This window comes from Hippopotamus amphibius, chromosome 17, assembly GCF_030028045.1.
Source record: "Hippopotamus amphibius kiboko isolate mHipAmp2 chromosome 17, mHipAmp2.hap2, whole genome shotgun sequence".
NCBI classification, from domain to species: domain Eukaryota; kingdom Metazoa; phylum Chordata; class Mammalia; order Artiodactyla; family Hippopotamidae; genus Hippopotamus; species Hippopotamus amphibius.
Genome location: NC_080202.1, coordinates 36,885,004 through 36,957,092, shown reverse-complemented (window position 1 = coordinate 36,957,092; position 72,089 = coordinate 36,885,004). Strand labels below are relative to the sequence as shown.

At 46.2% G+C, this 72,089-nt stretch overlaps 1 protein-coding gene across 1 annotated transcript; it reads right to left on the bottom strand.

The window, feature by feature from the left end:
* Positions 1–28,081: 28,081 nt before the first annotated feature.
* Positions 28,082–63,914, bottom strand: TTLL6 (tubulin tyrosine ligase like 6). Its single transcript, XM_057716784.1, is given in 15 exon segments — positions 28,082–28,350; positions 28,848–29,217; positions 40,386–40,667; positions 41,636–41,816; positions 42,502–42,690; positions 44,006–44,181; positions 45,520–45,745; positions 50,741–50,826; positions 51,416–51,559; positions 52,329–52,485; positions 53,978–54,108; positions 54,245–54,363; positions 55,490–55,530; positions 56,421–56,644; positions 63,816–63,914. Coding segments are annotated over 15 exon segments (2,694 nt in total).
* Between the last annotated feature and the right edge of the window lie 8,175 nt (positions 63,915–72,089).

Here is a 72,089-nt window from a genome sequence, read left to right as displayed (position 1 = left end):
ACAACTATTGAGCCCATGTGCCACAACTATTGAAGCCCACACGCCTACCACGCATGCTCCACAACAAGAGAGGCCACTACAATAGGGAACCTGCGCACCACAATGAAGAGTAGCCCCTGCTCGCAGCAACTGGAGAAAGCCCGTGTGCAGCAACAAAGACCCAACACAGCCAATAAATAAAATAAATAAATAAATAAATAAATTTATAAAAAAAACATGTCAGGCAGACAGGGACTTTTGAGTGAGTATGTAGAAACTTCACAAGTTCAGGATGGTTTTCAAGTCTCAGCTTCCTGTCTACCAGGTCCCACGAGGCCAAAGTTTGGTCACAGGGCACCCCCTCCCAGGCTGAGGGATTGCTGGTCTGGCTGTTCTAGCTCCTCTAGGTAAGGCCAGGGCTCCAGTTCCTTATTCCTGAGGTCAGCCTGGAAATTTTCGAGAGGAACAGGGCTCAGCCCCAGAGGCTCAGATGGGGCCTGAGGAAGAGCCATGGGATGCAGAACACATCTGTCCATCCCCTCCAGTCCCTCAACATCCCCCAGGACCTAGCACAGGCCCAACCCAGATCTGCAGCTGCCTGTGTATGTGTGTGTGTGTGTTTGGGGGGTGATGCAGACAGGGATTGGGGGTGCTCTCCGTCCTTGGATTGGACTTCCCCACACTAGCCTACCTTTGGGCTCTGCCTCATTTATTCCCTGCTCTCCAGTTCCATCTGCATGTTTTTTCTAGCCTCTGGAATCACCTGTCGCAGGGATGCAGGCCAAGCCTTGACCAGGGGAGGTGCAGATGGACCGTGGACCTCGTCCCAGGGGCTCTTCGTGGCCTGAGACCCGTGCCTGTTAGGCGGGCTAGGCGGCTCCCAAGGGAACCCAACAACTCTCCACCAAGACGAGGGGCAGCCTAACGACTTGCCCGCTTTTATCCAAGAGCCTTAATTCCCTTCCTTGCCCGTGTGCAAACATTTGGTCCGACAGATTTTTCAGTAATGAGACGGAAGACACGGCACCCAACGAGGTTTCTCGCCCGCTGGCGCCTGGCAAAGCGGCCCCGCCGGCGGGTGAGGTCTCTAATCTCAAAGGCACAGCTGGTCAGCGTGGGAGCCAGACCTTCCTTTCACCCACGCAGAGACCTCCTCTACATCCGTAGGCGCACCTTGCCCTCCAGGGATCCCGCACGCTCAGGCTGAGGTTCTACCTCAAGGCGGAAGTTCCTGCTTGACCAAAACCCGCTTAGAGCGTCCGAGGGAGGTGCGCTGCTCTCTGCCCGACCCGGGTTTGCGACGCAGCCTCCCGGGACGCCGCTTTGGCCAGCATCTTGCGCCCCTACATCCCTGCGCGGTGCCCCTCGGGCTTCTTGGGGCGGCTTCTTCGGAATCCTCCTTGTCGTAACCTATGTGCGGATGTGCCCCGACTGTAAGCGCCCTGTATGTACCTTTCATTTAATCCTCACGGCAGTAGAACTGGATAGAGGGCAATTCTTACTCCCGTTTTGTAGAAGAGGAAACTAAGGTTTAGGGGATTAATTTGTCCAACTTCTAGAGGCTAATGAATAATAAAGCCTGGACTCCAACAGGGGTCTTTGTGGTACCAAATCCAGGCTCTGACCATTTATTTCTCTTCTGTATTCAAACACCAAGTCGTTTCCAATTTTTAAAATGGAAATAAGTCCCATTTAAAAGTACAAACTGATACAAATAGACTTGAGATATCTGGAAAGTTATTAAAGAAAAAAGGAGGAAATAAAGGGATTTGGGAAAAATAAAATACCGACTCCAAAATAAGGGAATCCTTTGATACACAGCACTTTAAAAAACGGAGGCATAGTTGATGTATAATATGACATACATTTCAGGAACACACAGTACTTTTTCCATGTGTTCCCCATGACTTCTAAAACTACAAAGATAGGCACTAAGCTCAGCCCACTTATCCCTACCCCTCTCCTGCCACCCTGTTTCACTTTGGAACTTAGTCCGTAAAAGCAAGGAGGGAGCTGTGCCTGGAGTAGTCACCGATAGCTGAATCCCCTGAGACTCAGACTCCTCAGTGTCTCATGGCCCCATTGCCCACACCCACGGCACTGCAGAGAAGAAGCATGATGGGACCAGTCTGGTGCTAAAACCCTTTGCAATCCTGCTCTCTCCCCGGGGGAAGATGGGTGTTTGGTGAGCCTGAAGACTCTGAGCTTGATTCCATGAGGGTTCTCAAAGGTTCACGCCTTGATTTCAAGGGTGAAAGTTGGTATGTTTGTGCGGGAAGGGGTGGTTCTGGGATGTGGATCCGCAGCCTTATTAATTTGTTTTCTAGTGGCAAATTTCACACATACAGAAAAGTAAACAGTAAAAACAAAAAGTAAATTTCATACACAGAAGAGTATAATAACCCCTTAAAACTATCATTTGGTGTCAACAATTATCAACTCAAAACCAATCTTATTTCAGGTTTTTTTTTTTTTTCAGTATTTTGAAGCAAATCCCATACATCATTTCATCCAAAAATACTTTGGTTTGGATCCTTTACAGATAAGGATTTCTTTCTTTCTTCTTTCTTCCTTCCTTTCTTTCTTTCTTTCCTTCTTTCTTTCTTTCTTTCTTTCCTTCTTTCTTTCTTTCTTTCTTTCTTTCTTTCTTTCTTTCTTTCTTTCTTTCTTTCTTTCTTTCTTTCTTTTTCTTTCTTTCTTTTTCTTCCTTCCTTCCTTCCTTCCTTCCTTCCTTCCTTCCTTTCTTTCCAAACAGAACCTTCATGTGATTATCACACATAACAAATTAACAATAATCTCTTAATACTGTCCATGTTTCAGTTTCCTCAGTTCTCAAAAAATTGTCGTTTTACAATTAGTTTGCTCAAATCATAATCTAAATAAAGTCACACATTACATTTGGTTGCTATGTCTCAACTTTCTTTTTTTGTTGTTTTTTTAAGTTTCTTGGGGGTGATAACGCCTCATCTTCTCTCTTTTTTTTTAAAGAACTTTTATTGAGATACAGTTAACATACAATAAACTGCATATATTTAGAGTGTACAATTTGGTATTTTTTCTTATTAATAATGTTTATATGGCAATCCCAATCTCCCAGTTCATTCCCCCCCAACCCTCCCCACTTTCCCCACGTGGTGTCCATATGTTTGTTCTCTACACCTGTGTCTCTGTTTCTGCCTTGCAAACCGGTTGATTGGCACCATTTTTTATATTCCGCAGATATATCTCAACTTTCTTATAGCAGTGTCCTTGTCTCCTTTTTTCCATACCATTAGTTTATTTAAAAACCTGGGTCAACCCAATTCCCAAAGGTATTGGTCATCTTCAGAAAAGATTACTGTTCTATGTTAGACCAAGCAACTTATTCTTACAGGTTTCTGCTCCACTGTCTAAGGCAGCTGGCTGTGGACAGGAGAGCTGCATAGTTTCCTGCACCCACTGCCAAAGAAAGTGGAGCTGGGCAAGGCCCCTCCCCTCACAGGCCACATTCTGCCTCCCTTTGGTTCCCTTATAGCCCTTGGAATGGGGAACCTCCCTCCCCCTCCCACTCCCAGGCAGCCAAGAATGGGATCCTCTGATGAGTCTTGCGATTACCCAGGTTTCCAGGAGATACACAGCTTCAGATCTAGAGGCAAGATTACTGCCACTGGGGCAAGACTGTCCAGTTCCTTCCTTGGGGGCTCCCCCAGAAGCCTCCATGTTTCCCAAGGGAACCAAAGAACATGATCTTTTCCCAAGGTGCAGTGGCCTGACTAGCTTTGCCATCTCTTACTCCTTCCTGCCCCTAGGGCATTATTGACATGGGGAGATTGAATGTCTCTCCCTGCTCTGGCACATGTTGCCGGCTGTGTTTTTGGGCTGGCCATCTCTCTCCAAACCTCAGTCTCCTCATCTGTAAAGTGGGAGTGACTGTCTCTGCCCAGCCTTCCACACAGGGCTGTTTGCAGAAAATAAAGGTGAGGGAAGTGGAGATTCTATATAAAGATTACAACACACATATAACCAATTGGTTGTTTCTCTCATAATTGGTGAGGATTTCTACTGGGGGAAGAGGAACCAACCTACAAGGTTGTTCTAGTCCAATGTCTACAGAGAAGCAACTCCATACACACACACACAACACCTCTCCCCAGACTAAGAAGAGATCTGGGCTTGGTGGTGCCAGCCAGAGAAGCTGTGACCTGCTGGCATGGAGAAGAGTACCATGATGCTGACTTCTCTTTCCCAGGAACTGCCAAGGAGCCTGGAGCCAGGATTTTGTCTCGTCCTTGAACCCCTTCCCCACTGCCCACACCACTTCCCTCTTTCCAGGGCTCCCAACTTTATTGCCTCAACCACTCCAAAGCCCCAACTCATCTCCAAGAGGAAGTCCAGGAAACACTGGTGGGGGCCCTGGTTACAGAAGCTGAAGAGGGTCCAGCTCAGCTGGGATAAATGGGCTCTACCCTTCTAAGCTGAAGTCCCCCACCCCCTGACTTTGCTCTCTGGGACCTGGTGACAGGGAGTCTGCATGAGCCAGTGCAGAATGCAGCACAGACATCATTGAAGAGCCCTCACATTTTTCATTTCCAAACTGCACCTAGCTCATAAAAAGCCGGTGAATGTAATAAATCCTCCCCTGCAGAACATGGTTTTAATTAATTATTGGGTTATTCAAGGTGACTCGTGTGAAATGCAATTTGCCCTCGTAAACTGAATCTCACATAATCTATTCAGAGTAACAAGCTGCTTGTGACCCTCTCCAGAGACTACACAAAACTCATATTTATCCTTAGAAGCTCTTGGGGTGAAATAAAAGTGTGACTTTAGCTTAAAAGAGCTTCCTCAGCCAGCCAGTGGTACAGAGAGATTGAGACTTGTTTTTCCAACTGCTGATTCAACAGAGTTTCTCTCTTAGAAAATTTGGTGTTTTGTGTACATGTGCACATGTGCACATTTATGTATATTAGTCACTTGTTTGGCAATGTCTGCAAAGGACCTGGGAAGGCATCTCATTGCGAAATAGAAATGTATGCTGAATTTTGCTTCAGTTAACCTGGCATTTGTAGGTCCTCCTACTGCTGAGGCCTCTGAAATTCGGTGTTTATCATCCAAGATTCATGTTTGCTGCACATCACAAGGTCTCTGCTGTGCAGGCACAGAATTGTTCTTGTCTAGGATTTATACTTCTTTCTGTTTAACTTAAAAGCCCTTTACTGCAGGTCCCACACTTACAAAACAGGCTTCTTCCCAGAATGCATGTGGGATCCACGTGGGACCCCCATAGAGCCATTAGCACTGCAGGGCTGGTACATAGCATCAGGGAATCTACATGTTTTAGAGCTTTTTAAGGTAGTGGGGTTGGGGCACTGAACCTGTTCATTTAAAGAGAGCGGAGGTACAGTGGATGGGGGGAGCAGTCTGGTTACTCTGAGCAGTGATACCTGTTTGCTAGGCTCCTTCCCAAGATGAAGGCAGTGCTCGTGGGAGGCGGGGAGGAGGGTAGAGGGGCAGGGGTCCAAGGCAGAATTTAAGCCCCCCACCCAGAGTTCAACCAGAGAAGAGGTGGGAGATTCTGGCATCGTGTCTGGGTTCCTGCCCTAGGGAAGAGTGGGGGTCTTTGCAGGGAAAGAAAGGAGGGGGAGACTTTAAAAAAAAAGAGCAGGATGAAGTGTTTTCTCTTAGTCTTGGTCTGGCCGCTGAGTTGGGCCTGAAGGCTCTGACAGGGGACCTGTACTGAGCCAGATCTGAGGCAAGAGAGGCTCCCCCAGCTTGTTTTCTTTCTGATTTTCTTTTGCCTTTGGCCTCCTTTAATTTCCTTCCTTGATTTGGATGCCAGAATTTATTTTTTTTTTAGGAAAAGGAACACTGGATTTCAAACACCCCTCAGCTCCCTCCAGATCCCAGAAATCTGTCCTGGCTGATCCCTGAAGTGGGGTCCTTCCAAGTGGTGAGGAAAGTCTGTCTCAGCTGGAATCTCAGCCTGGAATTTTTTTTTTCCAGACATGGCCAAGACAAGGAGACTCCAAACCGAAACAAAATAAAATTGTCTTCCCTCTCTGGCTTACTCAAATTTTCAGTTTCAGGAGGAAAGAAGTTTTGATATCATTTCAAAGTGTGTGGGAATTTAATAAACATAGGTAGGTGGGTCACCCTCCCCATGAAGGTGAACTTGTCCAAAACAGTACCCACAAGCTCTGCCTTAGAAAAGACAGACTGACAGAACCACAGGAAGCAGTTGCACAATCATGCAGACACTCGGACCCAACATTTGAGCCAATTAACAAATGACCTGTTAATTTTTTCACCAGCCATGAATGACTGAATTCAGCAGAAGCCCCCTAGAAAAATGGATGCAGTCTATGACAGAGAGATGGACAGAGGGCCAGATGGGGGCATATATAGAGAAAAGAATAGGGATCAAAATTGGAGCAAAGAAATTAGGAAATTTCAGTGTATGCAGAGGAGAAGTCCTAGCGAGTTGGACAGGAAAGCAGTAGGGGCTGGGGTCTTCCAGAACCTGTGTTGACACAGATACAGTTGTCCCAGTTCAGCAGCCGCTAGGTTGGCCTTCTAAGATGCCAAAATGACCAGCCAGCTCAGCCAATTCAGGGAGAAATCAGCCAGAGCCATTGTTTGGCTTTTCTTCAACCAAACAACAGTTGATTGGCTGGAATTTTCACTTTTCCTGAGCTGTTAAATCCTGAAGGGAGATGGTCAGGCCCTTTCTGCTCTCATCTAAGAGTAGATGTCCCCCTTCGCATGGGGGAAATCTCTCCCTTCTACTGATTCAGTATTGGAGAGGAAGTGCTTTGGTTTGTTGTGTATAAACAAAACAACCTTGAGTGATCCGAAGTTTTATCAACTTCAATTTTATTTCCTCAATCAGGTTATAGGCCAGAAGCAGGACCAGAGACGCACCATAATTTTCAAGTCCCAAAAAGCCAATGAGTTTTTGTTTTATTTTTATTATTAGTCTTATTCTTGGTCATCTCCTCTTGCCTGGTGTGACAGAGCCACAGCCATATTTACACAAAGAAAGCTGGAGCATTTAGGCAAATACTTAGATTCTACCCCCCCAACCCCCCCATTTCAGCCATGTCGGTCAAATGGGGGAGGATGTGACAGAGAAATGAGATTCCAAGGGCGCTGCTGGGCTGACTCTTATCTTTCCTTCATTTAGAGGTTTCTTTGGAGAGGACTGAAAATGGGTAGCAGAATCCCCAGGAAGGGAGGAAATGGAGGAAATTAATGGTTTGGGGGTAAATCCAGTCAATTTACAATTCCCATGATATCTGGACCATTTCAGCCTCTGAGCAGCTGCTCTTTGAGGAGACACTGTGTGTGGGGGTGAGGTGGGGGGAGTTGGCTTGCCGTCTCTTAAGTCAAAATCTCCCTCCCCTAGACACGGAGTCTGTTATACAGAGTGAAGTAAGTCAGAAAGAGAAAAACAAATACCATATGCTAACACATATATACGGAATCTAGAAAAATGGTACTTATGAACCTAGTGGCAGGGCAAGAATACAGACACATGTAGAAAACAGATCTGGGGTGGGGGGAAAGGGGAGCCTAGGAGGTAGTGAGACAGTAGCATTGGCATATATAGACTACCAAATGTAAAATAGATAGCTAGTGGAGAGCTTCTATATAGCACAGAGAGATCAGCTGGTGCTTTGTGACTACCTAGAAAGGTGGGATAGGGAGGGCGAGAGGGAGGCTCAAGAAGGAGGGGTTATGAGGATATATGTATACATATAGCTGATTCACTTTGTCGTACAGCAGAAACTAACACAACATTGTAAAGCAGTTATATTCCAATAAAGATGTATTTTTAAAAATCTCCCGGGCTTCCTAGGTGGCGCAGTGGTTGGGAGTCTGCCTGCCAATGCGGAGGATATGAGTTTGATCCCTGCTGCAGGAAGATCCCACATGCCTCGGAGCAACTAAGCCCGTGTGCCAAAAAAAAAACAACTCCCTTCCTAGGGCTCTTTGTGGGGGGCTCCAGGAGGGTGGAATCTCAATGTCCTCCAGCAACCCCTCTCCTGACCCAGATGGCCCCCACCCCCAACTAGGATCTCCCTTACCTGTCTGTTCCCCCTCACACAATTCATCCTCTGGGTTTGCCAAATATCCTGCTGGCCAAGAAACCGTCCCCATGATTTCCTTTTTGACCCAATTAACCTCTCTGTGCCTCAGTTTCCCTCTGTTTTTAGCGAGGGAAGCTGGGAGGACAGCTGAGGCGCCAGTCTAGGTAGGAGAGGATTTGGGGCCCACACTCACGTTTCTCCTGAACGGAGTCGTGAATGGAGTCGGTCGCTGGTCGCTCCAGGCACAAGGAGAGCAAGGGCCCAGAGCCGCCCCAACCGAAAGGGGTGGAAGCAGCGGACCCACAGGGGCCCCAGAAACCGCCTGGCTCTTGCCCCACGTCCCCCACCCCATCCCCGGCCCCCAGCTCAATGCAGGGATCAGGAGAAATTCAGGCCCGCTGGCTTCCTCACCATATCCTCGGATAACCGGCCCAAAAGGCCGACTTTCTTTTGAACGAGGCGCAGAAGCCGGCCCAACCCGGTGAGATTGCCCGAAAAGGGCCCGGCGGTCAAGGTGGGTTGGGAAGCCAGGGGCTCCTGGGTCCTGGCCCTCACCATCCGCCTGGGAGGGGGCGAGGCCGCGAGGGGCTCAGAGGGAGGCCTGTCCCTCCGGGAGCATTTACTCCCATCAGGGGAGGGTGCCTCTAGCTCTGCTCCGTCTCCATCTCCGCAAGCCCGCGGGCAGCCCCAGTTCACTTCGCTCGCCGACTCCCCACCAAGTAGCCGCCGAAACAGCATCTCCAAGAGCTGCTTCGCCGATTCCGGGCGAAAAAGTCCGACGATCTACAGAGCCAGGCCCACCCGAAGAAGGCGGGAAGTCCTGCAACAGGACATATGTTTCAACTTGAAACTGAATGGCTAGAGTGTGGCTTAATTTTTGCTCTGAATGCTGCAAAGAATGTTCCCTTTTCACTCTTCACAGGAGATCTCAGATGCATAGACCTATCTGGAAGCTAAAAGTTACTTCCTACTCCCCCCACCCCCAGCCGCCCCGCCGAATAAATCTTTTTACTCGGACTACCAGCTAAATACCTACTTTAGCATCATTCTTGTCAAGTTAAACTCTGAAAACTTGCTTCAGAAAAACAAACAAACAAACAAAAAAACTTTTTTTATTTTTTAAAATGAATAAGTCAACGACCTGATTTTTATTAGTTCTAATTGTCCGGAAAAAGTCTACCTTTTAGTTGTTACAAAGATTGTGTAGATCAGACCTCATAGGCAGAAAGGTAATTCGTTTTTTTCTGTTTTCAGTTTTTTCCATAATATATTTTACTATCTATAAAATTAAAAATGAACACTATTAACATAATAAATACCAGATCTTCATCTATCTTTTTAAAAATTAGGCAGTGTATGCTGAAGGTAGAATTCCAAAGTTACCAAAGGACATAGACTGAAAAGCAGTTCTTTGGCCTCTCCTGACCTCCCTTCATCCTAGAAGCAACCACTGTTCCCGGAGTCTGTATCCTTACAAATACCTTTAACACAAATGGCAGCATACCATACACATAGCTTTGCATTTTGTCTTTTATTTTTTAAAAAGTGTTAATGATGGTTTTATGTCTTGTCTACTGTCTTTTTAATGTTTCCATTTTGTTGTATGAATGTGCCACAATTTATTTACCAGGCTGCTATGGACAGATATTTAGATTGTTTCCAATTTTCTCTTCCTTTTGCCCCCCTGCTATTGCACCAGAATACACTACTCTGTGTATATATGCAAGTGTATCTGTAGGATATATTCTTAGAAATGGGTGGCATCAAAGGCTTTGTGCACTTTTGATATTCGTAAAGGTTGAACCTAGTTTCACAGTGTTAAAGCAATTTGTATGTCCTTTTTCAGACAGAGAACTATTTCTTGTCCTCCCATTTTTCTTTTGTTTTTTGTTAATCTAGTTTCTTACTAATTTGTTTTTTATGGAATTTTACTAAAATGTGAGGTTGTTCAGTTTTGTCCATATGATTATACTTGTGACTGAGGATTTGAAGTTTATATATATTAGAGTTTTCCTGACTTTTTTTTTCCTGGAGGGAATAGGGTGATTTCAGACCATTGCCCATTTGGATTTTCTCTTGCAGAATCCATTTTTACTGGAAAATGAGGATAGATTTTTTTTCCTTAATCATTGCCACATCTTCTCTGACTCTCCTTAAGATTAGAAGACACAGAAAAGTCCCAGGTTGGACTCTGACAGAAACGGCTTGGCTTCAGCACTGCAGAACTGAGACCTCAGGCCTGGCTCCCCCTCTGTCTCCTTCCCTCAAAGCAAACCCAAGGCAAACCCCCTCAACAGGTCACCAGACTCTCACCCAAGAGCTTACAAAGCACTAGAGAACTGGGGTAGGGTCTAAGGGCTCCTCCAGACACCTGGCAGACCGGCCTTTGAAGATCTGGCCCTTCCACTCTGGACCAGGGGGAACCCTCTGTCAATCCGGCCTGCGGTTCTCCGGAAACTGAGAGAAAGCTGCTCCCTTTCGGGACCTAGTGAAGGCCACGCGTTTATTTATCCCCAGAGGACATCTGGGGCAGCAAGGACTGCCTGGGGCCGGGGGTTCGGCGGGGTCGACGGGGCTGAAGTTGGGGGACCACGGAGGCAAGTGAGGAGTCTGAGGGATCAGAGGGGCTGCAGGGGCCGCGTCTCGCTCTCCCCAGAGGTGCCCATCAGCTGCGGGATCCCAGCAATAAACCGACCGCCCCGCATCCTGCCTCCCCAAACTCCAAGCGCGGCTCCGCGAACCCAGGTCGCAAACACAGCCTTCTACCGCACCGGATATTCCGCTGGTGGACAAAAGAGCCTTTGCCAGCGCTTTGCAGGGGGGTCAGGGGCGGGGTGGGGCGCAATCTTCAGCCGCGCATCCCCACCGCTTTCGGGAATGCCTTCGAAGGCAGGGTGGTTTCCGTCTTTATCCTACCAGGGCACTGTAAGGAAAACTGGGCAAAAAACCTTAGGCAGATCTTTAGAGAAACGGTCAAGAGCGAATTCGGGCCCTGCAGCGTTCCGTCGTCAGGAGCCGGACCTACCCAAGGAGGAGAGGACGCGTTGACACTTACTGAGCACTTCCTGTGTGCACCGAACTGACAACTTGGAATTTAGAGGAATTTCAAGCTAGTCAAATGCCTCGGAGCAGTGTTTCAGATTTGAAAACAAGATATACTTTCGCCCAATATTTTGTTGTAAAGTTTTATCCCCTCAGAATTGTTAGCATTGAGGTATGGATTTGGTAAATCGAAATTTAAAGTGTTTTTTTTTTTTTAATTAGGGAATGACATTATTTCTTTTTCGGTCAAAAGACCTCTTCTCCAGGAGAGGCCTGAGGGCTTTCTTACCTGATTTCTGATCGAAGGACACTGTAACTTCTTGGTCCCATTATTGCTTATTTCAGGTGTGGAAATGTTCCAATTCATCCAAATAATTGCTTGAATTAGTGTAAACCACCTACTTGGGCTTCAGTGCTCAGCTCCTGTCTAGAGAGGGCGTTGGGCCCCCCAGGAAGAGCTCCCCGTCCCCACTGCCCCCACACTTCTGCCCGCCCCTGTGGGTGCCACGTACCCACATCGCCGCCCTTCCTCTTTGGTCAGAGCCTGTCCTCCTGGGGTCTTTTCCCAGGCGCCTTCTCTTTCTCAGGAGGAGTGAAGAGAGCTAGGGAAGGATTTGAGGGCAGAACCAGTGTCGCTGATGGCAGTGGGGGTGCCTGAAGCACGCAGCTGCGGCAAGAAGAACCAGCTTTCTAATGATGGCTCCCTCCACCCTGGACAGATGGTCTGCGAACCTGGGGCCATGACCCACACAGGCTTTGTTCATGTTCCTGCCATACCAGGGGGAAACCACCAGCATCCGGATGTTTCCCAGCAACTGGTTGTTTTGATGCAGACAGTCTCCTATTAGCGTGATTCCCTTTGTGTGTGTGCGTGTGTGTATGTGTGTGTGTGTGAGCAAAGTTCCAAAAAGCAAAGGGAACTAAGAAAGCAAGAACATTATTTGCTGGTTATGTAGTCCCAGTGGACAATCCCATCCTTTGCACTCCCCCAAATTCAGGGTTGAGCTGAGAGGGATTTTCAGCTTCAATTCCTGAAATCGTCGTTGACATTCTCTGACATCAATCTCTCCTTTCTCGCTCTTAAATTTTACTGTTCCCTGGAGCTCTTCTGAGACAGATTCTACACAGGCAAGGGGAGTTGTGTCGGGTTAAAGGGTGAGGGAACCCTGGTTTAGACCAACCGTGCTGCACAGAAAGTTGGCTCTGGGTCCTGAAGCATGAGGATGGGGGAGGGGGTGTGGGGGGAAAGGCAAAAAACGTGGTGTGCCCGAGTCCAGCCACTGGGGGAAGCGCAGACTCACACCAGGCGACCCCGCAGCCGGGGGCGTGGAAAGGCCAGGCAGAGAAGTCTAGAAAGGCAAAGAAGTTAACGATGTTTGGCCGTCTGGGGGCTTAGCAGTGTGTCGGGGTCAGACGGGGGCCGAGGCGCCGTGCTCGGGCAGGTGGGGCCCTGGTTGGGGCTGCGCAGGTGAGGAGGCTGACCCAACCTGGGACCTGGCGGCTGGGCTCAGGAACAGTGCACTTCAGAGCCTGGAGGTGGAAGGAAGGGGGTAGCTGGTGAAATATTAACCCTTTCTGGGTTCTGAAGGGAGGAACCATTCCTTGGAGGTCATGGACTCGAAGAACTGGGAGGCTGCTACCCCTTCCTCCCCTCATCTTGAGATTCACTTCCAAACACTTTGAATCCCCAGCCCCTGGCCTCTGGGACAATGCAAGTTCGTGAGTTTCCTCCATCTCCTGGCTCCTTCTCCCCAAGAGCAAAGAAGAGTCGCTCAGCCTGGGGGGCGGGGGGGAGGGGGAGGTGAGCAGAAATCTCTAGCTATTGGACACACATGCACCAGATAAGCCAGGAAGGTCTTACAGTAAATTAGGGTGAGGTGGGGCGCATTGTGAGAACCCCCTCTCCACAGCCCTCAATTCTGACAGCGACTGAGGGTGGGGGATGCCCAGGGCCCCCTCGGAGTTCTCCCACGCTTGAGCGAGCATCCGGGCCTGGCGGGCAGGCTCGGGAGGAAGGGCAGGGTTGCGAGAGGGATGCCTGGGAGTCTGGGGAGTCACAGAGGCAGTTTATTGGCAGGGCTGGGTGGGGTTTCCAAGGTTGGATCTCCTCACCCTCCACCGCACTCCGGGCCGTGGGGCAGGGGCCGGGCTCCGGTGCCTCCCTGCGGTGCATCAGGCTTCTGACCTCAGAGCCTTCCCGGCCTCCCTCCAGAGGGTAAACATCCTCTCCACTTTGAAAACTGGTGGGACAAGAAAGTGAGGGGGTGGCTGGGAGAGGGAGGGAGGAAAGGAGAGAGGCTCAGAGGAGGGAAGGTTCTGAAATCCTCTCTCTCTTTCTCCTGCCAAGAATTCAGTGGTGGCCTTCCTGGAGGGGAGCCTTGCTGCCTACTCAAGGCCAAAGAAGGAGCATCCCACGGGGCATTGTTTTTCTCCAGCTAGATAAAGAATCGGTTCTCTGGGGCCTTAGAAATGGGATTTTGAAAATGGTTCCAGCCTTGGGGTATGGGGGGAGTAGGAAAGGGCTGGCAGATACCAGCTGGATTCCCATCCCTCAGAATCAGCTAAAGGACATCCCTCTGAAGGGACGCTGGGCATCTGTGAAGGGTTAAGGGCACATGCAGGACAAGAGGAAATCCTCACTCTTTGGGGAGGGACTTGGTCACTAAACTTTAAGAACATAGTTACTATGGCTATCATTTTTAATGTTGAAGATGATAGTGTGGAGGGAGCCTGTTTTGACTCACAATTCAAAGTCACTCTTGGGCCATGGATGGAGTAGGGAGAAGCTGTGAGGTCAAACAGATCCAGCATGGACCGTGATCCCTCTCCCCACCAGCTTCAGCGAGAGTCATCTCCCTGAGCACAGCCTTCTCACCTGTAAAAGAGGGATCACACTAACAGCTACAGCGTTGATACTGGAAGCATGTGAACACAGTATAGCCCAGGACTTCATGTCAGCAGAAGTGTCCCGCCAGCCTCAGCTTCCTCTCAGACCTTGCTAAGGCCCCAGTTACATTTACCCCAGAAAAACCCTCAGCTACCTGCCCTCTGCCTAGGCCCAGCCAAGTGGCTAGAGTGACTGGGAGAAGTGAATTGAAAGAAAAATAACATCCAACTCCACTCTTCTCCACAGCCCCCAGAAAGGAAGGACGGAAGGAGGGAAGAAAAGAAGGAAGGAAAAAAGTGGGAGGAAGGGAGGGAGGAAGGAAGCAAGGAAGGACCAAAGGGAGGGAGGGAGGGAGGGAAAGAGAGCAAGCTCAGTTCCCTTTCTTCTGGTGTGCAGGCTGTAACCCACCACACCAAGAGAACCAACGGCTCCGGGAAGAGACAGATGCTAGTGAATCGTAGCTACCATGGGTAGAGACACTCCTAACAGCCTGTGTTTTACCCCAGGGGTGAAAATAATTCAGGAGATCAGGCTGAAAGCTCTTCGTGGGTTTAGGACATCAGAAGACCTTCCTTAAAACTTCTCTAGGCTATCTATAACTTGGATGTCGCTGACCCCAGTTCTGTAAGACTGGGCTGTCTTCATGGGAGTTCTCATGGGAGCAGCAATGGACCATGCTGGGATGCACAGCTCTGTTCCCTGCGTGGCCTTACACTGATCAAAACACTAGAAACTAATTCCAAGCATGAAGTATAAGTTCAAGCAATCATGGTCCAGGAGTCCAAGGTCTCCCTGGCTTTGGAGACATGGACTGTTCAGTCTTGAATCTGACACATATTGGTTTACTCCGTTTCTCAGGCTCGGTTTTCTCATCTGGAAGTGGGAATAGTAGCCCCCTTATCAGGTGGTTTGGGGGATAATAAACGTGTTATGCGCTTTGCCCCAGTGCCGGGAACATAATATTTGCTAAATAAACAGCAGCGATGTGTACGGATTCAGATTCCCAAGTCCATCCTGGAGGAAGCCAATTTCATGCCAATGGGGAACCGACTTTACCTCTGCGGCTTTGTGGGGTGAAGCCTGGACAGGACCGAGAGGGAAGCTCTGGGTAACCGGCTGTCCGGCCCTGCCATGAGCATTTTTAGCGGGAGCTCAGGCGCAGCTCACTCAATTTCTGTCCTTCTTCCAGCCCCGACCCGATCCTCCTCCGACCCCGCTGGGGCGAAGGCCTGGCTTCTCTGCGGGGAGCGCTTTCCGCCTGCGGCCGCGGTGCTGGGTCCTGGTCAGGCGCCGGAGCTGGGATGCGCTCGACAGGACAGCGCGGGTGAGGCGCGGTGTCGGGGAAGCAGGCATGGAGTAACAGTCCACCCGGGATTTTTCTCCGCCGGGGAGTGCGGGGCTCAGCGCCCCGAGTCAGCCGTGCTGCTTGGGTCGCTTGGAACCGCACTTGGGGCCTGGGTGGTGGGGAGCAAGGTTTTTTACTCCGTGCCTCCTAATCTCCAATTACCAGCAAATTCGCCCTGATGCGCCTTTCCCGGGCTTCACCTTCTCCAACAGAAAGTCCAAACCAGCCCCTCACAGGCCTCGCTCTCTTCCGGGGACCCCTAGCCCCACTCTGCCTTCTAAGTCCTCTCTCCAGAGGAGGGGAATGCAGGACTTGCTCTAATCACGCCCTCCACCTCCACTCTCCCGGGCCCCTTCTGACAATGGCTTTTCCCAGCAGGGTCCCCAGAAAAGAGCAAATGAAAATGTTAGGGGGAGAAGGACTGGTTATGGGGTCCGAGTCCAATGAATGATTTCTCTTTCTTCCTCCTGTCCCTCCTTCCCCTCAGTCATGTTGGAAAAATAATCAGAAAATTTCAAATAACCAGGAAATCTGCTGAGGAATGGCGACCCAGAAGGGAAGCGCCAACCCAACAGCTGGCTTTTCTTTTCTCAGTAGGAGCCCAGTCCCTCCATTAGATATGAATATAGCTACTGTGCTGCTCTCCGTGAAATGTAAATTTCCCAACCAGGTGGCAAGGGATATGAATTTTCATTGGGCCCTGGAGACACCAAGAGGCTGAAAGTCAGAAGACAATGTCCAAACACAACCAAATTATCACATGCAAACCAGAGATCTTGATTGCCATCTTTCCTGTTTAAACAAGGGGTGGGAGTCAGAAACACTGCTGAAATATCCAAATAGCTGAAAATATTTGTAAACAAATTCACCCCACTGGGCCTCTTTTTGTGTTGGTGGGTGTGGCAGATAGAATCAGGGAGGTCCGCTAGCTGTTTCCTGGTCTGAAAACAAAAATAACCCCCTCCCCCTCCTTTTTAGCGGCTGTCCATCTTCTCAGAAATGGAAAGAAAGAACGCACGTCCCTTTTAGAGTGTGGAAGCTCTGTCAGTGAAGGCACTGTGGGAATTGACATGGGAGAGTTTGGGGTGGAAGGGCAGAGGGGATGAGAAGTGCAGCAGACACTGAGTCAGAGGCCCTGAGACAAAGTGCTGGTTCTGTGTCTTTGATGTCCCTTAGCCTCAGTTTTCTCATCTGCAAGATGGGGATAATACTAATCTCCAAGACTGCTGTGAAGAATAAACAAAGTGATACATGTGAACATGCCTGATCATTATCAGACGTTCCTTGGCCTGTGCCAGATTCAAAGGGGATCATGGCAAGAAGAGCAGGGGTCCAGCTTGTGCCCCCACCTGGGGATGGGTATGAGTGTCCCCATGGCTACCTGATGCTCTGACATGTCGGTTCAGCTGGCTCAGTCTCACTCCTTACCAGATCCAAGGGGAAGTGAGAGTCCGTCACAGCGGGCTGCCTCAGCCCCTGCTTGCTTTGGCCATGTTGTGATGGCCCTGCTTGGTGTGCCAACAGGATTTGGGTGTTTGCTCTCCCACCTGGCCTGACTTCGGAGGCAGCTGGCATTCTGTTCCCTATTATCATGCTGACCAGTGCTGCTCACAGCAAGGGGATCTCAGCTGCCTGCTTGGACTTCCTGCTGCTTTGGCACCTTTCTCCGATGGGTGGGGTCCCTTTTTATTATCATTCCTAAGACTCCAAGGCTTGGGGAAGCAGGGTAGTAGAGAGACACCACAGTCTTTCCCTTTAAAATGGCTGCCCAAGAAGTACATACTCAAAAATGAAGAGGAACCAGGAAATAAGCCAGCAAAAGAAGTCAGACAGAGAGCTGAAGACACCAAGCACCAAATCTAGATTTTTTAAATTAAACCCTAGATTTTGCTTTCTTTCCTCAAGCTTTCTGGGGACAGTAGATGATCAGGAGTAAAGGGGAAGAGGGGGCTTGATGAAGGCCACCCCAGACCAGTCAGGGCCCGTGGTTCAGGAGGGTCATGGCGGAAGCATGATTAGCAGGTGCCTGGTGGGAGAAACACGTGCTCAGAACAATCCCTTCCCACCTCAGGGCGGCTCCTGGATCCTCTCACCACTTCCCCGGCACACAGTGTGCTCTTGGGAGAGGTGAAATACCCTCCACAGGACACATGGCCCAGTCGGCTTTCCCAGGCTGCCGGTTGGTAACTAAGAGTCATGCCTGGAGAATGCAAAATAATTGAAAGCAATGCTTAGTAAATTGCAGTTTCAAGGTCTTCATTGCCTTCCTAACAATTTGCAAAACCCATTTTATTGCTTTTTTAGATTCCTTGAGTGGAAAAGCCACTGTGTGCTGTAATTAAACTAAGTGACATGCCAGCTGTAAAGACAAGGGTTGTGAATGATTACATTTGGCTCATGTCATCATCCCGCATGTGTGGGGGAGGCATACTTGGAACAGCTGCCAATCTGCCTGCCTCACCCTCCCTGCCAGGGTGGAGGGAAAACTGGAACCTGAAATGGCCCTCTTAAGGCTAGGGAGAGCTACCCAGCCTGTTTGCGGTGGGCTGGGGCTGTGCAGTGCGGGGAGGCAGAGAAGTGGCTCCCAAACCTGGCTGTGCATCTGGACCCTCTGAGGGAGCTTTCTAAATCCAGGTCAACAACACCCGCCCCACCGGCCAGACTGACTGCTTTTGTGTAGGGGGTGGGGGCGCACAAGTCTTTTAAGCTGCCCAAATAGTTCTGAGCCTGGACCCTGGGCAGGCATGTTCTGGGCAAGCATGTTGGATCTGCCCAGTCCAACATGGCTACGTTTAACAACTCTGTCTTCAGGAAATCATTTTTGCTTTTGGAAACGTTTCTTTCAGTGCTGCCCTTTTAAACCTATCTGGAGACAGGAACTCATCCATCTGCTTTGTGAAACAAAACCTGATCTCCATGCCCCCAAACTCCTTCTCCTAAAGTTCCTATTTTATTTCACGGGACTCAGTTCTTTTGGTGAAGTATTATTATTATTATTATTATTTTGGAGGGGACTCAGTTCTTTTGAAGCCATCTTTCTTATTCCCTTTTCCTTTTCCCCTCCATTCATTCAGCTGCTATGTCCCAGATTTACAATGTTTTTCTCACCTGTCTCCCTTTCTTTCCCACAGTCAGCCATCCTGACAGGGGCTGTAAGGGCTTGAAACCTCAGTCACTGTATGAGCCTCCTAACCTCTCTCCCATCTTCGTTCTCTTCCCTTGCCAATCATCCATTCTACCATTTACTACGAGATTCACCTTTCTAACACTAAATAAAGCCTCTCTCCCATTCAAAAACCTTCAGTTATTTTTCACTGCCCACTGATTTAGGTCAACACTTCCCAGGATAATATTTTAGACCTTCCACAATATCAATTCACTCAGCAAGTATTTACTGGATCCCAGTTATGTCCTAAGCACTAGGCTGAAAGCGATACAAAGAAGTAAAGACATGGTACAGTCCAGTGGAGAGACAGCCACACAAACAAGTTCACCATCATGAAGGGTACAATAATGACTATATAAACAAAGAGCACCTGGGTCTCCAATGTTATCTTTTAAACTATCTTTCCACTGTCATCTCCCAATTTTCCTTTCTGATCCAGCCAAATTGGACTAGACCTTACTTCTTTTTTTTTAAGCTCTTTATTGGAATATAATTGCTTTACACTCTTGTACCAGTTTTTGAGGTACACCAAGGTGAATCAGCTGTATTTATACATATATCCCCATATCCCCTAGACCTTACTTCTTGATCGCGTTCAGGGTTGTTTTTATTTTCTTCCAGGTCTTTATACCTCAGTCCCATACCTCATATACACTTTTAAAAATCCTATTTATAGGGAGAAGATATTTGTAGATGATATATCCAATGAGGAGTTAATATCCAAAATATATAAAGAACTCACACAACTCAATAGCAATTTTTTTTTAAAGAGCCTAACAATCCAATTAAAAAATGAGCAGAGGACGTGAACAGACATTTTTCCAAAAAAAGACAGGCAGATGGCCAACACATGAAAAGATGCTCAGCACCACTAATCATCAGGGAAATGCAAATCAAAACCACAATGACAGATCATCTCACACCTATTAGAATCCCTACTATCAAAAAGATGACAAATAACAAGTGTTGGTGAGAATATGGAGAAAAGGGGACCCTTGTGCACTGTTGATGGGAATATAAATTGGTGCAGCTACTATAGAAAACAGTGTAGAGGTCACTCAAAAAATTAAAAATAAAACTACCATATAATCCAGAAATTCCACTTCTGGGTACTTATCCAAAGAAAATGAAAACACTAATTAGAAAAGATATATACACCCCATTGTTCATTGCAGCATTATTTACAATAGCCCAGTTATGCAAGCAACCTAAGTCTCCATTGATAGATACATGGATGTAGAAGATGTGGTATACATACACAATGGAATATTACTTAGCCATAAAAAAGAATGAAATCCTGCCATTTGTGACAACATGGATAGTTCTAGAGAGTGTTACACTAAGTGAAATAAGTCAGACAGAGAAAGACAAATACCAAAGTATTTCACTTATATGTGAACTAATAAAACAAAACAAACAAACAAAGGAAACGAAACAGAAACAGATTCATAGATACAGAAAACAAACTGGTGGTCACCAGCCGGGAGGAAGTTGGGCTAAATAGGTGAATGGGATTAAGAGAAACAAAATTTCAGTTATAAAATAAATAAATCGCAGGGATGTAATGTACAGCATAGGGTATGTAGTCAACAATATTGTAATAACTTTGGTGACAGATGGTTTCTACCTTTATGGTGGTGATCAATTCATAATGTGTGTAAATGAACCACTATGTTGTACACCTGAAACTGATATAGTATTTTTTTAAATAAATTTATTTATTTATTTATTTATTTATTTATTTATTTATTTATTTATTTATTGGCTGCATTGGGTCTTCGTTGCTGCACACGGGCTTTCTTTAGTTGCAGCGAGCAGGGGCCACTCTTCATTGTGGTGCTTGGGCTCATTTTGCTGGCTTCTCTTGTTGCAGAGCACAGGCTGTAGGCACGCGGGCTTCCGTAGTTGCAGCACATGGGCTCAATAGTTGTGGCTCACAGGCTGTAGAGCGAAGGCTCAAAAGTTGTGGCACACGGGCTTAGTTGCATGGGCATGTGGGATCTTTCTGGAGCACGGATCGAACCCGTGTCCCCTGCATTGGCAGGTGGATTCTTAACCACTGTGCCACCTAGGAAGTCCCCACTGATATAATATTGTATGTCAACTATACTTCAACTTTTAACAAAAAAAAAAATTTTTTTTTTCCGTACCACACAGCATGCAGAACTTCCCTGACCAGGGATCAAACCCATGCCCCCAAGTCCTAAAAAAATTTTTTTTAGAAGAAAGGGATTTTGAACCTAAATGTTTTGAACCCAAATTTTTATACAAAATTCCATACAAAGGCAAATAAATCATCACTGAAATGTGAAACTTTTTTACATTAAAAATCTTTTTCATTAAAAAAAAATCCACTTATCTTTTTCTGCCACCTCAAATATCACCTCTTCTAATGAAGCAGACTTGATCCTTGCAGCTGGGTGTGAGGGTGCTTCCTTCCCATCCACTATTTTCCTGTGGAGTGAACTCAGGCTAGTTGTCTGAGGACCTCTCTTACCCCACTGCACACTCCCCGGGGGCAAGGACCACCACAAGCATTTTTTGTCCCCTATGAGCATTCAGCAAACAGCTGCTCTGCATAGCCGCGTGACTGAACAGGCAGGAGGCGGGTGGAGCTAGAAAGGCAGCCTACTATTTTGCCTTCTCATTGGGCAACCCAGAGCTGTTACAGTCTCTAGGCAGGACCAGCTACCTAATTTGGTGGGCCCAGTGCAAAATGAAAATACAGGACTCCTCGTTCAAAATGTATTCAGAATTGCAAGATGGTAACAGCAGAGCATTAAACCAAACGCAAGGGCCTTCCTAGTGTGGAGCCCTGTGTGACTGCATAGACTGCATGCCCAGGAAGCTGACCCTGTCTCTAGGATCAAAGGTGCTGGCACCAAATTGTCCCTTAGAATGGCAAATAATTCTGACTTCACCTTATTAAGAGACTTCCTTTTCATCAGCTCAGGAACGTTGACTGGCTGGGGCTGGTGACTAGGAATAAAAAGGGAAAGATACAGAGCTTCCAGGAAGCCCCATTTCAGCAAGTCTTACATCTTTTGTCTGGGCCAGACTGTGACTTACGGCAACCTGATAGCGACAATGGCATCAGGAACGGGCTGGTGAAAGGGGGTGAGGTGACAGTTAAGGTTTTACCAGTCTGCCCAGGTAACCAGGGCTTCCTTCTTCTAGTATTCAGATGGGCCTTGATTTACTACTAAAAGGAACACTCTACCAGGAGTCCTTGAGAATCAGGCCTAGGTTGGGACAAAGGTGTGTCTGTGTGTGTGTTTCACAGCTGGACACAAATGGCTAGAGTCTAACTTCTCCATTCAATATCTTGGATAATTAAAGTCTTTTGCCTGAAGGGTACTATAGGCTTCAAGTATCTCAGAATCCCCTGACGTCCCTGAGGCCAGAAATTCATCCCATTGGGAACCCATCAAGCAAAGTGAGTCAACATTGTAAAGCAGATGCTTGACTTCAGACCTCATCCTTCCCCCTCCCCTGCTCCATACTCCTCCTCTAAAGCTCATCCCAGAGATCTAACTCAGGAAGAGCAAATGAGGCAAAAATCTTGGCTCACTTTCCTGGAGACAGTAGAGAATGAACTGGAAGACAAAGTGAGATGTTATGCCTGGAGTCTAGCCAGGCCCTATGCTGGGCAGAGACATGGCAACCACGGTGCCCCTAAAGGGCCACTTCAGGCTGCAGGCTCCCAACAAGGAGGGCAAGCCTTACTGAAGACCATTCATCCAAAAAATTCTTCAAAGCCTCCTGACACATTTGGAGCTCTCCTAATGAGAGATGCTCAGGAGAACTCTCTCTCCCACACTACCCCCGTCCCATTCTCACTCTGGATCAGGCTCCTCATTCTGGCATGGAACATGGCAATTTATTTCATTAATGTACACTTGAGGGGAAGATGCATTATTTCTACAGGTCAATGGAAGAAACACCTGCAGGCTGGATACGCTCACCTCACCTCTGTCTCCATCAGCGATTTGAGTTAGGCTGGTAAGGCAGGTAGCCAGAAGATGTATGTGCACTGAGGTGCTGGCATGGGAGGAGGTCTGGTCTTTACCTGATGAAGTTACAACTACCTCAGCTCTCTTACCCAGGGCTCAGAGTTCTCCATCAAGCGTAGCCCTTTGTCTTTTCTCTCTTGAGTTGAAGACCAACTGACACTGGCCTGTTGGTGCCCTGAGGGCTTTGGACTCCCGGAAATTGTGAGTCCTTCTCTGCAACATTCCTCCCTTCATGTTGCTCTATCCTTGAGAGTGTTCTGGATGACAGCACCATGTGAGAGACCCATAGGAATGTCACTAGCAGGGCAACTGGGGTGTGTGCACCAAGAACTGGGGCAGCACCGACAACTCCCAGAAGCCATGGTCCTCCAGCACTGTAAGCTAACTGGGGTGCGGGGGGCACAAAGGCAAGGCTGTTAGCCTCAGTGGTGCCAGTGGGAGGTAGTCATAAGACCAGGATGTCTAGATGAGGAAATAGAACTTGAAGTTGCTTCTATGGGCACTGTAGACATTGTAGGAAGAAACAAATCATTTCCTGGGAGTCAGAGGAGGAAAGGGGCACAAAGGCAGAGATCCAGTCTGATTCTGGAAAGGAAAAAAAAAAAAGATTTTTCTTAGATATTCTTTTAAAATGGCTTCTAGAATATTCAAGTCAATTAACTCATCATCACCATTCCTATCTAAAAGGTCAGGAGGCACTTAGGTGAGTCACATCCACAGTAACCAGAAACTCATTTTACCTACACAACATTCATCTTCCTGTATCCTTATAGCCCCAGACATTTGACATGGACCATTTAAGAGTTGGCCACAGATAACAAGTGGTAGCAGTGAAGACTACAAACTTAGCTCTCGGTATCTGTGTGCCCTTGGGAGAGTTACTTAACTTCTCTAAACCTTGGTTTCCTCATTTGAAAAGAGAGAATAACAATGGTCCTTACCACAAAGAGTTTCTCTGAGGATTGAGATACTGTATGCAAAGCTTTTAGTATACCAAAAGCAAGTGTCCAGGCTGCACTGGGCTCAGTACCATCAACACAGTATCATCATCATCACCACCATCATTACCATCACCACCATCACCACCACCACCATAATCATCATCACCATCATCACCACCATCACCACCACCACCATCATCACCACCACCATCACCACCACCACCATCACCACCACCATCACCACCACCATCATCACCACCACCACCATCATCACGACCATCATCGCCATCACCACCACCATCACCACCACCACCATCATCACCACCACCATCACCACCACCACCATCACCACCACCACCATCACCACCACCATCATCACCACCACCACCATCATCACGACCATCATCGCCATCACCACCACCATCACCACCACCACCATCATCACCACCACCACCATCATCATCACCACCATCATCACCATCACCACCATCACCACCACCATCATCATCATTATCATCATCGCAGCTACCAGTTATTCAGTAGGATGCCAGGCATCCTGCTTTAGCAAGCTTTAAATCATCCTTAAAGTCCTACAAAATAGCCTATTTACTCCCTAAAACTCAACTGTTAAACAGCTCTGAAACCCTGGCCTCCTGTGGCCCACCCACTGTGAAAGTGGATCCCAAAGAAGGGTGATGAGATTATAGAGATTTAAGCAGAAAAATGGAGGAATTTGTCAGGGCTCCATTCCTCACATGTGTCAGGTTGGAATCTAAGTTCATGGCAGAGTGGTAAAGGGGAAGAAATATCAGGCTATGTTGTCTGGAACCCACCACTTGTGTGAGGTTGTGCAAAGCATTTAATGTGCCCAAACCTTGACTCTCTTCACCTGCAAATGGAGGATAAAGTACTAATGTCTGCCTTGCCAACCTCACAGCATTGACCTGAGGATTGTATGAGATACGGTATATAAACTTGATGTGTGGAAGGTATTATTATTACACCTACTAAGAAAGCCCATGATCCATAATTTGGACTTCTGTTCTGCTCATTTCCCTATTTCATTCAACCATTATTTATTACACAAAAGCCCTATTCTCACACCACATCCTGCTCCATTTGTAAATCAATGTGTTGATAGGCATTCTGCTGTATATAATTAGATTTGTATGTGTCAGTCCTTTGCAGTCTGATTAGTCGGGAATTTATAGAAGTCATCATTCGATCTAAAAGCAGAGGACCAGCTCTGAGATCTGGTGACTCCACATGGTATTCTAGGAAGCCCTGCTTGGCTTTGGCCATCACTGCTTCCTGCAGAAATGCCTTCACTAAAGACCCATTTATTATTCCATCAGCTCTAACTGAAGACATGTTAAAAATGCTATTTGAAAGAACAATAGTGTGGCTTTAAGAGATTGAGGGTTGGGAATCCGAAATATCTGACTCAAATCCATTCTCCACCACTTGAAGCTATGGAACTTCCTGAATGTTAAGCCTTATGCTCTTTGAGCCCTAGTTTTTTCTTTTCTAAAGTGCACAGTTATGATTGGAATTAAATTAGATTTAAAATATATATTATATATATATATTTTATATATAGAGGAGTGCTGATGTCTATAGAGTATGCTACCAAAAAAAGGGTAAATTTTACCATCATTAATATTCATTAGAAAACGTCAGTACCTTCAGCCGTTATCCACTATGGTAGTAAGTCTACAATAGCAAGTGACCACATGACAAACTGCTCTTAGAAATTAGAGGCAGAGGGACTTCCTAGATGGTGCAGTGGTTAAGAATCCTCCTGCCAATACAGGGGACCCACCTTCGATCCCTGCTCCGGGAAGATCCCACATGCTGCAGAGCAACTAAGCCTATGAGCCACAACTACTGAAGTCCGTGTGCCTAGAGTCCATGCTCCGCAACAAGGGAAGCCACTGCAATGAGGAGCCTGTGCACCACAAGGAAGAGTAGTCCCAATCTCTGCAACCAGAGAAAGCCCATGTGCAGCAACGAAGACCCGATGCAGCCAATAAATAAATAAATTTATTTTTTTAAAAAGAAAAGAAATTAGAGGCAGGGAAAGAAGTCTCCCCTAAAGAATCCCTTGTTTACTAGATGAGTAAACTTATCTTTACTAATTTAGGAGAAAATATCGAAATCTTCTTTGCCTACAAAATCCCAGAATTTTGCATGGAGTCTGAACACAAGCTGGACTTTGCTAAAAAGTGGCATGAAGAAGCAGCATCCTGTGTCAGAGCTGCTCACCAAGGTTCTACTGAGGGAGAAGCTGTGCCTGTTCCAGCTCACGACAACCCAAAGCTGGTGCTGAGTGACCAGTCACGTGAGCGCCAGTGTGTACAGGGATATGCCAAGAGCTTAGGGGATGGAGAAACCCACAGAACCAGTCCTAATCTTGGGAACTGCCCAGTGTGGGGTGGGGGAGGAGGATGAAGCCCCTGCCTTCAGAGAGACCCCAATCTGACGATGGAGGCATAGTCCATGTCCTTAGGGAGTCTCTATTCTGACTGGGGAGACAAAAAAGTCCAAAAGAGAATGCTGTGTTTGGCTTTTTCTGCTAAGCAGTCCAGAGCCAAATTTAATGGTCATCGCAGGAAGCACTTTATCACACCCTTTCAGTATAATTATCTCCTCCCTTTCTCTGTGTGGCTTCTGATCACTACAACTTCATTTTATAGTCATCTAATATACAAGCTTTTATTGTAACCTGCTGCTTCATTCCCCCTTTTTAAAATAGGAGCTTAAATAACTTAAAATTCTGGAAAATTATGAACTGAAGATAATGGGGGTAGGTTTGAGCCCCATCAGGATTGGGGAGTTTTGTTCCTATAACAGGCCCAGAGGTCAGGCCTGGCCATCACAGGTTCCTATGCCCAGGCCTGGGTCTAAACGTAGGACAGTCTTCACTACCACACCTGAGATACTTCCTCAAAAGGCAAATTTCCAGTGGCCTGTCCCAAATCTCATGTCAGGATTTCCAGAGGTGTGGCCTTGGAAACTACAGGCTTAACAGGGAGCCCCATGTGATTCATATCATCAGGGATGTTTGTGAAACACCAGGCCCAGTTTTTCCCTGAGGGTGGTGAGAGGACCATCAGAATCACCTAGAGGAGCTTCTTAAAATGCAGATTCCTGGGGCCCCAGTAGGATCTACTGAACCTGAATTTCCAGGAGCAGGCCTTGGAATATGCATTTCTGTGAGCACCCAAAGTGATGCCTGTGGGCTGATGTTCATTCGTCAGCCCTTCTGCAGTGTGAGTTACAGGTCACCAGGGGGCCCGGTCAGACTGTCTGGTCACAGTCTGCTTTAGGTGGCAGGAGTGAGGGAGATGATGACAATGTTCTCTCTTTCCATAAGCAGCCAAGCAACACAAGTCCCTCCACCACAGGCAATGCTATGTTGTAGAGTCCTCCTAAGTTTTTATACATCAGCTTCCCTCAGAAGCGCTAACGTTCTGACAGAGGGCTCCCTTGCTATCTCTGTGGTCCTTTTACACAGTGGAATCAAATCTTAAGGGTCTTTGTTTCCAGATCTTCTCAGGTGCCACTGTCCTGCTGTTCTGTCCCCTCAGTGCACTCCATTGCAGGACCAGCTCTCGGGGCAAGCGACCTGGACCTAGTCCAGGCTGGCAGAACACGAAAGGTGTGGAAATCAACCCCTCACGGCTGACATGGTTCTACTTACGGGACCAGCATTAGTGACTGTCTCAATTTCAGCCATAAGTGGAAGACAAGGCTAAGTGTGCTTAAAGCAATGGGGCCAGATCAGTCATTGCAGAAATATACATTGCAAGGGGGTCACATTTTTCCCCCTATTTATTTATTTATTGGCTGCATTGGGTCTTTGTTGCTGCACACAGGCTTTCTCTAGTTGCGGTGAGCGGGGGCTACTTTTCATGGTGGTGCATGGGTTCTTCATTGCTGTGGCTTCTGTTGTTGTGAAGCACAGGCTCTAGGTGCATGGGCTCCAGTAGTTGCAGCACATGGGCTCAATAGTTGTGGCTCACGAGCTCTAGAGCGCAGGCTCAGTAGTTGTGGCACACAGGCTTAGTTGCCCTGCGGCATGTGGGATCTTTCTTGGACCAGGGCTCAAACCCGTGTTCCCTGCATTGGCAGGTGGATTCTTAACCACAATGCCACCTACGAAGTCCCTACACCGGTTCTTCATTGCTGCACGCAGACTTTCTCTAGTTGTGGCAAGTGGGGGCTACTCTTCACTGTGGTGCTTCTCATTGCAGTGGTTTCTCTTGTTGCAGAGCACGGGCTCTAGGTGTGAGGGCTTCAGTAGTTGTGACACGAGGGCTCAATAGTTGTGGCTCGTGAGCTCTAAAGCGCAGGCTCAGTAGTTGTGGTGCATGGGCTTGGTTGCTCTGCGGCATGTGGGATCTTCTTGGACCAGGGCTCAAACCCGTGTCCCCTGCATTGGCAGGCAGATTCTTAACCACTGCGCCACCAGGGAAGCCCAAGGGGGTCACATTTTGATTGAGGTTAGTCTTAATTGTCTACTTACCTGTATGCCTTTATGAATCCATCATTCCACCTACCTACTCAACATTCCAGAAATATATGTATAGTGCCTGCCAATGTGCCAGACACATGAAGGGAATATGGATGGGCCTACCTAGTTCCTCTCACATCCTCTTTGGCCAGAGATCAGGCAGTGACTCTCTGCTTCCTGATCCTGTATACACAGGTCTCTTACAGCACCTGTATGGCTTCTGCCAGGCCTCGGATCTAGTTGGGCTGGAGTGGCAACCACCAGCATGTCATTCAGGGAAACATCACGGCTGTGAGAATTCTGCAAAAGAAGGAGGGAGGGCACGTCCAGCTGCCTCTTCTCACCAGAGCTTCAGCTGCGGAAGTAGCACTCCTGGGGCAGGGAGGGGTTTCCTGGAAAGGCAAAGTCGTTGGCATCATCAATCTGTGCTGCTAGACTCAGCACAAATTCCTGGTGAAGGCCACGTCCCACTAGGGTCTCCCACTGAAAACTGGCTGAAGCTGCTGAATCAGAATCAGCCACTATGCTTTTCCTCCAGTTTCTCTTCCCTGTTTTTTTTTTTTCAAACTTAACAACCCCCCCGCAACTTGTACAGGCTCAGCTGAATGAGACTCATCTGAATGAGAACCAGCAAAGATTGAAAAGGGTACTTAGATATAGCATTGTATTGTGTTTTTTGTTTTGTTTTGTTTTTTTGCTTTTTGCTTTCCCAATAAGACTAGAGACTCTCTAAGAATAAGGACTATGTCTCCACCGTCAGACTGGGGTCTCCCTGAAGGCAGGGGCTACAGCCCCCCTCAGACAGGGCCCTCCTCAAGATTAAGACTGGTTCTGTTGGTTTCTCCATCCCCTAAGCTCTTGGCACTTCCCTGTACACACTGACACTCACGTGACTGGTCACTCAGCACCAGCTTTGAGTTGTAGTGAGCTGGGAACAGGGACAGCTTCTCCCTCAGTTGAACCTTGGTGGACAGCTCTGACACAGAATGCTGCTTCTTCATGTCATTTTTTAGCAAAGTCCATCTTGGGTTCAGACACCCTAAGAAGCTCTGGGATTTTGCAGGCAGAGAATTGTTTGATATTTTTTCCCAGATGAGGTGCCAAGGCATCTGCTGCTGCTTGCATTTAAAAGAGGCCGCCCTGTCCATCTCTGGGCTACTACGCTCAGAATTGGTTGTCATGGTCATGCTTAGCAGAGATTGGGGGGTGTCTGAGACCTGGGTGGCAGATTCTGGGAAGGTTTCTACTGACGTTAGAGGCTAGAAGATAAAATGGTCCAAAATGAGATTGTGGAAGGCAAAGTTTCCTTCCTATGCCATTTTTAGTTAAAATAAACAGATGAAGAACTGAGTTCATGAGTAGCAAGAAAGATTTTGGTTACAATAGTTTCCTAACCATGAATTGGTTAAACACTAGGGCAGAAGATGGTGGGGACTGTCCACAGAGCTTCCTCTGGAGGCCTTTAAACGTGAGAGATTTTAAACACTGGAGACTGGTAATCAGAGAAATAGGTATTATTTCACAGCTATTAGAATGGCAAAAATTGGAAAGCTGGATATCAGCGTTGGTGGGATGGGGGGAGGTACAGCGGCTCTCACGCACTGCTGATGAGAATGCAGGCTGGTCCAGCCATTCTGGTGAACCATCTAGAAATATTTAGTAAGATAAGATTACAAATACCCTGTGACCCATAAATGCTGCTCCTAGCTGTATACGCTAAATAAGTTATTAGATTGCTGCTCCTTTTAAAAAAGTACACCAATGTTCTCAGAAACATTATTTACAATAGCCAAAAGGCGGACACAACCCAAATGTCCAGCAACAAATGAATGCATAAACAAAATGTGGTGTATACACACAATGGAATATTAGCCTTAAATAGGAAGGAAATTCTGATACATGCTACAACATAAAGGAACTTTGAACACATTATGCTAAGTGAAATAAACTAGACACACAAGTACAAATATTGTAGGATTTTATTTATATGAGGTACCTAGAGTCCTGATAGAGACAGAAAGTACAACAGAGAGGAACAAAATAAGGCAGAAAAGATAGCTGAAGAAATAATGGCGAGAAATTTCTCAAATTTGGTAGAAGACACCAATTTACAAAACCAATAAGCTTAAGAATCCTAAACAGGATAAATACAAATAAAGCTACATCATATTGCATTTCAAATTGCTGAAACTCAGAGATAAAGAGCAGCCAGAGAAAAATGACACATTACATACATAACAATGATACGAATACAGTTAATTTCTCATTAAAAAAAAAAGAAGAAGATCAGAAGATACTGGAACAGCATTTTTAAAGTGCTTCAAGAAAAATGTTAACCCAGAATTCTAGGTTCAACAAAAAATATCCTTCAAAATAAAGGATTTTAAATCAAAACATTTTCAGATAAACAGAAACAGAAAATTCATCACCAGTATACAGATGTGCACTGCAACAAATACTAACAGTGTATATTAGTGCAAAAGAGAGTACGTTTCTTATATTTAAAATTAAGTACAGGGACTTCCCTGGTGGTCCAGTGGTAAAGAATCCACCTTCCAAAGCAGGGGATTTGCGTTTGATCCCTGGTTGGGGAACTAAGACCCCACATGCCTCGGGGCAACTAAGCCCATGTGCCACAACTACTGAGCTTGAGTGCCTCAACTAGAGAGCCCACATGCCACAAACTATAGAGCCCACACCTCCTGGAACCCGAGCACCACAGCTACAGAGCCCACGAGCCACAACTAGAAAGAAGGCTGCGCAAGGCAACGAAAGATCCTGTGTGCCACAACTAAGATCCAACACAGCCAAAAAACAAATAAATAAATAAAATAAAATAAGTATTAAAAAATAAGTACAATGTTACCTGTAAGTTGATTCTGACACGCTGAAGATGAATATTGCAATCCATTGAATAATCCCCGCAAAAGGCAAAAAGTTATAACTAAAAAGATAGAGAAATTAAAACTAACAAACACCCACTTTTTTATTAACCCAAAAGAAGGCACAAAAGGAGGAATATGGGAAAAAAGCAGAAATAGAAAATGAACAGAATTTTAGCCCTAAATTGTATTAATAATTAAATTAAATGAAAATGAAGTAAACACTCCAATTATAAGGCAGATGTTGTCACACTGGATAAGAAAGCAAGACCCACTTATGTCTGTGTGTAATAGAAATCCTTTAAATATAATGAGAAAATTGAGTTGAAATTAAAAGAATTTTTAATGCAAACACTAACCATAACCAGATGGAGAGGTTATATTAATATCAAACAAAATAGATTCTAGAACAAGGAGTATTATCTGGGATAAAGATTTTATCATTTCATGATAAAAGGGGCACTACATCAAAAAGACAAAATAATTATAAATGTGTACCTAATAAAAGAGCTTCAAAATACATGAAACAAAAACTGACAGAACAAAAGGTAGAAATAAACAAATCCACAATTGGGGTTGAGATTTTAACATCCATCTCTCAGCAACTAATATAAAAAGTAGAACCCAAATCAGTCCAGATATGGAAAATCTGAGCGACACTGTCAACCAGAGTGATCTAATTGATTTATAGAACTCAGCGACTGTAGAATACACATTCAAGTGCACATGGAACACTCATCAAGATAAATCATTTGCCAGCCTGTAAAATAAGTCCTGATAAATTTTAATAAAGCATTTGTACTAATCACAAAAGAATTAAATTATAAATTAATAACAAGATATCTAGAAAATTCTTAAATATTAAAAAATTAAACAATATAGTTCCAGATCACCCATGGAACAAAAAGGAAATCACAAGGAAATTAGGAAATATTTCAAATAATGATAATAAAAATGCAACATATCAAGATTTGTGGTGTGCAGAGAAACGAGTATTTATAGGGAAATTTGTAGTGCTAAACACTTACATTAGAAAGGAAGAAAGGGACATCCCAGGTGGCACAGTGGTTAAGAATCCACCTGCCAATTCAGAGGACATGGGTTTGATCCCTAGGCCGGGAAGATCCCACATGCCACAGAGCATCTAAGTCAGTGAGCCACAACAACTACTGAGCCTGTGCTCTAGAGCCTGCCAGCCACAACTACTGAGCCCGTGTGCCACAACTACTGAAGCCTATGCACCTGGAGCCTGTGCTCTGCAACAAGAGAAGCCACTGCAATGAGAAGCCCATGCGCCACAACAAAGAGTAGCCCCCACTCGCTGCAACTAGAGAAAGCCCCCTCGCAGCAGTGAAGACCCAACGCAGCCAATAAATAAATAAATAATAATAATAAAAGAAAGGAAGAAAGGCTTACAATAAATAATCTAATTTTCCACTTTAAGAAGCTAGAAAACAGTGATCGAATTAGAATAAAAGCTAATAGAAGAGAAAGGAAATAATAAAGATAACACTGGGGACTTCCCTGGTGGCACAGTGGTTAAGAATCCGCCTGCCAACACAGGGAACCTGGTCTGGGAAGATCCCACATGCCGCATAGCAACAAAGCCAGAGCACCACAACTACTGAGCCTGTGCTCTAGAGCCCGAGAGCCATAACTACTGAGCTCATGTGCTGCAACTACTGAAGTCCACATGCCTAGAGCCCATGCTCCACAGCAAGGGAAGCCATCGTAATAAGAAGCCTGTGCACCACAAAGAAGAGTAGCCCCCGCTCACTGCAACTGGAGAAGGCCGGCGCACAGCAACAAAGACCCAACGCAGCTAGCAAGTAAGTAAATAAATTTATAAATTCATAAAAAATTAAAAAATAAAGTAAACATTTCTTAAAATAATCATTTTTTTAAAAAAAGATAATACTGGAAAGCAATGAAATAGAAAATAAGCCATAGGAAAAATTAACAAAGCCTAAAGTTGGTTCTTTAATTAATAAAATGGATAACCCCATAGTAAGATCAAGATAAAAAAAGAGGAAATACAAACTGCTTTCATCATCCATGAAAGAGGGGATATCACTACAGATCATGCAGACATCAAAGGAATAAGAAAATTTAAAACAACGAGAAGGGACAGTAGTTTGGTTCTGGTTCTAGCTGAGATGGATTAAGCACATTGCATCTGTCTTTCCCACTGACTGTTCCTATAGAACCTGCACAGAATGCATGCATAGAGTAGCCATCCGACAATTCTGAAAAGTAAACAGTAGCAGATAGATGGAGGAAGAAGAGAATTCAAAGTACCAGCAAGTTGGCAGTGAGTTTACTGTTTTTCCTCCAGTTTCCCCTGACCTGAATTCAAGGCAACTCAAAACTTAAAAGTGGGTACTGGGGGGCTTCCTAGGTGGTGCAGTAGTTGAGAATCTGTGTGTCAATGCAGGGGACACGGGTTTGATCCCTGCTCCAGGAAGATCCCACATGCCGCAGAGCAACTGAGCCTGTGTACCACAACTATTGAGGCTGTGCTTTAGAGCCCATGAGCCACAACTATTGAGTCCATGTGCCGCAGCTACTGAAGCCTGCCACAGCTACTGAAGCCCACCACGCCTAGAGCCTGAGCTCCACAACAAGAGAAGCCACAGCAATGAGGAGCCCGCGCACCACAACGAAGAGAAGCCCCAGCTCACCACAACTAGAGAAAGTCTGAGTGCAGCAATGAAGACCCAACACAGCCAATAAATAAATAAATAAATAAATAAATAAATTTATAAATACCATAAAATTAAAAAAAGAAAACGTGGGCACTGGGAAGTTGACAGAGAAAGCTTTAAGAGAAGCCCTATAGTTGTGGCTCAAAGACTTTGTTTTCTTCTTTTCTTTTCTCCACTCTCTGCACCCCCATGTCTATGATGAAATCCTAAGGTGGATTTCAGTAATTAATTGAACCAGTGTACAGAAAATTAATAAGAATATATAAGAACTGAACGACATCAGCAACCTAATAGATCTAATTGATCCACTACCCAATGGTACCAAAATAGACATTCTTTTGAAATATACATGAAACATTCTCCAGAAGAGACCATATTCTGAGTTGTAACATAAACTTTAACAAATTTAAAAAAACTGAAATCGTATAAAGTATATTTTCTGATGATATGGAATTAAAGTAGAAATCAGTAACAGAAAAATACCAGGAAAATCTCCAAACAACTGAAAATTAAACAACACATTTTTCAATTTCCAAGATATGGAAGCAACCTAATTGGCCATCAACAGATGAATGGATGAAGAAGACATGGTATATATACACAATGAAATACTGCTTAGCCATAAAAAATGAAAATTTGCCATTTATAGCAACATGAATGGACTTGGAGGACATTATGCTAAGTGAAATAAGTCAGATAGAGAAAGACAAATACTGTATGATCACTTATATGTAAATTCTAAAAAGTACAACAAACTAGTGTATATTAAAAAAAAAAAAAAGAAACAGATTCACAGATATAAACTAGTGGTTACCAGTGGGGAGAAGGAAGGGGTGAGGGGCAATATAGGGGTAGGGGGGTAAGAGGTACAAACTATGAGGTACAAAATAAGCTACAAGGATATTTTGTACAACATGGGGAATATAGCCAATATTCTATAATAACAATAATTGGAGTATAATCTTTAAAAATTGTGAATCACTATATTGTATACCTGTAACTTCAATAAAAATAAATAGTAAATAAATAAAAATAAAATTTAAAAAACCCACATTTCTTTTTTAAAATATTTATTTATTATTTATTTGGCTGCATTGGGTCTTAGTTGCAGCACTTGGGATCTTCCTTATGATACACGGGCTTCTCTCTAGTTGTGGCACATGGGCTCTAGAGCACAGGCTTAGCTGCCCTGCAGAATGTGGCATCTTAGTTCCCTGACCAGGAATCAAACCCATGTCCCCTGCATTGGAAGGTGGAGTCTTAACCACTGGACCACCAGGGAAGTCCCCCCAAAACCCCACATTTCTAAATAACCCATGGATCATAAAGAAAATCTCAGGTAAAATTATAAAATATTTTGGACTAAATGAAAATATATCAAAATTTGTGGTATCTAGCTAAAGTTGTTCTTAGAAATTTATACTATTAAATGTTTATATTAGGGAAGAAGGTCTTGATCAACATTCTAAGCTTCTCCCTTAAGAAAGTAGAAAAAGAAAAGAAAAATAATCCAAAGGAAGCAGAACATAAGTATCAATAAGGGCAGAAATCAATGGACTAAAAAATTGGAAAATAATAGAAAAAAATGAAACCAAAACCAGTTCTTTGAAAAGAATAAATTGATAAACTCTTAGCAACACTCACCAAGAATAAAAGGAGTGAAAGAACAAACAAATTACCAATATCAAGAAAGAAAGAGAGGGTATCACTACAAACTCTGCAGACATTAAAAGGATAATAGGGAAGTACTATAAACAACTCTTCACATATAAATCCAGCAACTTAGATAAAAAGGACCAATACCTCAAAAACCACAAGCCACCAAAACTCACTCAAAATAAAATACATAACATTAAAGAAACTGAATCATAGTTTAAAGTATTCCAAAAAAGAAATCTCCAGGCCCAGATAATTTCACTGGAGAATCCTAACCAAATATTTAAATAAGAAATAATGATAATTCTATACAATGTCTTCCAGAAAACAGAAGAGGAGGGAACACTTCCCATTTTATTTTATGGAGCTAACAGACACACACACACACACACACACACACAAAAGTAAAAGAAGAAAAAAAAATCTATAAACCAACATCTCTTATGAACACAGACGTAAAAATCCTCAACAAAACATTAGCAAATTGAATCCAGCAATGTGTAAATAGAACAATATGTCATGGCTAAGTGGGGTTTATTCCAGAAATGTAAGACTGGCTCAAGATCAAAAATTAATCAATGTTGGCACTTCCCTGGCAGTCCAGCGGTTAGGACTCTGCACATCCACTTGCAGGGTGCATGGGTTTGATTCCTGGTCAAGGAATTAAGATCCCGCATGCCACGAGGTGCAGCCAAAATAATAATAATAATAATAATAATAATAATAATAATAATAATAAATGTAATTCACCATATTAACAGTCTAAAGTAGAAAACTGTATGATTCTATCAACTGATACCAAAAAAGCACTTGACAAAATTCAATATCCATTCATGATTAAAAACAACTCTCAGCAAACTGGGAATGGAAGTGAACATCTTCAGCCTAGTAAAGAACATCTACAAAATCCTGCAGCTAATGCCATACTTAATGATAAAGACTGGAATATTTCCCCTTTAAGATTGGAAACAGGGCAAGGATGTCTATTCTCTCCATTCCTATTCAACACTGTACTAGAAAACTTAGACAGGCAATAAGGTAAGAAAAAGAAATAAAAGGCATAAAGATTGGAAAGAAAGAAGTAAAAACTGTCTTTATTTGAAGATGACATAAGTGTTTGATGAAAATTTTATAGCATCAACAACAAAAATCCTTACTAGAATTTATAAGGCATCCAAGCAATTCAATAAGAAAGGAAAGTCTTTCAATAAATGGTGTTGTAACTAGATGTGCATATGGGCAAAAACCTAGTGCCCAACACCTAGCACATACAAAAGTTAATTTGAGGGACTTCCCTGGTGGCACAGTGGTTAAGAATCCACCTGCCAATGCAGGGGATGCAGATTCAATCCCCGGGCTGGGAAGATCCCACATAATGCGGAACAACTAAGCCCGTGTGCCACACTGCTGAGCCTGCACTCTAGAGCCCTTGAGCCACAACTATTGGGCCCATGTGCCACAACTACTGGAGCCTGTTCTCCACAACCAGAGAAGCCACCACAATGAGAAGCCCCCACATCACAATGAAGAGTAGCCCCTACTCATCTCAACTAGAGAAAGCCCGTGCATAGCAACAAAGACCCACCGAAGCCCCCACCCCCAAAAAAGTTAATTTGAAATGGATCATGGACCTATACACAAAGGTAAAGCCATAAAGCTTTTAGAAAAAACCTAGAAGAATATCTTTGTGACCTGAGAGTTCATGAAAATTTCTTAGGACACAGAAATCAATAACCATAAAAGAAAAATTGATAAGCTTCATCAAAATGTTTTTCACTAATCAAAAAACACTATTAAGAAAAAAAGAATAGGCAAGTTTCCAGAATATATACAGAGTTCCTACAACACAATAGTAAAAACATAAATAATCCCATTTCTTAAAAGGGAGGAAGGCAAAAACTTGAACAGACTCTCCACAAAGAAACATACATGAATGACCAACAAGCACTTGACGAAGTGCTTGACATGCTTGATCATCAGGGAAATGCAAATTAAAACCGCAGTAAGAAAGCACAACATAGCCATTAGAGTGGCTAAAATTTAAGAGATGGATAGCACCAAATGTTGCCAAACGTGGAGCAACTGGTACTTTCATTCATTGTTGGTTGAAATGTACAAAAGATACAATCATTTTAAATAAAGACTTTGGAGTTTCTTATGAAGTTATACATAGATTTACACTTTGACCTAGTAATCCTTCTCCTAGGTAATTATCCAAGAGAAATGAAAACTATGTCTACAAAAAAGACGTGTACAGGAATGTTCCTAAGAGCTTTAATCACAATAGCAATAAAAGAATAAAAACTGGGAACAACCCAAATGTCCACCAACAAGGAGAATGATGAACAAACTGCAGTGTATTGGTACAATGGAACACAGTTTAGCAATAAAGAGCAAACTACTGATATACTCAACAACATGAATGAATCGCACAAATACTGAACTAAAGAAGTCAGACTCAAAAGAATATATACTATATTATTTCATTTGCGCAAAGTTCTAGAAGAGGCAAAACGAAGATGGAAAAAGTCAGAGTCCTGATGGTGGCTGCCTTGGGGAGGGATGCAGGGAGCAGAAGGGCAACTGCCCAGGAAAAGGCAGAGGGGACCTTTGGGGAAATAACAGAAAGTTCTATATCGTGATAGGGATATGGATTACACAGGTGTATTTATTTGTCAGAATTATACAGTTAAGATTTTAGCATTTTAATGCATGTAATTTTAATCCTAAAAACGAAAAGAAAAAGTGGGTCTCAATAAGAAAAAAAAAAATAGGACATAGAATGAAATAACCTGATCACATTTAAACAAATTTTAAATGCAGGCATTTTTAAAAATCCCTTCTTGGGATTTCCCTGGCGGTCCAGTGGTTAAGACTTGGAGCCTCCACTCCAGGGGGCGAGGGTTCGATCCCTGGTCGAGGAACTACCATCCCTTTTTTGCCTTTCCACAGCACCATTCTACCTTTTGTTTCTAAGAGTTTGACTACGCTAGATATCTCATATAGGTGGAATCATGCAGTATTTGTCTTTTCATGACTGGCTGATTTCACTTTGGAGAAATGTCTATTTAAGCCTCTACCCATTTTTTAATTGGGTTGTTGTTGTTGTTGTGTGTTGTAAGAATTCCTTATAAATTCTGGATATTAACCCCTTATCAGATATATGGTTTGCAAATGTTTTCTCCCATTCCACAGGTTCTCTTTTTATTTTGTTGATTGTTTAAGTCTGATGTAGTCCCACTGATAAGATATTTATGCTTTTGTTGCCTGTGCTTTTGGTGTCATATCCAAGAAATCATCGCCAAATTCAACATGATGAAGTTCCAAAGTGTACTCTCATAAAGGTGTTTATCAAACCACGGGCTGCAAAACTACCAGTAGGTCATGAAATTAATTTAGTGGATTGCGACTGGTATTTTTTAAAGAATAGGATGAGTCACTATATGCAGTATGGCTAAGCGCTGTTTTAGAAACTTTTCTCCAGTGTATGTGTGCATATGTGATGGACTATGAAATAAAATGAATTTCCATGATGGGCTATGGTTGGAAACTTGAAAAACATCGCACTACTCTACACTGCGCTTGGACCAAGCAAAGGCCCAACAATGCAGATTTTCCAGTAGTTACAGTAGAGTCATCACATAGCTCTTGTGGACCTATGGATGATGGGCACAAGAGAACCTCTGTTAGCATGGTTGGTACCACATTCATGTGGCAACTTAGTTTCTACAAAAATAGAAAATCAACTGTCATATTAAATTAATATTTTATGCAAATTTTATTGGTGCTATTTGTTTTGTAGTTGCATAAGAGCTATAGGTATAAAGACTTTATATTTGGTTTTATGCTTGTATGTATTTATAAAAATAATTTAAGTTTACAATTGGAATCTAAAAGAGCTTTTTGTCCTTCAAAAGATGTCCATACAACAATGGAGTTTGAAAAACACTCCTTAGGTGGTGTACTGGATTCAGTAATATCCCCCCAAAATTCACGTACAACCTCAGAATGTGACCTTATTTGGAAATAGGATCTTTGCAGATCTCAAGTTAAAATAAGCGCTTATTGATTAGGGTGAGCCCTAAATCCAATGACTGGTGTCATTATAAAGCCGTGTGAAGAAACACAGAGGAGAAGCACAAGGAAGACGTCCATGTGACGACAGAGGCAGAGACTGGAGTTATGCTGCCACAAGGCAAGGAATGCCAAAGATTGCCAACAACCACCAGCATATAGCAAGAAGCAAGGAAGTATCCTCCCTAGAGAGCCCTCACATGGAGCATGGTCTGGTTGACACCTTGTTTTCAGATCTCTAGGCTCCAGAATTGTGAGAGCGTAGATTTGTATTTCAAGCCACGAAGTTTATGGTAATTTGTTACAGCAGCCCTACAGAAGCTAATACAACAGCTGGTAACCTGCCCAAAAGAGGGGATGCAGGGACCTCCCTGGTGGCGCAGTGGTTAAGAATCCTCCTGCAAATTCAGGGAACACGGGTTTGATCCCTGGTCTGGGAAGATCACACATGCTGGGGACTAACTAAGCCCATGAGCCACAACTACTGAGCCTGCGCTCTAGAGCTCGTGTGCTGCAACTACTGAAGCCTGCGCACCTAGAGCCTGTGCTCTGCAACAAGGGAAGCCACCGCACTGGAAGCCTGAGCACCGCAACGAAGAGTAGCCCCTGCTCGCCACAACTAGAGAAAAAGCCCGTGCCGCAAAGAAGACCCAACGCAGCCAACAAAACAAAACCAAACAAAAAACAACAAACAAACAGACAAAAAACAAAAGAAGAGATGCATGAGATGGCCTTTCTAAAAGTCCTAAAGGGGACTTCCCTGGTAGTCCAGTGGTTAAGAATCCACAGGGGACGCAGGTTCGATCCCTGGTCGGGGAACGAAGATCCCGTGTGCTGCAATTAAGCCTCAATGCAGCCAAATAAAGAAATAAGTATTATTTAAAAAAATAATAAAAGCCCTAAAGGTATAGGTCTAGACTCCTAACGGGAATGCCATTCCACAACTTGGGCTTCACAAGTGGGGAAATTAAGGCCCAGGGAGGGTAAGTGGCTTACTCAAAAGGCCATGGTAAATCAGGTGCAGAAAAGGGACCAGAAAGCAAGACTCCTACCTCGGCCCCACCACCACCACCAGCTCAGTCCTCAGAGGAGGCAGACTGCCCTACTCACCGCACGGCTGGTGATGGTGTTCACTGCAGAGGCGGACTTGGCTTCCTTGATTCTGGAGGTGGGTTTCCTGAGCTCTGGCCTGGAGCAGCTGAGAAGGCTTGAATTCCTCAAGTCAGGTACAGAGCTGTAAGACCTTGCAGACGTAGGCTTACGGGGAGCAGGGCCATCCTCCTCCGTGAGGGCCTCCTGGTCGAGGCTGCTGCCTGTCTCATTTTTCTTTGTGTCTCTGACACTCAACAGCAAGTCAGGTGTGCAGGACACTAAGGTCAATGGCTGGAGGTACTGGGAAGGAGGAAACCAAACATACAGTCCATAGGAGCCCAGCTCTGTCCACTTCCAGATCATCTGCACCCAAGGGTAGGTGCAAAGGAGATGAGGAGAAGAGGAAAGCAATCAAAATCAAAGTCTCTCTAATCAAGGGCTCTTAACCTAAGGTTCAAGGACCCCTAGACAGCTCATGGATGGTTTCACGGGGACTTGGAGCCTCTTAAAACTGCAGTTTTAAAATCGTATCTTTGTATATTTTATGACAAGAGATTCCATAGCTTTTATCAGATTCTCAAAGGGTCTATGACCCTAACAAAGTTATTTTAAAAAACAAACAAACAAACAAAGCTGCTCTAATCCTGTCCCTTCAGGTAAGTCTTTGGGAAGAAGGAGATAGATTGAAAAGTCAACTGAATCTTTCCGGTGAGCCAGAAGAGAAAGCTAGGCAGAGAAGGGGGGCATCCCAGAGATTCAGATCATAGGACAACTGGACAGGTGGCCCCAGCCTGGAGGCTGGTCCACACTTTGAGCAGAGAGCAGGCTGGAAGGACCCGCTGTGTTCAGTCACCCCATGTAGTGTTCTGAGGGCCTGCCTCCCAGAAGCTCCTCCCTGTGGGCTCCTCTCTCATCTATGCTTCTGGCCTGCTGGAGGCAAAAACTGGAGTTGGGGACCATGAGTGCAGGGAGTCCTAGAGCCTACTCTCTACATGGGGATGGTGCTCAGCCTCCCAGATGCTTTCACTCCGACCGGCAGAAGAAGGACAGACCCGCGAGAGTCCTCTCTACGTGGATGGAGGGATCCTCTCAAGGCCACCGGGCTTCTTGTGACTTCTGGGCTCCCCTCCCGGGGCCCAGCCCTCCGTGCGTCCCCACTCCTTCAGTGTGTCTGAGCTCTCAGCAGCCGTCTCCTCAGCATCCCCCCCGGAATGGCCCAGCCGGGGAAGGGTGCTGGGCATGTGTGCTCCCCTCCCATCCAGGTTTACTTGTTTGGAGGCCCGGCTGGTGGCGGTCTTGCATGTCTGCCTTTGTTTCTGTCGCCAGCTCCGTGGCACGCTCTTGCCTCTCGCTTGGTCGCCTGCCGACTCCCCCTGCATTTCGACCCTCTTCTCTTTCATTTGGAAGGATGTTTTCTCCTGTTTCCGTCTCAGCTCCTGGAGCAGCTGCCTGCCCAGTGAGGAACAGTGAGTGTAGGTCAGGGATGGGCTATGAATGCGGACACTCTCCTTGAGGGCAGTGAGATGCCCTGCCCTGCCCTGCCCACTTCCTAGGGCGGAGTGGGGGGCTGCACCCCACTCACCGCTCCCCATCCCTCTCCTCCCTTCCCAGCAGGCCAGATCCCACAACCGGCAGGTGCTGGGAAGAGGGTCTGGGCAGGTGGCTAAAATCACAGGCTGCCACACTGGACCGGTTCATATGCTGGGTCTCTCTGGCCAATGAAGTGATGGAAATAACTCAGCTGCATGACTCAGGAGACAGGGGTTCTAGAGCCTCTTCTGTCATTACCTGCTGTACGATCCTTTCTCTGCTCCATGAAATGAGGTGGAGGGTGGGGATTGGACTGGATGGGATGAGTCCCTTCCAGCCTTTAGATCTGATACCTGAGTGAATCCAGGAGGCAGCCCTGAGGGGTTGGGCATTCTGGAGTGGGATGGGGGTGCCCCTCTCAAGGATGAGTTTCTAGAAACAGCCTCATATCCAATTAACAACATCCCATGCCAAGGAATCTCACAATTCCTGGTCCTTGTGAGACGACAGCAACTTCAAGGCCACCCCAAGCTCACTCCACAGGTCAAGCACAACCCCCTCTTCCCCCAAAACCCTGCCTGCCTCACCCCAGGAGCCTTCGTACCGAGCACACACCTCCCGAGCCCTGGAGGCAACTGTATTCTGGAAGAGGGAGTTGTTGTCCTGGAAAAACTTCTCATACTTCTCCGAATTCACACTGGGATAAATCAGGCGGAAGCCTCCACAGTTTTCCTGTTCATACGTCTCAGTTTTCTCTAGACGCATGGCCTGAAAGCCTTTGACTTCCTCCTTCCTGTTGGGAAGCAGAACACAGGACTGCAGTTAGGGTTTCACGGGACCAAGCGTGGAGAGGCATGGCCTTTCCAAGGACATGGGTGTCACGTAGGGCCAGACCGAGGCCTTGCACACAACAGTGCTCAGTCAGTGTGTCCTAAACAAATGAACGCAGGAATGTTTCCCTTAAAGGAGAGTCTAGCCCTCCCGGGACAGTCAGCATCGTAAGGCACGAAGAGCTGCTTGGAGCGGTCTTCCTGACAGCTCACCAAATTCTCTCCTGTTCCACGTGAAGCCCATTTTCCTCTTGGCTTAGTTCTGACGAGTCAGACTGTCGCCACCTTCCCAACCACAGCCCTGCTACCCTTCTCTGGAGAACTGGCAGCTTGTGTTTTGCTAAATTTGAGGGCTTCATGGATGAGCTTGATGAGCTTTTATGAGCTGTGATGATCTCATGCTTCCTCACAGTCCCCCGGGGAGCTGGAGGTGGGGGGGGTGGGGGGCGGATGGATAAGCCCCTTTTACAGCAGGGAAACCAAAAGCCCCTCAGCCATCCAGAGCCAAGTCATGACGAGGAGACGGATTTGGAGGAGGGCCCTGGCCGCTCCTTAGCTGACGCTGGCTCCTTCTCCAGGAATTTAATGGAAGGCAGCCTGGAACACCAGGCAGCACACCCACCAGGCTCTGTGTCCAGACCTGTCACTTACCAGTGAGGTGACCTGTACAAGCAGCTCCCTTTCCAGAGTCTTAGTCTTCTTAGCTCCCAAAACAGGACCAGACAACACCCCATGCTACCACCTACCCCCTTCCTTCCAGGGAAGACAGTGCACGTGAACATGCTCTGAGAAACACAGTGCCATCCGAACAGAGACGCTACACCCTGGTTCCAGGAGTTCAGCCTGCGTGAGGCTGGCTCTGCTCACGAGGCGGGCAGGGAGCCACAGCGGGATCTGAAAATCAACAAAGCCGCCTCCTTGAGCAGGCTCCAAGTCTTCCTTCTCGCTCTGCAGAGGAAGGCCTTTGTGAAAAGGCAAATGCTACCCAGCAGGAAGCAGGGTGAGGGGCTCCCCCCAACACAGTGACAAGGGGAGGACAGACAAATCTTCCTTCTTGTAAAGATAAATGGCTTGACTTTTTGAATTGCTAATCCCTGGATCTTCATATGATATTAATAAACATACCCATCACATGTACTTATGTCTATAACTTAATCTTCTATTTTTAGGAAACAAAGGAATATTCACAGTAAGACTGTTCAAACTTCCACATCCTGCAAATATAAACTAATTTTGCAAATAGGATTATCATTTGTTAGAACTGACCCACGACTGTACCTGGTCTCCCGAGAATGACACTGCTTCAGGAACCGCCCCCGTTGTCTCTCCTCCTCCAAGACTTTCTTTTTGGCACAGCTTCTCAGGTTGATCAGGACCAAAGTGTCATACAACAGACTGTCCTTTACCTCTTTATCCAACCAGGAGTCAGTGGAGAAGCTCGGAGAGTGGTTGACCTGCGAGGGCAAGACGGCAGCTGGGGAGGTTGGACAGAGGGCAAGCAGGGCATGAGGTGAAGTGCCCCCTCCAGGGCGTCCCCCCAGCCCACCTCACTCGGAGCCCTGGCTACCAAGATGACTGGAAGGGAAAGGGAGAGAGGGTCTGGACTGGAGCCACGGTGAAGAAAGGAGGAAGCAGAGCCTCCTTCAGTCTAACTAGCTTCTTTTTCAATCCTGCCTTCCTGAGAAGCATGGCAGGGGGTGTGTGGGGGGGTGTCTTTGGTTTCCCCTCTATTTGGTGTGCCTGTGCCCCCTCCTGTGCACTGTGCCTTCCAGAGAGCAGATGGAAGGGGACCGTCCAAAGGGCCAGGCTGGGAGGTGGGGAGGGGAAAGGAGTGGATGCCTTCAGGATCCTGACCTCCTGACTGGGCTTGACAGGGAGACAGGACGGAGAGGATGCATTCCTGCTCACGGAAGAGTCTATATTGTTCTGAGGTACTGTGTGACATTTGAAGAATTCTAGCAGTTTTTACAGGCCTGCTCCTGGTGGCTTATTCTGCTCTTTGAGTAAGAGCTCCAAATGGCCATATTCTCCTTCCCACCCACACTTGGGAATAAGGGCTGGGAATGGAGGTAGGCCAAGGCCCCAGGAATCTGATCTGTAATTCTGGGTCTTCCCCGCTGAGGGCTGACTCTGTGTCACTGGCAGCTGTCACCATCATCTCTGACTTGTACCGCAGCCCCACCCCACCCCCTCTCCCGGTGTGCACACTGAATGGCCATGGGAGAGGACTGCTTGCACAGGTCCAATCGGGAAGAGAGGAGGCCACCCAGAAGCGTCTCTTCCTCCTCCTCCCACCACCCCATGGGTCTGGGGGAGGCAGAAAACTCACTGAGTGTCTCCCTACCCACTCCCGTGCCCACAGGCACCAGGCTGCTCCCTGTTGATGCTCGGAACTGAGTGATCCAGGCCCCTGCGAGCCAGGCCTGGCAGCTCCTGTCTGATCTTGAACATCCTCCACCCAGTTTTAGTGAAGAACACCCCCTTTCTGGGAGATGACTCTGTTATGAAAGGTAGAGCTGTCTTTAGAATCACACTGTGCCTCAGATCAGAGCTTCTAAGTCCAGGTGGACCTCAAGAAGGCACAAGGAATTCTCTAATTCCTGGCCGTCTACCTCCCTCTGGTGGCCATTTTTCAGCAAAGGGAGAAGCCCCAGGCGCAAGTGCTGCAGGAGGCAATGGCTCAGGAAGTAGGATCACAGCATCTTAGCTGAGCCAGGAGGGCAGAAGGATGGGCCCGACTGGCTGACCCTGCTGACAGGTGCCACTTTCATCCCTCACCGCAATCTCCCTACCTCCAGCAGCCAGGGCTTGAGTTTGTGATCTAACAAAATGTCGAAGCCCAGGATTTCAAAGCAGGCGCTGTTGAGTGTGTGGTTGGGGAAGCAGGTGTGGTAGTTATGCTTGATGATGGGGTGGGCTGAGATGATCGTCTTGATGATGACATCCTCGATATCTCTCCAGATCTGCCCCATGTTGTAGCCGTGACTCTCCATGTACACGTTGAAGGTGGAGAGCTTCCTGGAAGGGAACCACCACCCGTGAGGTGGGGCAGCCCGCCTCTGATCATCTAAGGCCATGGCATGCTGGAAATCAGAAATTTCTGGAGAAGACAGGGCCCCAAAGCCAGTGGGGAGGGACACCCAGGAGCCAGCATGATGCCAGGGCTATGTCAGCTCAGGAGGACCCTGAAGAAGCCAGAGGGCCACACTCCTCAAGCCTCCACAGTCCTGGAGTGGGCGCAGATATAATGACATGTAAGCCCTGGCCTGGGCACTTTCACTGTGACCTGGAAAACACCTGTGGGCTGGGGTAGGGATTGCGCATCCTGGGTGGAAAGCTTAATGGGTGAATTTTTAAAAATTTAAAAAACACCCTACATCATGGTTTTGCTTTGGTGGCAATGGTTTCTCAGCCTTTGGTGTTCCTTAGAAGCACTTAAGGAGCCTTTTCAGACCACTGATACCTGGGTTCCACCTCAGCTATCTAAGGGCATTCTGGGGACACTAAAGACACAGAAATTTTAACTTTCTTCATAGTTAGCCCCCTAAAGGGCTGCCAAGAGGGAAAAGGCAACCCCAGGGCATTTCCACAGATAAGGTTACCAACTGTCCCAGGTAAACCAGACAGTCTGATTTTAGAGCTGAAAGTCCCACATCCCAGGAAACCCTCCAGTCACAGGTGAACCAAGATGGATGGTCTCCCTATTACAGAAATCAGAGGATATTTACCCCATGCAGAGAGGTTCATGAGGAAACTTCTGAGGAAGTGCTCCAGGCAGGTCTAAGCTGGGCAGTACCGAGACAGGGTGAATCTGCAGCTCCAAAAGGCAGTGATGGGGACAGACACACCCCCCCTCACGTACACACATGTGTGCACAGAAAGCCCAAGCAGGAAGTGGAAATATTGGAGGATCAAATATGGGCAATGCAAGGCAATGAAGAGAAACGAGGAGGAGACAAGAAACACGGCTCACCCAGGGAGTCCAAAGAGCTCGCTGGACCCCAGTCAAGGGGACCCCAATGAAGCCAATGCACGTTTGCTCAGGGCCTCCTGTGTGTGCAAAACTCATGCAATGAGGGCATCCTGAGAAACTAGCACCGCTCTCACGGGAAGCTTAAGGACCATCGGAGGAATCAGCACACGTGTGAAACAACCAAAGATGTGTTTACATCACGACAGGTAAACAGGGGCCACTCAATAAAGAGGCACACCTTCTCTCCCTGCCATTGTCGAGGATGGAGTGTTGCACATAAATGAATTTCCCAGATCACCTGAAGCCAGTCCTTTCAGGTGCAAAAAAAAAGTGTTTAATTTGCCTAGCTGGGAAATAAATTTTCCCAAAATAGATTATACACTCCTCTGCCTTCTTATAACAGATGTTATAACAGATGAATCATAACATAACCTCTTGTTGATGACTCAGGCACATCACAGTGAACACACATCACTACGTAATTTCGTAACACCCAGTGGTTAGTCCATTCCATTTAACACACCAGCTATGTGCCAAGCACCCTGAAAGATGAAGAGGACCCAGTCTCTGCCCTAGAGGCCTGCCAGGTTTTCCGTTCTTCTTCTTCTTCATGGGTCTACTGAGTTTGCAGCCTGGTGGGGATTTACTGCAGGTACAGTTGGCCTCAAGCTAGGGAGAGGGGAATGTGGGGCAGCTGAGGAGAAGCAGATTGTCTCAAAAGATGGGGAGGAGGAAGATGAGGAAAGGTGAAAGCAGGTGGGAAGGAGAGAAGGAGAGGACCCTGCGCCACAACATGGGAAGCACTTAGAAGGCCAGGGCACCATTCGAACTCTCAAGGAACGTAAGCACAGTTGGGGACACAAGACAAACATGTGCCCTGAGCAAGGAGCAGTTACAGGCTACGGCTGATGTTGACCGTGAGGGTGGTGGGAGTCCAGAGATGGAGGGGTTACTGGGGGTGGTTAGCCTCGGATCCCACAGGCTTGTCCTTAGAGATGGAAGCCAATCCTCTCATCTGACAGGTGAGGAAACAGAGGCCCACAGAGAAGATGGGTTTCACCCACGCTGCAGTGGTTATGTGGCTGGACCTAGAACCAGGTCAGAGAGGCAACACGGAAGCTTAGTTTGACAGAGGGCCTTCAAGGCTGTTCTCCCATGTTGCCAGCTGGAGCTGAGCAAAGGCAGAGAGGTGGGAATGGCAAGGCCTGTGTATAGAGAATGAGCAGAGGAGTGTCCTGGGAGAACACCACGGAGCGGATGGCGCAGGCAGTGCTCCTGGTGGTTAAGGGCACGGACTCGAGAGTGAATTCCCGCTCTGCCACTTCCTAGCTGTGTGACCTTGGGCAAGTTTCTTAACCTTTTTACACCTGTTCCCCACATGCAAAGTTGGGGTGATAATAATCACACCAACTGTATAGTGTCGTTGTGAGGATTAAATGGGTTGAGGTGTGTAAATCTCTTAGAGCGGTGCCTGGCAGACAGCAAGCGCTCAACAAATAAAATGGTAACTATTAGAGTAGTAATAATAATTGTGGGAAATGGGGTCTGGTCAAAGCACAGGGCAAGCAAAGGGGTTTGAACTGGATGGTCTAGGCACCCGGGAGCCACGCCGGATACCTGAGAGCAGAAATAATGAGTATATGGAGTGTATAATAATAAGAGCACCCACTTGCATGGGGGTTATTGTTTTTGAGGCCTATTCACGCGTATCAATCATCTCAATAGGTCCTCACAGCACATCTGTGAGGCTGGCCAGCCATGGTTCATTTTTATCACGTCATTTTATTTATTTTTGGGGGCCGTGCCATGCACTTTGCGAGATCTTAGTTCCCCAACCAGGGATCAAACCCCAGCCCCCTGCAGTGGAAGCGCCAAGTCCTAACCACTGGGCTGCCTGGGTATTCCTTCGTGCGTCTTTTTACAGAGGAGAAATCGGAGGTACAGAAAGGTTAAGCAGAGGTGTCTGGAGCTAAGGAGAAGAGTGAGGAGGCCTTGCAGCTGCTGAGGATGAGGGTGAAGCAAGGCCGGGGCCTGATGGAAAGGAAGGGACGGAGGGACATTGGAAGGGGGAAACTTCCGGATTCAATGACTTGCCGGGAAAAGAAACATCTAAGATGACACCAAACTCCCCAATCCTGCAGGTTAGAAGGTAGAGAAGGGGAAGCTTGGACTGCCGGGGTGGAAGTGAGGAGAGGGAACGTATGGCGTTGGGAAGTGCTGAGCTGGAAGCGATGGGGAGACGTCCAGGTGCAGCTGAGGCGAGATGGGCCGGGAGCATGGCGGGGTGGGGGTGGAGGACGGGGTGGGGGACTGCAGGGGCAGGGGAAGTCGGGGGGCAGCTGACTGCTCCAGCAGGAAGGGGGGATGGAGAAGACCAGAGGGATGAGGCCAGGTCCAGGTGAAAGAGGCGAGAAGAAGGCAGAGGAAGGAAGGAGGGGGAATTAAGGTAGCAGAACAACATGCCACCCCCTCACCTTAGCCCTGGCACCACGTGACACCCACCATCACAGCCTGAGAGCCCAAAGTCTGTTAGTGGGGTGTCTGTTCTCATAAGAGGAGGCAGATGAGGGCCCTTTGATTACACAACTTTAGACTAAGGAGAAATCACAGTAGCTAAGAGCGCTGTCCGTGCTCTATCAGAGGTCACTCAAGTCTCGGAGTGACCCTACAAGGTGGGCAGGACAGGGCGTCTTGTGGCCCTCATCCTACAGACCAAAAAACGGAGGCTCAGAGAGGTGAAGGGACTCACTTCAGCTGACTCAGCTGGTGAGAGTCAGAGCAGGGACTGGAAGCTGGGCCTCACTGAGCCCCAGTGTTCAACATGCAATGGTGCAGGAGGCCAGTCGGTGCCCACAGACCAGGTGGGAGAAGGAAGCAGTGGGGGAGCTTCAGGAAAGATGGTGGCCGGCGCCTTCGGACAAGGAGGAGATCACTTCCTCCCAGCCCAACGCATACCCTTCCAGCAGGCTTAACCTAGTGATTTTCCATTTGCTTTTTGGAACTCTGCTACCAAGGGAGTCACGAAATTTCCTGTGCTTCTCTGATGTTCTGAAGCCAAAGAGACTGCCTGCTTATCAGTCCTTCAAGTCTGGTGCAGGGGAAAGAGCATGTCCCTTGGAACCTGGTAGGTTGTTGTCCAGCTCTAGTCTAGCATTTATAGCCTGTGGCCTTGGGCAACTTATTTAACCTCTCAGGTGCCCGGTCTCCTCATCTGTAAAATGGAGATGGCACCTAACTCATAGTTGCCCACCTACAAAGGAGAGATTATAACACCTCTGTCGTTGTGTTGTGAAGATTCAATTGAAAAAATGCACACAAAGCACTGGTGTGTGCCCCAGCACACAGGCCTCTGTAAATACTTCCTTGCCCTCCCCCTTCTGCCTGGTCATGTTTACCTTCTTCAGTCCCTCTTTTCCTTAAAACTAAATGAGACAGAATTTGATGATAACAGGAATTTAAAAGCCACTTGGGAAGAGACTCATGCATTCCTCTCATGTTCCCCCCTTCTTCTGGGGAATCTTCCAGCCAGCTAGCCACATGTCATGTCAACCAGCGCATCGTGACACATCACTTGAGAATCTGTTGGAGCAACACCCCAGGGAGCCACGGTCCTGGCAGATCCTTCTTGGGTTGCAGACCAGGAATCAATAAATATCTTTTGGTCTGGAAATGTCAGAAGGGCCAACTGTAACAAGAGTATGTCTTGGTGTGTGTGTGTGTGTGTGTGTGTGTGTGTGTGTGTGTGTGTGTGTGTGTGTGTGTGTGTGTGTGTGTGTGTATCCTGCTGGGGAAATGGTTCATGTTTATCTCTCCTCCTCCCAACCTCCTAGGGTTTATGATGTGGCCTTCTTTTAATGATTAACAGCCAGAGGGCAGAGACTAAGGAGTCTGTTCTGGGTTTCGAGGCAAAGAAATATTTTCTGAGACCATGTGACCCAAGATGGAAACACTGATGGGGACTGACAGGGTTTGGATAGAATCTCAGAGAGCAGCTCCGAGCCTGGCAGGGAAAGAAAAGAGAAGGGAAGCCGTCTCCTTACCTCTTGCTGCCAGAGTGAGCGTCCCGAAGGAAATTGGAACTGTGCTTATTAATGGAATAATTAGTCAGGTGCATGCAGATATCATCCTGGGGAAAGAGACACAAGTCTGTGGGGTCAGGAGGAAGGGGAGCCTCCCACGTCCTCTCTGTGCCCTTCCGTGGTCCCTGGGACTTAAAGAGATGGAAAAGAAAGGGGACGTCTTAGGGCTTACTTACACTGGCAAAACAGAGGAAGTGAGTAGGGGTATCCTACAGCCTGGAGCATAAGAAACTCCCACTCCTCCTGAGGTTGGGCGGCCCTCTGCTGAGGGGGACTTCAGGAGCCCTGGGCGTCTGGGGATGTGTGTGTGTTGGGGGGGGAGGGCGGGGGGCTTGCCCACGTCCTTCTTTCCTTGAGCACCGCGAAATTGTGGCTTTGCAGTCAGGACACAAGTCCCCACCTCACCTCTTCCTAGGTCTGGACAAGGCCCTTACAACTGGATTTTAATTTCCTTATCTGTAAAATGAAGACGATAATCCCTATTTTGAGGGCTCTTGGGAGGGCTAAACGAAAGAACAGATACACTCTGGCACATAGTAAACCACAGTTCAGCCACATCCACCATGCCTTGAGCATATAGGTGTAACTAGAATTTTTTAGCAACTAAGAGGGGAGCGGGCGTGTCCCCAGGCTCACCAGGTTGTCTGTGCAGGGGCAGGAGTAAGAGGTGGTGGCGAAGCGTGCCAGCCCTTCATTGTACACAAAAATCCTGAGAGGGTCGCAGGATGTCACGAGTACATATATCCGTAAGTCAAACTTGAACCCGTCAATGATAAAGGGCTGGGAGGGGAGAACAGAAGCCACACAGCATCAGAGGAGAAACCCAGACTTGAAGCCCATTAGCACCCTGTCTTGTCTTCGTGGCACCAGCTCCAGTGTTGCCTGCGTTACAGAGGGCAGGCTTGGCTGGGGTTGGGGAGAAGGACAAGGGGATTTGGGCCACGTGACCTTGTGGAAGTCACTAAACCACACCAGGCCTCAGTTTCCTCATCTGTAAAATGGCATGAGTAACCACCTCCGAGACCTTTCCTGGCAATGAAACAAAACGACACGAAAAAGTCCTGTGATGAAGGGCACGTTGTCACCACGCACTTCTGCCAGAGTTCTCCCTGCAGTTGCAGTACTGACTGCAATGCCAGCCAGGCCTCCCTTCTATGCACCTTTTAGAAGGCTCCCTCCCCGTAAGAGGGCTATATCTCCAGTCATGGAGTACAGCTGGTTGCCATGATCTCTCCAGGGCTACTCCCATCTCCCAAAGTAGGTGGGGCCTCCCCAGACCAAAGGTGATCTCCCAGCTGCCACCTGTTAGAGGCAAGGGGCCAGCCTGGCAGGGCCAGACCAACCGCCAAGGGTGCAAGGGCAAGGGCACTCTGGCCCAGGCACATGTCACATCTCTGGTCAGGCTTGGTCTGACCAAGTCCAAGGCAGAAGACAGGGCTCGGCTTCACCCCCACCCCACCCTCCCTGCCCTCTTTTCACAATCAGTCCAGTGGAGCTACAGCCTGAGGTTGCCATGGATGATAAATAAATAACCACGATGAGGAAGTACCTTTGAGATATAGAGCTGACAGATCATATCCTCCCCTGGTTTGATTTCTTTCACTGTCCGGGTGATGAATATACCTCTCCCTTGGCAGCCCGAATCCGGCTTACAGATGTACGTCTTGTTTTTTCTTGACCTGCTGTAGTTCTGCAAATCTCCCCAGCTACCACAGCAGGGAGGGAATGAGATACACCTCTAGCTGGGGGATCAGTGAAAAATGAAGGCTAGCTTTTTATTTAAAAAAAAAGTGACAAAAGCCCTGGAGTTGACAGACAGACACCCAGAGATGTGGTTAGAGGAGAGACAGTCGAGCATACACAGCGGAGAGAGGATGGGCTCTGGAGCAGTTCAGACCTGTATTTAAACCCGGGCAACAGCACTCATGAGCAGTGTAGCCCTTTGCAAGGACTTGACCTCTCTAAGCCTCAATTCCATCACCTGCACAACGGGGACAATGACAGCTATCTCATACATGACACGATGCAGGCAAGGAGCCGGCCCATGCCACACACCTCATAAAGGTAACCATGATCCAAGCAGTTTGGCTTTCTGAGTTTGCGGATAAGAGATGTGAAGCTTTGAATCTGACTCAAGCCCTGACAAATGATGTGACCTTGGATCTAACAGTCTTTTCCCCTGGTCTGGGCTTCAGCTTTTCCACTGTAACACCTCCACTCCAGCTAGAGTGTGAGATGGCAAATACTATCTTTGAAAGTACTTTGAAGAAAGTATATTCAGAAGAAAGAAACCAACTTAAAAGGATTATAAATCTCAGTCTTGCTATACTTCTTGTTTTGCGTTTTAACTCAGAGGAGCCTCATCACCACTGGAGAAGTTCCGTAACTGCAATGTCCCTCAGTGGCCATGAAATCTGGAGGCACCTGTAGACCTGATGGCAAACACGTTTTCTTCTAAGTTGCTGCTAAGCTCTGAAAATTGTTCTAGAGACGCTAGGAAAGGCTGGGATCCCTGGGGCTCTTGGTTTGGGAAAGCACTGGGGGGGAGACGGGAGAGTGGGATTCCTATCGGGCCTTTGCCATGTGAGTATAATTCTGATGGCAATGCTTCTCTACCCCCCTGCCCAATCCCAACCAGCAGAGTGTACCCAGGTCATGCTCACGTCATCTCACATTCCTCCTGCTTCTCGGTTGTGTGGTCCAGAGTATTTTATGAACCAGGAGTGGATGTCCATTTTCCAGATGGATACAGTGAGACCAGAGATGGGAAAAGGCTGACTGCCATCCATGGCGATGCCATGGGTCAGAGGTCAGGCATCCCTCCCTGCTCCTAAACTGGGTGCTCACGATTACTTCATTCCCTCCAGAAGTGCTCAAGGGCCTTAATAATTTGGAAACTGCACAGTGAAAAGGCTGAAACAAGTTCAAAATCAACAGCTTTCGAGGTCAGAACAAATTCTCATCCCAATTGTAGGCACAGTCTCCAAGGCACCCAGCCCCTAAATATCATCTAATTTTATAGGCAGAGCTTTGTGTTTTCTCAACCTTGGACACACCCTTTATCCCTTCTCTTCCTGAAGAGGAGAGAGAGATGGGAGATCCCATGGGAAGGGAAAGTGGCAACCAGGGAATCGGGGGCAAGATGAAAATGTAAACTGGGGGTGGGGAGGGGAAGAGGGGCTGCAGGTGGGCACTCACTCAGCGGGAAGACACCAGGTCCTAGGGCAGAAGTGGAACTCTTTTGGGAACATCTTTAACATGCGGCTCATATTCCTGGCCAGCAAGTCCTTGCGGCAGATTTCAGTCATCCCCGGGAAGTGATTGATTTTCTGCAAAGGAAGCCGGAAGTTATGAACAAGGGGACCCATGGGCGCTCCCATGAGCTCCCCCTGGGGGAGAGTCATGAGTGGGGCCCCACGGGATAGATGGCACGCTTACACTGAGGACCAGCTCTGACCCAGATACCTGGTAACTTTTCATTTCCATCACCCGCTCCAGTGACACTGAGTAGTCGGTCCAGTAGAGGGTCCAGTCGTCATCCTCCCCTCCCTCTCGAAGGCCATACTGTTGGGCAGCCCTACGCACTGCCATGCAGGTGGAGAAAGAAAGGCCCGTCAGCTGAGAAGGGGGGTAGGAGCATATGGTAGGGAGGTTATGTTTCTAGGTGCTCCCAGACAGTACACTGAAGCCAGACAACTGGGCTCCTTGGGACCGGAAGCCATCTTGCCCCATCTGGAGTTGAAAGCTCCTGGAGAACACAGCCTGTGCCCAGCGACCTCCACAGAAGGTTTTTTGGGGTGAATGTTTCACACGCCCTTGCCAGGAAGTAGGCCTCTGGCTTTCCTCCAAGCACTAGCACTGAATGTTTGGGGAATATGAACTAATCCTTAATATCAACCACAGCCAAGCTTAATCAGTAAGATAAACTGACAGAAAAAACTATACAGTGTATTCAAAACCGCATATACACTATCATATCCTTCTTCCCTTGTCCCTATTGATATTAATAACTGGGAGCTGACTCCAGCACAAACTCAAATGCCTTCAAGAGCTTGGAAAGGAAGAAGTGCCTGCAGTGACCAGGAGAGTCAGGACAAGCCGAAAGCACCCAAATTCAAAATGAAAATAGCAGCGACACTGTGCTCTGCGGTCAAAGTAGGTCTGCAGGTCATCTTCAGCCCATGGACTGCCAGTTTCTAACTTGTGCTCTGAAAAAGAGCCACTGATTGCAGCCATAGCTGCCATCCCTTCAATCAGATCCCCAAATAACCATATACGGGAACTATAGACAGTTGAAGTACACATCATAGTTATCAAACCTCATATTTTCTTGGAACGAGATTCCCAACTTCCTTAGTAGTTGAGCTGGGAGAAGCAAAGACCAGGATTTGAAGACATCCCTTTCCATCCTCAAGAATATATGAGTATCAACCCGATGACGGGTGATGACTTGGAGGGGTGAGATAGGGAGGGTGGGAGGGAGTCGTGGAGGGAGGGGATATGGGGATATATGTACAGATGCAGGTGATTCACTTTGTTGTACAGCAGAGACTGGCACAACAGTGTAAAGCAATTATACTCCAATAAAGAGCTTTAAAAAAAAAAGTGAAACTACAAAGAAAAAAAAAAGAACACGTGAGTGACCCTTCCCAACTCTTTGGGGGACTCCAGTGGGTCCCAATGGTGGGTGCCTTGAACGCAGATGCTCACCACTCTCGTATCGGCAGCTGGACAGATTGATCACCAATCATCTGGAAAAGAGAAAGGGGAAAGCACCAAGACAGAGACAGACACACTTGCCAGAACAAGTGACTGTACGCAGGAACATCGTGTCCCACATGGAGCTGCCTAAAACCTAAGTGGCCACACTAAGCCCGGTTTGACCATCCCTGTTACTGAGGACATACACACCCCAGGGTTGCAGAGTGATGGAAAAAAACAGCTTCAGAGCACTGTTACTCTGCCCATGAGCTAGAAATTCTGTATTGCGATTATAGCTGCTTTTGCTTGAAGCTTCATATTAACACCATCACCTCCTCAATCCTTTTACTCCAGTGGCCCATCAGGAACAGGAAGTCAACATCTTTTTGGCCAAAATACTTAATGGTCTCCCTCCTCTTACCCCACCCCCCCACTCCAAGGGAAGCTGTGAGTTGGAAAACAGACAAGCTTTCAGACATCAATCAGTCAAAGGAGTGATTCAGTTCCCCACCCCCACCCCAGAATGCAGCAGGGTATGGCAAAATATTAAATAAGAACTAGAAAGCAGAAGCTGCAGTCAGATCCTAAGAAGTCAGCGTGGTTCTGTTACATTTAAAGTGTACCAAATCCCCAGAACAATAAGTACTTTCTTAAAACAAGGAAATCAATCGTCTTTCCCCACACAATTTTTTAAAGGCATTCTAAACATAAGTAGAATGAAGATTAGGACAGGTGTGGTTTTAGATTACACACACCATTATTTGATTCTATAAAACAGATTATCAACAGTGGATTCTTTTTATATGAATGGAAAGTGGTGTGACTTTTACTCCGCACAGTTTCTCCTTTACCCACTCCTTAGCAGCTGAGGCCCCCTCCCCTCCAAGTCCCTCCTGCTCTTACCAACACGGATCCCCATTTCCCGCCTTTCAATCCTAACCTCTTTTTCTTCCTCTTCTTCTTGCCTTGCTGCTGGGCATTCTGAAGCCCCTTTTGCGCCCTTGTGTTCTCTCTCACAAAAGCCAGGGTGACGATTTCTTTTGAATCTTCTATGGAACTGTCCTTTCTCTCTTCTGAGTCTGTCCCTTCCTCTCCTTCCAAAAGCAGGCACTGGAGCATCTCCCCTGCCTGGGAGGAGGCTCTGGGAAAACAACTGGAGCCCCGCTGGAGAGAGGGCAAATGGAGTGGCAGTTACTTGGATCCACCTGCAGGGGGACCCCCTCCCTTGCTCTTGTGAGCGGTGGACCAGCACTCAGAGACCAGACAATAGATGCAGTTTATGAAATGTCACCGCACCTCCACAGAGGGTGTGCGAGCTCCAGCAGGGAGCTGATTCCACCTTTTGCCATGACTATGACCTTGGGGACTCACTCAGCCAACCCTGGCCTTAGTTTTTCCCTCCTGGGGTTTTCAGAAGCAAGCTGAGATGCTATGCACAGCACCACCTAGTAAACAGTCTTATTATTAAAGTGAGTATCAGGAGACAGCCTCAAAACCAAGCCCTAAGCCTCCCTAGCGGAGGGAGTTAGTCCCTGTGGATACAGATGAGGTGCTCTGGGGAGGCCTGTTAACTATCTGGGCGCTGCACCAAAGCTCCTGCATGCAATCTGCTGGCCTGAGAGTGAACACAACTGGCACTCATGAGTGCGGGACTGTTGTAGCTGACCCAAGATTCGAACCCTTCAGAGACCTCAACCACAGAAGAGGCTACAGCGTCTCCCTCACCATCCAATGCAAAATAAAAGCAAAACCAAATATAAAATACCTACAAGGAAGTTCAGCAAAGTTCTCACTCTACCCCACCCCCACCACCCCCATGATGACGTCTATGATGTTTGCTTGAAATTTCAAAATTTTGTACATGGTTTTAAATGCCCATGCTTCACTAATCCTTAGGAATGTGCTTAGTCTGCCTTTGGGTACCCAGAACTGCCCAGGCCCAATGAACTGATTCATATCCCCTTCACATCTGAGACTTCGATGACCATAAAGCCAAATTTCTGGTGCTTTCCCCTCCTCTCCTCGTCTCCCCAAACCCTCCCAACCTCCTCACTATTTCAATCTCTCTCTTTTGATGCCCGTAGTCCTCTTGCTACTTACCCTGTTCTTTCCTCACAAACTCTTTGGCTTTGAAAAAAGATATTAATAATATCTTTATTATAATTTATTCTAATTTAATATTATTATTGAAATACTTAAACATTAAAGGAGGCTCAGAAAAGGGCAACGTGGGAAATCACCTGTAGCTAACATAGCAACTTTGGCCCTTTTCTGTATTTTCTTTTATTCTAAATTTCTAAGCATAATTATTCTTTTTAAAAATTTTTATTTATTCATTTATTTATTTTGGCTGTGCTGGGTCTTAGTTGTGGGACATGGGATCTTTAGTTGCAGCATGCGGACTCCTAGTTTGCAGCATATGGACTTTTAGTTGCAGCATGCATGCGGGATCTAGTTCCCTGACCAGGGACCGAACCTGGGCCCCCTGCATTGGGAGGACGGAGTCTTAACTACTGGACCACCAGGGAAGTCCCTAAGCATAATTATTCTTATATAATTGTAACCATAGTAGATAAACAATTTTATATCTGCTTTTTTGCCCACTATTATAACATAACCATCCTTTTGGTCGTGGCAAAGTTCACATAGTTCTAGTTTTTAATGGTTGTATAATAATATGCCATTGAAGGAATGTCTGAATTTAACCAACCATTGCCCTATTATAGGCTATGTAAGTTGCTTTCAATCTTGCTATTATATAAATAGTTCTAAAATGTACATTTTCATGTATAGAAGAGTTTGTATTTCTTTAGGGTTATAGTCTTAAGGTATTTATCCAGAACTAGAATTACTAAGTTAGTGAATATGAAAAACATCTAGCCTCTGATATTTTATTTATTTATTTATATCACCATGTTATTTCCCAGAGGAATTCCAACAATGTCAACTACCACCAGCAACATGCAATTATAGCAGGCTCACCAGAGTCGTACAATCTCTTGGGAATCATCTCCCCTTTGTACTCAACCTTGCTAATTCTAGACAACTTTTCTACTCTATGGCCATATATATGTATATTTTTAACATTACTACACCCTGCCACCTCTCTCTGCTTCTTTCTCAAACCAAAATGGGGGAGGAGGCTATCTGTGAATAATTTAATAGTAAACCCTTATATGGGCATAATTCCTCAGGCTTCCCAACGAATTGTCACATATAGCATCTCACTGAATGCTGGTAGGCACCCCTGAGAGGGAGAGCAGGGCTATAAAGTGGCCAAGGGTTGCCACTCGTTTCTCTCTCTTGCTGAAGAAGGCTGTCCCTTAGCACCCAGGCCCTCTGTGGTGACACCCGCGCAGGGGGAGAAAGGGTTGTGCTCAGCACAGTTAACGGATGAAACCTGGGCCTTGTGAGTCCATTTTCCTCAGTGAACAGGCACATTCCTGGCAAAGTTCAAGAGGACTACAGTACATGAAATCTTGACCTTGGGCTGCTCCCTTCCTGCCAGGTAAACGGCCAGCTCCCCTCCCCTGGCCTCCACAACGGCTCCTGTTTACCAAGCCCTCGAGGAGGAGTGGCTCTGTTTACCTAAAGGTTAATGTTAACTTCAACTGACCCTGAATTTGGCCTCTGGAGTTGCAAGTTGTCTTTGCCCTTTTTTTGAATCCTTGCCCAAGTGGTAAAAACAAGTCATGGCTGCTTATATTTGCCTGCCTCAAAGAGAAGAACAAAAAAACCCAGTCAAATTCTGTTTACTTTTGCATGAGAGAGCCTCGGGCCCAGACAGCAAGGAAGGGACGGAGCCCACGTGTTGCTACTGCTGCAGGAGCTGCTTCATCCTGGCAGTCTGGCCCACCTTCCCGTAAACCAGGCTACCTACGACACCAGAGCCACCTGGACGGCACCCGAGACAGGTGCAAGATGGCAGACCACAGTCAGTGCCGTGTGTGTCTATTTTTGCTTTCTCTTTGGGGGCTTTCTCTTCCCCCTGCCATCTCCTTCCTGTTTCATCCCCAAGGCTAAATCCTTCTGGCTTCTCTTCAACCCCTGAAAGAAAACAGCTTTCTCAAATTTGCCTACCACAGCTTGCATCTTGCATCTCAGCCTACAGAAATGTTTCCTTGGCCCACAGTGGTGGTGGTGGTGGTTGTTATAGCTGAAGAATAGAAGTAGCTGCCAATAACTAGGAAATGTAGATTTCTCATAAAAATCTAGATTTCCATTCCTTTTGGAAAAGCAGGTCCCCATTGCTTCATGTCAGCAATCAACCAGAGCTGGGCAATAACTCCTTCTTTAGACATTTCTAGCCTGTCCCAGTCCCCATCACTCCCTAGTGTCTCCCTGATTCAGGAGCCAAGTGACAGTTGCCTTTGTGCTATTGCTTTCCATACAGTAGCATTAAGAGAGAGGGAACATTTTCATATGCCCTAGATCACTTCTCTCTCATTTAGGCTACATGCCTGAAGCCACAGACATCTGAATTTACCCATCCTCCACTAGCATATCTCTACTTCTCTTGCCCAGTCTCAGCAACTACTCCCAGCTAACCTGGGGGGTCCTACTTCCTCTCCTGCCTTAAAAATTGGTCAGAAGCAGTCTTGTAGCTTCGAGGAATCAAAAGAAGTGGGGATATAGGTTCAAAGGACAAGGCGAAGGAGAATATGAAAGAGAGAAGGGGGTTGCTGTGGCATCCTGAGATACTATACATATATCCCAGTTTAAAGGCCTCTGGAGCCAAGGATGTGGCTTCAAATCACTTGCTAAGAGGCAGCTGTAGTGAAGTGGCTAAGAACTCAAGATTCTGGAGTCTAGCTGCCTGGATTTCAATCCCTGCTCTGCCACTTCCTAGTTGTGTGACCTCAGGCAATTTACTTATCATAACAGCCCTCTGCCTTAGTTTCCTCATCTGCAAAATGGTCTACCCCAGCCATGGGAATTAAATGAGGTAATTCATTTGAATTCATACAATGTGCTTAGAACAGTGCCTGGCACAGGGTAGGTGCTCACTAATTGCCCCCTATCATTCTCAGCTGTGTGGCCCTGGACTGTGAACTCCCTGACAGAAGAAGCTATGTCTAAATTCTCAGGTCCTACCACAGTGTCTGGCACAGAGCAGAGGCTCCTATGCTTCTTGAATGAATGGACTGGAAGGATGAATAAATGCATGAACTGGTTTCACCTGTCTAAGCTTCTTTTTCCTCATTTATATAATAGAAATGTTGCTGTGAGCATTTAAAAATTTTTTTTCTAAAGCATCGACCTTGCACCCTTTCATATAGCAGGAATTTAAAACACTTAGCTTCATTCACTTATAATAGTAAATACTATTTACAACCTACTTACCAAGTAATAGGTATTAATTATACTGAAGCACTTTGTACACATACTGTCTTATCTCATCCTCATAATATCATGTTATAGATACTCTCTTCCCTCCATTGCAGATGAGAAGGCTGAAACATGGAGAGGTTAAGAGGCAGAGCTGGGATTAGAAGCCACGTCTGTCTGACCCCACCACCTGTCTCTCCTCCACTCTCCATGCACTGCCTTTTCCTTTCTGTTGATCACCCACAAATGCTTGTGACCATAAAGTGAAGCAACTGAGTTCCTAGCTTCCAGAAGCAGTCTCAGTGATCTTAGTCCCTTAAGAATCAGCTGGTCCCACATCATTTTCCTTAAAGCCAAGTGCTTCTAAATTCCCACTTTCAACAAGGGGCCTGGATCTCCCCAGTTCTGACATAATCTGGGACCAGCCCTATTGTTTCTACTTTGTATTTATTTTCACTCTGTTTCTTTCCCTTCTTTTCACCAGTGTCCACACTGTATCAGAGCCCTTATTTGGAGTATAATTAGAACATTTTCTAGTGGAATTCCTGAATATCACAGCTGGGAGGGACCTTGGAGAGTATCTAATTCAATCTGTTTGCTTTTTAGAGGTTTTGAAATCCCGCCTCCCAGCTAGCGGAGGGGACATGCACAAAGCCGGAGAGAGATCAGCAGAGCCAGGATCAAAGCACCAGCTTCCTGTCCTTCTACAAAGTTTTCCATTATGCCAGGTTAGTGGGTAGGCAATGTGGACCAAGGGATTTGGGGAGTTAAAAAAAGAACACGATGCTGTACAAATATATGTTGCAAGCATAGAAAATACCATCTTCCGTTTTTCTTGATGACACAGGATACATTTACTTCACCTTCCCAAGTAGAATAGTTCAGACAGTGAAAAAACTCTGATGTTTCCTTCCATTTTGGTGTGGGATTTGATCTCAGGAATCTTCCAAGTCAGAGGCTGCCAACCAAAGCCTGGTTAAGACAGCATGAAAATGACCTTCACTGGCCACCAGGGGGAGGGATGAGCACTGGGATGGCTCCATGCAAACAAATACTTTGTGGGTTACTTGGAGGCACTCATTTCCACTTCTGAAGGACTATACATGTTGACTACTTTTCTTGGCTCTAAAGGTATTGCAGAAGGGTAGGAAATGTTTAGTGCTTTCCTTTGCAAGGCTGAACTAATATGGGTGTCCTGTAAATGGGAGGAAAGAATCACTGGGTTGTCAAGTGTTTCAAATTTTAGCCAAGTTTTTTTACCCTGACCTTCACAGCCTAGACTTTTCTTTCAGTCTGTAGGAATTCATACAGCACTGAAGAGTTTTCCTACTGTGCCTGACTGTGATTTCCTTCTCTTTTCCCAAGAAATAGGCTTTCCTGCACTCCCCTCCCCTTTTCATCTTTTGGTCCTCATTCCCCTCCTAGAAGCATCCTCTGAAGGCTTCCAGTGGCTAGCTCTTGGAAAAAGGTCATAGTGGATAGGGAAAAACAGATGTGGAGGTAAGACCTCTGGATTTTGCTTTCCGCTTTACCTCTTTGACACAGTATGTCATAAGAAGCCAGTACTTATCTCCTCCCTCGTTCCCTACCTTCTCCACCGTTGCAGAATCAACAAGAAGATAAACGCTTCATATTCAGAAAAGTGCTTTGAGCTTCAAAGCAGTCAGGATAAAATAAGATGCCTTCTATAGTCTTTTGGCTTTTCATTCTAGCCACTCTGAATTTCAGCACAGGGCCTGAGGGATCCTTAGCAAAACATGGGCTAACAAGGGAGGGGTGAGAGTGATCAACTGCTCAAGGGCTTTGCCAATAAGTCCTGAACAATAAGAATCTTGCTGACTCAGATGCCATCTTTTATTCTGCTAGAAATTGAGGAATTCTGAAAGACTGGAAGATACAATTTTCAGGGTAGGCTCATGCCCAGCCATTTTCTCCACAAAACACAGTGCGTAATAAGCAAAGATGGTTCTGGGTCCCAATCCCACCCTTTACTAGAAAGGTGACTGTGGGTAACTGAGTCTCTTTGTACCTCAGTTCACTCATAAGTAAAGTGAAGATAATAATATTCATCTCATGGAGTTGCTTTAAAGATTAAATGAGTTAATATTTCTAAAGCTCTTAAAGCAGTGTTTGGTGCAAAAGAAGGGCTATATTTTAAAATGAAAATATAATGGTGACATTGGTGTATACAATACATAACTTAAGTGCCTGGCACATATCAGTGCTTAGTAAACTATTAGCTCCCTTCCCGAGTCATCCCCAAATGAAAGTTACATTTTTCCCTAGGGTTCAAATCCCAAAGAACTTTCCTCAAGCTTAGAAGAGTTTTCCTTCAAGAGGGTGAGAAATAACACCTGGAAATGAAAGAAAAAGAGGCTGGAAAGGGGGTAGGTTAATTGCAGGGGGCTATGCTGGCAAGAAAAACAGAAGTGTCTTTCTGTAAGGATACTCCAGACAAAGGAAGAAAGGTGATCAAGAGAAGGATACAAAGACGGGGAAGGAGGAGGTGGAGAGAGTGGTGCGATTCCCAGCGATCTCTTGTATCTAAGGGACAGCTCCCTGGGGGGCACCGGGTTTGAGAAATCGAGGGAAGGCAGGAAGTGAGGGTGCACACAGAGGGCGACGTGGGTTCGGAAGAAAAGCTAGGACAGGAGGGGAGTATGGAGCTGGGAAAAGAAGGGTCGGTGTGTGAGAAAGGTCCTGGCATGGGGGTCTTGAGGATGAGAAAAGGGACTGAGGATATTTCCGCAGTGAACTGACCATGGGGCGTGGAAGAGGGTACGCGATACCTAGGCCTGCCGAGAAGAGGTGGGCTATGGCGCCGAGAGGAAGCAGGTGCGGTGCGGGTGGCTTTTGCCATAGAACTCCAACAGGGAGGGCAGAGGGCGTAGCCCTGGGGAACTGGGCACCTTGGGGGGCGAGGGGGACATGTAGAGCCTGGTTTTCAGTAGGCACTAGGAGGCCGCGGCCTGGGGACAGCACCGGGCTGTGGCGCGCTCTTACCCGCGATTCCTACTCCCCGTCTCGCCCCTGCTCTGCCGCCCGCACTGCTGGCAACCACACTAGTGGGTCCCCGCCTCGAAGAATTAAGGAGACACGCTCCCATTGGCTGCCAGACAACCCCAACCCCAACCCGCTCCTCTCCTAACTTGGAGTCCGCCCGGCCCACCTATTTGCATATAGGGCTTTCCAGCCCTTCGATTGGCCCCTGCGGTAGGATGACGTGCCCCCTTCCCGAATCCAATTAACCGCTCGGAGAGGGAAGCGCCCGCGGTCGCCACGGGAGACGCCAAGGACGCTGGGACGCGCGGCCGCGCTCCCGGCGCTCGAGGCCCGACTACCGCTCGCCGGACGCGGGTCCCCGCCCTCTCCGGTCCGCCCCGCCCCCGGGTCCGCGTCTGTCCGGGCTCGCGCCGTCGGGGCGTCATGCGCAGGAGCGGCTGGAGCGTTCGGGCTGGCGCGGATCCGAACATCTACTCGCCAGCTGCCCCGGCGCGGCTGGCGCCGAGCTAGAGGCTCCTTGCCCTTCTGGCCAAAACCCGGAGCAGGAGGCTCCGTGCGGAGAGCACTGGATCGAGACCCAAGCCAAGATCCCTGGTTGCTTGTGTAACCTCAGGCAGCTGAAGTGACCTCTCTGAGGCCTAGCTTCTTTAGCAGTAAAATGGGTATCACAAACCTGTGATGAACAGCTCTGGCCTATTGAATCATGACATCTCCTCATCTCCTCAGAGTAATGGGGGTCCTGGCCCCTCCACTGAACTGGCTAATGAGAGGGCCGCCCAGGGCTCAGGGGTCTTGGCTTCTTGTAGCAACACCTTGACTGTCCTCAGGTGGAGAATCGGAGTAGTGACTGGATTCAAATAATTGTGGTTTCCTAAGTTTCCGCCTGTCTAAGGTCAGAGTCCTGCCTGCAAAAGATTGGCAGCCAGCAGAGCAGTTTCTGCCTGGGTGGACTCAGGATTGGTGAAAGACTGAACAAAGGATAGATTTCAAGGTCTTGAACCGTAGTGATTTTGAGAAACTCCCTTATGGATTGAGCTGAAGAGTCTTGTTGTCTATGTCCATCCCTCTTCATTCTTGAAATTTTTCCAGATGCTTGACTGGATGCCACTGAAATGTAGCTGCTCCTGTTTATATATATATATATACAAAATCATTTAGTCCCAAGGAGTAAGATCTATGCAAGACTTGGATCATTATTCTCTACTGAGGGTGGAGCTCTTTTCCAGCAGTTGAGGGGAAACATGTAAGAAGGAGAAACAAGGCCTTCTCAGAAAACCTGTAGTCTAAACAACTAAGGGAAGAGGCAAAATCCCCATCTCTGATGTGAAGTATGTTGGAGTTGGTCCAGGAGTGTTTCTTGGATCATGTAAGCTTTTAGCAGATGCATTGGGAACATTGTGTCCAGTGACTGTGCCCAAGACTTCATGCCATGCTGTGATAGGATACTGGAGAAACAGCAGGTGAAGGCACTAAACAAAACCCTTCAGGATGGTTTTTACTTTAGGGTGGAAACATCTGGGCTATAGCACATGCAGAAAGAAATCTTATCTGAATAAAGCAGAGGTTTACAAGAGCAAGCCCTCACAACCCACAACACTCCCCACTTCTTCCAGGAAGATCTCCAGACAGGGAGGCACCATCCTCGGATACATGGACATTCAAAAAAATTATGTAAACAAGTCTCATCAGAGCCTTCCATCCTTTGAAGCCCTAACTACCGCCCCCCCCCCCCCCCCCCCCCCACCGCCCGGCTGCCAAACACCCTTATTAAACTGATGTATAAACCTTAATCCTTAGCTATTTGGGAAGTTACTAACTACTGAGTGCTCTCATATGTGTATACACTTTGTTACCTTTCAGACCTAAATTGGTAAAGGAAAAGTTTTCCTGCCAACACAGGACACCACTCCTTTACCTGCTCACCTGCCCAGGCGGGAGGATAGAAGCAAAGGCACAGCTTAACTTGAAGCAGACACTGAAATCCTGCTACATGGTGCTTAAATTCACACTGGAGGGCCCAAGGTGGAACCAACAGCCCATCTGCTGCTCTTTCAGAAACCTCTCTGCCATCCTGTCCTCTTCCCTCTTCCCTTTTCACTCTTCCCTCCAGGTGGTCCTAGGCCATCTTGCCCTTCCCCCTCTCCAGGGCCTTGGGGATTCAGGTGACCATCATCAACTGGCCACCCAGCAGATGTTTCCCTAAGACCAACTGTCCCAGCTCTGTTCCCCTCCCCCATCCCCGCCCCTTTCTTTCCCCAGTGTCCTACCAATCTGCTCTGGCAAGCTCATACTTTGGTCTCTGGTCCCTCTGGAGTGATATTGTGATGGAAATGAGGGAGATGATGCAGGAGCGAGCTGCAAAGATTTACAGCTTCCAGAGGGCTTCCATTAAAATCCCTGACAACGGGTTATTTATGAGAGGGTTGGCTGCAGTGGGAGCTAATAGGCCAGAGCCTGGCACTGCTGTCCTTTCAGGGATGATGACAGGAACAAACACAGGGTGAATAGTAGGGCTGCCCCCACGGTAGAACAAAGCAGGCTGCGACCCCATTGGGCATCCCCTCCAGGGCCAGAGAGTGACAGCCAGGAAATCAGAGAGCATCAGCGATTTGTAGCAGACAAACCTGCAACAGAAAAATCCACATGACAAACACTGAGGGGTTTTCTGAGCCTGGGCATGAAGGTTGAAGCAGTGTGTTGGAGGGTCCTTCCAGTTGTCAAAAAATGTGAACTATGTCCCCTTCTCTGAGCTCCAACTCAGCGGCAAGTGTGTGTGAAAGACTACGGGCCTGAAACTGTTGTTTTCACTGTCTTTTTGTTTCTAAGGCACCCACTGACTAAATAAATAAATAGTAAGACAGTAACAAAACCCTTAGAAGGTTGTTTACTCTACAGTTGACATACACTCTATTTCTCAGTTTGAGATGCTTCCTTTAAGTAATTAATGGAAAAAGAGAGAATCCTGCTTTTGCTCCCCTGAAGCAAGGTCCCACCTAGAAGCCCTTTCTTCCTGTGCCAGTCAGAAGAAAGTCTTGGTATATGTACCAGGGATGAAGAAGGGAGTAGAAATGCTGCAATGTATTAAGGAATGTTATAGAGGTGTGACCAATCACAGAAGTCTTGTTAAATCAGAAGAGATCTTAAAGACCCTGGTATTTCTCTTGTTTTCACATTAGGAAAGTGAGGCCCAGAAAGATATGGTGGCTTGGCCAAGGCCTTGCAGGGCTTCATAGAGAACTTCTCCTTCCTTCATGCACTCTTAGTACTGTCATTGGTGAAACAGTAACAAAAATTGCTATCCAGCACCTCTTTTGACATCTCCCATTTTGGTATGTATCTGGTGAGGCTGACAAAGCCCCTGGGAATGGGGCTGTTTGACCAGGGGCAATGGAGCTTCCAGGCTTCTGTTTTTATCTTGTCCTTCTTCATCTTCCCTCTGCCTTCTGGGGAAAACAGCTTTCTCTGAAAGGAGATATTCATGGTTGTTTTTAGGGCACCCTTTTCTAGGTATAGATGCTCTTAGAAACAAGTTCCATAGAAAGTGCCCTGATTGCAGGTGAAATAACAGGCACATTACTTGCACACTTTCTACGTGCAAGGCAGTTTGCTGGGTGCCATGGGAGACACCCAGACACATGCACTTATAAGTGCACTGCGTGTAGCCAAAGGGCTGTTGGCAGTCAAAGTTGCCTTTTTATTTTTATTCAAAGTACTTGAAACATTCATTTCCCACTAACACTTCTTTTTGGGGGATCAAACAATATTTATGTGTGTGAAATGGGTATATAGTATGGAGTCCTCTCACTTGCACATTGGTATCTTTTATATGGTAAAAATAGTAATGATAGTCAAATTTAAGAATTACAAAGCAGTTAAATAGATGCAGAATCTTTGCTTTTTAAAAGTTGTTTCGGGAATTCCCTGGCAGTCCAGTGGTTAGGACTCCATACTTTCACTGTAGGGGGCACAGGTTTGATCCCTGGTTATGGAACTAAGACCTTGCATGCTGTGCCGCACGGCCAAAAAATAATATAAATAAATACGCAAATAAATAAATAAAAGTTTAATGAACAATAAATATTCAATGGTTAGAGAATGCGAAAGTAAGTTGTGGTAGAATCACTTATATAACAATAACCCCCCCCCCAAAAAAACAATCATTATGAAGTTTTACAGTAGTATAGAAAAGTTTCTTACCTAATAGTAGTAAGTGAAAAAAATTTTTGTAAAGGTTATGACTACAATTAGTCAAACATATTTGTATGCATTAAAAATTTGAAATATTAAGAAACTGTTCACCAAAAAAGGCAAAACCATGACTCATACAGTTATAAAAGTGAATGCATGTTAAAGATTTTATTTAACTCATTCAATGGAGATAGTCAATGGCTCAGCTGGTTCAAAAAAAGCAGCACAATTTGTCTGATAAAAAGAATCACCAATGCAAATAATCAATAACCAAAGTATAATAGGAATAGAAAAGAGTTGTATTTGAGCCAACCAGGAGACAGCCTCTCAGATAACTCTGAGGAACTGCTCTGGAGGAGCATGGTTTTCAGCTCAGTTTTGTATCTTATCAGAACAAAGAACCTCAAACAAGTCAGGGATACATTCCTTTGAGGTTTAAAAACAAAAACAAAAAACAAAAAAATCCCAAATAATAAAAAAAACCAGGTCAGCATGTACACAGCAAGTCAGTATGGCCTTGGCACCTGGGAAGGGAGTCTTATCATCAAAGGAGTACCAGCATTGGTGACCCAGCAACTTTATTTTTTAACATGGATTTTCTTTACTTCTGGCCAATGTCCCCTTTTCTTTGATGAGTAAAGCAGATGTGGGACTATCCTGTTGGTACAGTGGATAAGAATCTGTGCTCCCAATGCAGGAGCCTGGGTTCAATCCCTGGTCAGTGAACTAGATCCCACATACATGCTGCAATTAAGAATTTGCATGCCACAATTAAGAAGCCTGTGAGCCACAACTAAGACCTGGTGCAAATAAGTAAATGAATAAATGAATAAATAAATAAATGAATATTTTTTAAAAAATAAGAGAGGCGTTCCTAGAGAGCTCACGCATTAAAAAAAAAAAAGTAGATGTATAATGTATGTTTGATAGGCCACAAACAGGCTGTTTTAGTTAGCATAAAATTCAAGTTAAATCATCGATAAGCCAGAATGTCTTCCCCATAATGTCTATATGTGAAAATTTCTTCCATTATTTCCCCCATTTGATCATAAATCATTTGATAGAAAGCATTGGTGATCAAAATATTTGTCCCTAATTCCAGGGTGATTGCTGCCTGCCCTGGGTCCATCATGTCCCTCAGTGTTAGGTCTCCTTTTTTGTTTGTTTGTTTATATATGTATAGAGATTTCCTCAGTTACCCACATTGGGGATAAACTAGACAGACATAGTGAACAGCACAGAGGTAAATGCTAACAGGGAAACATTTTACAGGTTATCCATTTTATCAATTATATTAAATTGCCATACAATCATTGTACATGTGCTTTTTGCAGTAGGCTGAGAGAAAGCAGTGATATGTGTCATGAATAGCTTGACAGCTAGGAAAAGAATAATAATACATACTATGACAGTGATACAGATAATTGTCTATAAAGCAAAGTGGAAAAATTGTCTATTCCCAAGGGGAGCCAACTAGACAGATCATTTAAAAGGTCAATTTTTCTTACATCTTATAACTTTTTTGCCTTTTGAGAAATTTTTTCTAGGTATGTCTCAGCTTCTCCAGAGGTATCAGTACAAGTGCAGCAAGTGTTATGAACAATAACACAAAAACCTCCTTGGTCAACCAGTAGAAAATCTAAGGCAACTCTGTTATCTAATACTACCTGGGCTAAGAAGTTTAGGGATGTCTTTTGTGCTGCAGTGCTTTTTGCAGTCTCTGGCTATTTGATCAATGGTGGCTGATAGATTTCTGATTACATATAGTCCTGCACTAGGAATTAAGATTGCCAAAAGATTTTGCCACCTGGTATCTTGGTACCTTGCTAATGCGGATCTCTTGACTCTGTAATGGGAAGAGAAAGGAAATTCATCTGTTTCCTTGTGTAGAGACAATGGGGTAACTTGATGTCCTAACATGCAAAAACCTGCTATCTGCCAGCTATTAAGACGTTTATGTGCCCATCCTTGGGAAGGTGGGTCAATTCCAATACCACATATGAGACAAAACCTGGAGGGGCAAAAATGATCCCTCCCAGAGTGCTCTCACTGATAGTCTCATTAATTGGAAGTTTAGTAACAGGGTATTAAACCATGGGTCATTTCTCTTGCAGGCTTTTTAAAAGCCATTAATATAGTATTTGACATAAGGGAGTTGTGGGGATAATTTACTTATTTTTTCTCTTTAAGGCATTTGTTTAGGGACTTCCCTGGTGGTCCAGTGGTAAAGAATCCACCTTCCAATGCAGGGAATGCAGATTCGATCCCTGGTCAGGGAACTAAGATCCCACATGCCGTGGGCAACTAAGCCTGCACACCACAGCTACTGAGCTCACATGCCTCAATGAGAGAGCCTGTGTGCCACAAACTACAGAGCCCAAGCACACTGGAGGCCACGCACTACAACTAGAGAGAGAAAACCCTCAGCCACAACTAAAGAGAGGCCTGTCTGCCGCCAAAAAAGATCCCACATGCTGCAACTAAGGCCCAATGCAGCCAAAAAAAGTAAATAAAATAAAGATGTATATTTTTTAAAAAGACATTTGTTTATTAAGTAAGGGATGGAGTGAAGGGGTCCTAGGGTAAGTTGTGTCCAGTCTCTAAGGATTGAGGACAGTATCAAGGGATGGACACATTAATATGATGAAGAATTTGAACCTGAAAGGTTAGGCCAGAGGGAGGTAGGTCTCGGTAAGTGGTAATGTTAGGAACATCTTAAAAGTTGGTGACAGGAATTATGAGGGACCTATATTGATCTTGTATTGACTGGGGAATTTGATGACAGACCCAATAATCGGTTAGATTGCCCCAGTAGCTATACACTGTGACAACTTTATTAAAGAATTTTCTTTCCATTCTGAATATTGGGGCAAAAGTATATCTAGAAGACAATAATTTTCAATTTTGATAAGTAGACAAACATTTGGTAAACAGTACAACTGAATTAGGATGGGTCTTATAGGCCTGGTTTGGATTCTTGGATCAGCAGTCTACCACCGGTGTCTTCTCATCCTGGTATGGGTGTCACTTGAGATCAGCAATCCTTTCTATAGACCAGGACAGTGCAGAGGCCCTTCTTAAGTGGGAAATATGAATTTAAGAGTAAATTCCCTTCAATTTCACTGTGCATACCTGCTAAGGATCCTTCCATATAAGTTGGGGAGAGACACTTAAATGAGGTCTTTTCCAGTATGCATAACCCCCTGGTTGCAGGACATGGAGCATCTGATCTTCATCCAAAAAAAAGATTACTATGATCAGCTTCAGAAACAATCTTAGAATATCCTTTTAATAATTTAAACTTTACAATAGTGTAACATAGCAACAAAGAGGTTATCTTAGATGTAGGAAGTATATACAAAACCTCAATATCAACAAAGATATATTATGGGAAGGTAATTTTTCTTTTTAAATTATCCTCATTTATACCAGATGTAGTCAAATTAAGATTAATTTGTTTGCAAAATAAGTCTGGCCTCAATAAACTTGGCCTGATTATTTACATAGGTGGAATTGATCATATAGGCTCTTTTAAATTTGTCTTTGCTGGAACTTTTTAAAGGCCTCTCAAGCACTTGGCCATCAGATTCTACCTGCAATATCTACAGGTTTAAGTGGATTCCTGTCTTCTTGAGGTCCAAAATATCTTGAATTTCTTGCATCTGCCGGGGAGTGGCCTTCCTTATTCACTTGGAAAGGCTACTGAGAACCTAAGAGTTTCCAAATTCTGGAGGGATCAGGTAGAGAGAAAAGATAAATGCTTCAATTCTGCTTATAAAGGTATAATTTACCAAATTGTTACAAGCCATATTTAAAGGGGAAAAGTTCCCTTATATCTGGAAAGCAAAGATTAAAAGCCATTAGTATTTTAGACAAAAAGTTACAAAAATCATAATCATATTTACCAATTAGTCAAATTCCATGTAGGTGATTTTTGTTCTGCTTGAGTTTAGTTTTTGCTTTAGTTTTGTTGACCTTACCTGGTGATGGAGGATAATAGTGACAGTAATAATTTTAAGAAGTTTGTAAGAATTTTTTTCACTCCTGTGATGGGAAATTCCTTAGTGGTCCAGTGGTTAGGGCTCTGTGC